Here is a 72,089-nt window from a genome sequence, read left to right on the forward strand (position 1 = left end):
AAAAAAACTGCGCCCCTTACACTGGGATGTTCTAGACAACCTATTCCGATGAAGAATAATAATTGGTTTTACTCTAAGTTTATGAATTGAGTACCTGATAGTATGATATTTAAGTTGTATGGTCTGTGACTTGTATTTTAGGGATAATACAAGTATTTAAAGTGTTCTACATATTTTTCTTCTATTCCTATCTGTACAGGTATTGCCGATACTGACCACTTGATATGGCTCGGGAGGATCCGATCTATACGGGTATCGCCGATGTCGGTCTCGTAATGCAACTCGGTTTTCCGATATTACCCGAAAGTTTGAAACATGGCGTTGACTGTTGCGGTTCTTTCAAAACGTGTGATATTTCATTTGACATTTACCTCTATGTCAATAGTATATTGGTGCTTTTATTTACAACCTGTTTATAATTGTTTGTTGACACATTGATTATTGTCATAACTAGATAGAATGACTTTTTTCAAGTCATATGACAAAATTTTATTCCAGTTAAAAGTGTAAAAAATATCCATGTTTATTCATATATTTCAAATTTAACAGACGATAAGATAATACCATTTACAGAACGGCTCACAAATATACAATTTACAATTCTATATGAATAGTAAAAATATCACAGATAATCAGATAAAAAGACAAGTATAGTAACTTATAGTTTATATACGTCAGATCATACCGAAATGAGCTTAAAATGTACAGAAAACAAACAAAATATAGCACAATCAGGTGAATGATTACCGTTTAATTCCATACGGAATTAATAACTAACACACGATAAAATGAACATGGGTTCATATGAGAGACTTTAGGGACTAAAACACATTTTGTTGATCAGGTAAGCGTGCTATTGAAACAATTAAATAGAAAGGCACTATGTAAATCTGTTCGCCTACTTCCAACGCTGTTGAGAATAAAAAAGCTTACACATATCATTGTCAGACATGGAGTTAGGATAAACATGAGCTTTTTAACATCGACATTTCAAAAACTTACGTTGGACTACTTCAACTTTGTAAATAAAATGTAAGAAGATCATAGGAGACAACAAAAGACACTTTAACAAATCTTAAATCAAAGTACTGAAAGTACTGCGTTATTGCTATGACAGAAATCCAACAATTTAATTTTCAACAATTCACCCCTGAAGACAAATTTAGAATCTTTCATTTCAAGAACTAGAACAGTCCATTATAAAATTACAGATGTGAATGGAAAGTTTCTTAAGTTATAGTTCATCAATTTAACTTAACCATCTTTTAGCTATTTTCAGAATGATATCATGATTGTTGAGACACGAAAAAGCAAAACAAATTTTATAATATTATTATGTATTTTTGTGTTAATAATACAGGACGAAACATTAATCATTTTCCAACTGATAAATGTTGATTATGCTCTCTCGGCGATGGAACACCTTTATAGTTAATGCTTTTAAGTCCCGTGGAGTAAGTTTCAAAATGAATTTCCCCTTACATGCTTCCAAAAATTTTATCAGGAAATAAAATTATGGCTTCCGAATCATCATGGTGCTTTTTTTCAGTGGTGTCCCAATGCTGGACCGAGGAAAATTCCTCCAAACCATTGAAGTGACATTCGTTTCCCCGACGTCGACCATGTAAAGACCATTAAGGTTGCAAGTATGACAATCAGTGTACCACCAGGCGCCCTTGTAGACCGACGCACAGTTCTGACGATGGACGTCGTTATCCCTGTCGTATGTTGTGAAGTCGTAACCGTCATGTACCGCCAATGCGTTATCTAAACCGTAGGAAACAAAATGTTGGACGTACAGTAGACGATGTAATCAGCACCCCTACTCTCTCGTAGGAAAGAGTTGAAATTTTAATTTCGATATTATCATTATGACAAAAACAGGATGATAAATTGTCGATAGGATTAGAATCAGGCATTTGTAGTATTATGCAGTACTTTGTTGATACAGATGATATACACAGACAATAGAACAGTGTGTATGTACATGGTGGGACTTATGAAACTAAGGAAAGGTGTTTCCCTATTTAAGAAATATATTATCATTGTTTTTTATTCTCTGCAACTCTTTTTATTTATCTTTTTGAAGTTATATGTGCCGTATTTTTCATACTCACGAATCAAGATAAGCTATTAATATATTACTCATCACCAAAAATTACTAACATTTTGAAAATTTACAATACTTTCAATGCATTGCTTTTAATCTTACTAAGTAAAAATAAGAGCAGAGATGATTTTTAGCAGTACTGCCAAAAATTATGATATGTACATCTATAGTGAAGCGAAATGAGTACCTACGGTCAGGCAATGAAGCCAAATTGTGGTCTACAAATTCATGTCACATTTTTACAGTGTTGGTAGTAATTGTAAAGTGGTTTCTGCATGAAAGTTTCCATCTAAATATACGTAAGACATATATTACAACAATTTTACAGTACATAATTTCTGTGTTGTAACTAACGTTTATAAGGCATCTGAAGCCATTTGAATGATTTTCACGGCTTATTTTACCAAACCTTATGTTTTACAATAGATTAATGAAGAAAAATTAACATGCCAAAATTTTCGCCCAGTTACAGCACATATAACTTTAACATGTGTTCACCGTGTTTTAGTGACATGTTTCTAAACATTCTTAATAATATGTCTGTTTGGTAAGATATAGCTATGGAGTTCTTCCCCTTGACCCCCCCCCGAGACAAACAATAGTCTATAAAATTTTCTGGCTCTGATTAGAGTTAAGCATCAAGGTAGTGTGAGGACTAATGTCAGAAAAAATAATGAAAACAGGATCTAATATTTTTCGCTGTGATATCTTTTGTTTTAATGGGGAAAATTTCATTATTTCTAAATGTGTATATATTTGTATATGACTTAGGCGATCTCTTTTAGACGCAGGCATTCATACGTGGCAGGGAAACATATATTCCGTTCATAAATGACTTATTAACAGGACGTTTAAAATCATTAACCGTCCAACTAATGTTAGAACTAACAACGCTTGTGCTGTGTGTTGCATATGTAAATCTTTTGATGTAAATCAAAAGAATTAAATAACGATACATTGTAGTTGAGTGTGTTTCTTTGAGCGTTTTTCTTTACTCTTTAATTGAAGTCTCTGCCTGAGATTTGTCAATTGTTTTCTGCTGAACTGCTTCTAGTTTTATTATAAAAATAATCCAGGGGTAAATATAAGGTCAATGATAGTTACCCAAAGAGTATCAATGATGGTAAAATGCTTCAAATATGGTTATTGAATATTATAAGACTCTTTCACTTGTGGATATGAAGGAATCTGGAACCAAAGGCAGCAGTCGAGATGGAACAGTAGTCGTTATTATGTGTGTAAGGTTTCTGTTACTCTCAACTTTGTAAGATAAATTTATCCTGTCGTCAGGTATTCCGTTGTCAGGCGGCTAATTCTTAACAAAACAACATACACAGAAATGTAAAATTCAATTACTGTTTTATTCTATTGTTAGAACACAATCAAAGATTTAGTTTTGTCATGATACTTGGCCACATCATAAATTTATTCCAATCGGAAATCCGAAATGCCCGGTAAGTAATCACAGGGCCTAGCCAGAGTTAGAATTCAACTAATATTTTCTATATATCCACCGCAATTAATAAACTATTTTAGTAAATTTCCTCGCAAGTAAATCCCGGAAATGCTGAAGTTAAGTTAATAAGTCAAAGTATGGGGTTATCATCCAAGTAATTCATAAGAGGTCATACAAAATCACAGTAAAATCTAACATCTATTAACTATACACAAATACTAAACACACAACACCACCCGTTTCGACATAATATCCAACAATTCACAAGCACTACACAAAACTTGTTAAATCTCCTAAAAACAAATAAAACAAATTAAACAACTTTAAAGTCCTCTTCGATTACTCCAAACTCCCAGACACATACTTCTACAGTCCTATCAAGTTGGAGGAAAAAAGCCCCATAATAAAGGCCATCAAGCCTCTTTTGTATATCAACTGGTTTTAGACTTAGTGGGACATCACATGTACTACTTTTAGCTCCACAAACTAGCATTGAGTATAACACTATAGGTACAACAGATTTCTAAGTTTAGAATGACATAATATGCTTTAACATTGAACCTTTTCTGAAGTGACCAACTCAACCAAATCTACTCCCATCCCCAAATGACCCTCATGAGCATATTTTTAACCCAGAAAATGTGAGAGCCCCGTGGAAAACTTGACCAACTAAGCCTATGTCAAGACCCGGACACCCCTGGGAAATGGACACTCTAACTCCACAGGTACAAAGGATATCATTTTATTTTTATACCATCTACTAGTCCCTCAGACTCTGTATCCATGTAACTATTACACTACAGGGACCAATTATATTATTTACTCCCTTATTACACACAGTTATTCAACCAAACTCTAAGGATTCACTTATAACCAGTCAGACTTACTGATAACGCTAATTAGTGATCAACTAATTAAATACTGTAGAAGGCACTCACATGAAAATCTTATCTCTCCTAACGTTAATTAGCGGACTACTTCATTATAATTATCCCTGTAACATTGTCGGACCTCTCACCAACAACAATCTAATACGAGACTCACCATTAGCCGATAATAGTACATACACAAACCAAAGGGGTATTATTCCAAGGGAATATAATCCAAACTAAATAACTTCACAATTATCGCTCCGCTAGTTATGTTTTACTCCTGGATAAAATCCAATCGGGAATTAATCTGATATAGCGCAAATAAAATACTTACTATTTTATTGTCAACGTTCAATTCACTGCACAGGGTTCTTCACATAACTTTACACGTTCAGTTCAAATATACACTTTAGGATCCACAATTCGTACTGTCAGTTTATATCACACATACAGGACTTTGGCAAGGTTTTGGACAATACTTTTTACTATGTTCTGTAACTTTGGTCCCAAAGTTCGTGAACTTCACATCCCGATTCCGACGGGTTGGAATAATTTTCGACAAGGGTCCGATATAATCCATAACATTAACACGGACATTACAATCACTTTCGTTGACTTTTTATTTATTACACAGTTATTAATATTTCACGACTGGCATATTCACACTGTTTGTTAAACTTCTAGACGGACACACAGTTTCAGGTATTGCTGGTCAAATTTTTGTTGCTAATTAAACTTTTCAGTCATAGTTTTATTGATTTTTGTTGAAATCCCTGGTAGCGGGATAGTAAATTACAGTAGACAATTGATGGTAGATCCCGGTAGACGGTAGATCAGTAGATGGTAGATCCCGGTAGACGGTAGATCAGTAGATGGTAGATCCCGGTAGACGGTAGATCAGTAGACAGTAGATGGTAGATCCCGGTGCACTAAGATTATGTACATCCCAGAGAAGTAATCACGGTAAATCCCAATGAGAATACTTATTTAATAGTAAAATCCACACACAACGGGTAAATCCCAATAACAATATAAAGGTAAATCCACACAACGGGTAAATCCCAATAATTTTTTTTTTTTAACAATATAAAGGCAAATCCACAGTACACAAATCGGGTAAATCCCAATAACAATATAAAGGTAAATCCACACAACGGATAAATCCCAACAGAATAGGAAGAGCAGAAGTAAGATCATAATCATTTATATACATCCCACTGTACCACACTGATGTATATAGGTAAATACATAAGCGACTTGCACATACACAATTCTATTATCAAAACAATTGATATTTTTAGATATATTTTTCCACTGATGTAATTAAATCCAACTGAAAAATATTCCACGGAAAAACAATTTGACTGACATTACTTATATATACATCCCACTGATATCACTGATGTATATATGATATAGGTTATAAATGCATTTATAACTTGCGCTCAAATATTCTTGTTTCCAAGACACTGTTAAAAAAAACTTTCCACATCCGCTGGTACGATTAGATCCAAATGAGAAATATTCCATCGGAATAACAATTATTGAACTATTATTATCTATCTACATCCCACTGAATAACACTGGCGTACATAGGTAAATGCATTTATCACTTTCACGGAAATAAACTGCTACACTCTGAATTTCTTTTCGGACACATGTTTCAAGGATCTTCCGGGGTGAGACTGGACGGCTGATTAAGCTGGCTTGATTTTGGTCGGCCTCCCATTTGGTTGAGGTATCCTGTCGTCTGGTCCACCATTCCCCAGAGACAGGTTAGTAATTCTGGCGACATCGTTGGAGTGCTGGACATACTCTGAATGTTACGATCAACTTTGTTAATGTCTCTCAGCACAACGTTGGCCAAGGTTTGCTGATATTTCATAACATTATTTTCCATAGTTTGAATCATAATTCCCAGAGAATTTAACTTTGCTTCGACTTGGCCCATCCGGTTCTCCAGGTTAGTCATGTTGACCGTAAATCCCTCAAGGAATTTCACGAGTGTCAAAGCATTTGAATGGACTGTGGCTTCTGCTGCCTGACTGGTTGTAGGTTCTGGAGCCATGCAATAACTTCCGTCTGTGTCCGACACTGGTGAAAATGGACTTACATTTTCATCCAACAATGGGGTTCCCAGGGACTGCTGAAGTAAATCCATGTTGTTGTTTATTTTACACTGTATACTAGTAATATTAATTTCCAAAATTTTGCGTCTCTACTAAGTTTTAGGTCTCTGGTCCGAAAGGTGGTACGTGTTAATACTTGGCCGAATGTTCCTAAAAATGATTTCAGAAGCTGTGTCAGGGTGTAATCCTTCCCCTGAATTTGTTCAATTAACCAATCATATCACACATGACATCATCCCCGACCAATGAAATTTGCTGAAACAACACTGTCTAATTTTCCAAGGATCTCTCTCTGTAGCTCTGACACACATTTGTAAGTTTGTTTGAAGTATTGTTATCACTATATAATTAGGATTGTCTTAAGATTTTCTGAATGGTCCATTCATACACATACAATAAACAAGACCACTTGTAAGTTCTCAGATCTCTCCATACTGTCCAGAATCACCAATCTGTGGCCTCATCAAAATAGGTTTACCTACTGAGGCAAGAAATGCACAAGGTGTACTCCTCATTGATCTGCCATGATCAGTCTATCGGGTGGTCTCCTCTGCCTGGCACCCCTCCTGAGGTTCCCATCATTAGGGCTCACTGATGGTGTAGCCTTCACAGTTGGACCCTTTCTAGCACCTTTAGGGGCACAAGCTACCTGGGGTTTACTGACAACTCCCCTTTCAGTAGGTACCACAGAACAGTCCTTGTTTACCAGCTTCTGTTTGATAGCTGATATCCAGTCAGGAATTATATCTCCATTATAGGGTTTTAATCTGTCATGATGAATAACTTTCCCTGGCTTTGTTGCAGAAAATTGTACTTTGTACAGAATATCTGACAATTTTTCTAAAATCACAAGGGGCCCTTTCCATATTTTTGGCAGAAGTTTCTTACTTTTTCCTATGGCGGCTAAACCACTATAACAATACACTAAATCCCCTGGTTTATATGCATGTTGTGTAATCCGTGTGTCATAGTCTCGTTTTTGTCGCTTAGCGCTGCTTCCTAAGTGTTGCCGTACTAGCTCGTACACCACGGTCAAGTTCTCTTGTAGAGCTGTCACATACTCTGTCTCATCTTTATCCGAATTTGGCGGTAAAAATCCCACAGACATTTGTATGGGAAGGTTTACCTCTCGTCCAAACATAAGCATATTAGGTGTATATACCGTTGAGTCATGAACTGAACTTCTGTACGCTGAAGTCACAAAGGGTAAATATACATCCCAATTATTCTGTTCTTCATTAACATAGGTTGCTAGCATGTCCACTAAAGACTTATTGAATCTCTCAACCATTCCATTAGAGGAAGGATGATACGGAGATGTTCTAGTCTTATTTATCTCCAATAACCTACACACTTCCTGGAATAAGCGAGATTCATAATTCCTTCCCTGATCGGAATGTAACTCCCAAGGTATTCCATAACGAGAAATAAAGTCAAAAACTATTCTATTCGCTGTTGTCTCCGCAGTTTGATCAGGAATAGCATAGGCCTCTACAAACTTAGTAAACTGATCCATTACCACCAGAATGTACTTATTCCCATTCTCAGTCACCGGAAATGGCCCTAAGATATCCGTAGCTACCCTATCCATGGGTGCTCCCACTATATAACTACCTAACTTAGCCTTTGGTTTTGACTTGGGTCTTTTTCTAGCACAACAAAATTCACACTTCTTTATAAAATCCCTAATGTCACGTTTCATGTTGTACCAAAAGAAATAGGTCCCAGCTTTTCTTAAGGTTTTCTTAACTCCCAAGTGTCCGGATGTAATAGATCCATGAATTGACTTAATCACACGTGACACTAAAATCCGTGGCAGGACTAGTTGTAATTTCACTTGTCTATCTTTGCCTATCCATTTCTTATACAAAACACCACCTCGGAGAAGTAATAAATCCCATAACAGCCACAAATTTCTAGTGACAGGACTTTGAGCAGTTATAACATCCCTTTCCGGTCTTTCACCTTTGTTAATACTCTCCAGTATCGGTGCAATGCCTGGATCCTCACTCTGCATCTTTTTGATATCAGCATTAGTATATCCTCCAACCCATTCTAACGGTGTAAAACAATCCACATTAAACTCAGGTGTTAACTCCTCGGAATCACAGTCAATGTAATCCTCAAGTGATCTCCCGCTAAGTTTAGTCCCACCGGGGTCCCAATATTGGTGATTGTCGGCTAAATCCAGTGTATCTGTGATATTGTCTCCGCGGCGATATCTTAATCTCCGCACACCCACCACTTTGTGACAAAACACAAAATGATTTCTAACACACTTCAAAAGACAGTTAACCAATCCCCATATTATCACAATTGACCACCATGACTTAAATCCATTTTTCGGAAAATCAATATTAACAGGACTGTGGAGGTCAATGTTTCTTACTGGTTTGGCGAACAATGGAACAACTACACTTTCCTCCATATAACTTGACCATTGTTCATGCCTTTTTACACATTTGTCACATCCTCCACATGGTAAATCCTCCAGTATTGTTTCGCCATCATAACAGTCACATTCCTCAGGATCACAGGGGTATCTCGACAAAGCATCAGCATTTTGATGTTTAATACCTGGACGATGCTCGATGACAAAGTCAAATTGTGACAATATTTCTAACCATCTAGCTGTTTGGTCTGTAGGATCCTTAAATGACATAATCCAGCGTAATGAACTATGATCCGTGCGTATCAGGAATTTACGTCCTAACAGATAGTGACGAAATTGTTGCACAAAAGTTATCACTGCTAACAGTTCCCGCTTTGTAACACAGTAACGGCGCTGTGACTTTGTAAGTGACTTGCTGGCAAATATTATGGGACGTTCTACGTCTTTTCCTGCGTGAGATGACCACTGCATTTGACTGAGTGTGGCCCCTATCCCTTTGTCTGACGCGTCTGTATCCAAAATATACAATCCCTCATCTCCTGGATATGCCATCACTTCCTCACCTGTCAGTGCAGTTTTTAAGTCCTTAAAAGAATTTTCACACTCATCACTCCAGATGAACTCCTGTTCGGCCTCTAACAGGCGATTCATTGGACTTGCCCGTGCTGAAAATCCCTTAATAAACCGCCGATAATAAGAACATAATCCTAGGAAGGAACGAATATCTGTCTGTGACTTTGGTGTTGGCCAGTTCTGTATGATTTCCACCTTTTTGGGATCAGGTTTAACACCATCTCCCGTCACGATATGTCCCAAAAATTTTACACTCGTTTGAAATAAATGGCACTTCGCCGATTTTAATTTTAATCCTGCCTTTCCAAGTTTAGTGAAGACTTCGTCTAGTCGATTAAAATGTGTGTCAACACTATCATTGAAAATTATTATATCATCCAGATATATCAGTAATGTATGGAATTGTAATCCTCGAAGTGTAAGCTCAATACCACGTTGGCAGGTAGCCGGGGCATTACACAATCCAAACGGCATCTTTTGGTACTCAAACAATCCCCTTTTTGTCACAAAGGCAGTTTTTGGTCTATCCTCTGGGGCCACAGGAAACTGCCAATATCCTGATTGTAGATCCAAACTTGAAAATACACTGGTTTTACTTAAACTATCCAAACAATCATCCATTCTGGGCAGAGGGTAAGCATCTTTTCTGGTTAACTCATTTAGCCTACGGTAGTCTACACAGGGTCGGGTAGTCCCGTCAGCCTTTTTAACGTACACCATAGGACTGGCCCATGGTGACTTTGATTCTTTAATAACACCTTGTTTTAACTGTTTGTCCAGAATAATTTCCTCTTCTTTTGCGAAAGCCATAGGGGGTCGCCGGGGAGCTTGTTTTACAGGAGCTGCCGTACCAGTATCAATCTTATGTTCTACCACACTTGTAAATCCAAGATCCTCAGAGGAATTAGCAAATACCTTAACATGCTTTTGCAATAGTTTTTCTAATTTTGGTTGATCAGCTACTGACAATATCGCACTAGACTCATCATATAGTTTTTGCACTCCTTCTGGCCAGTTATTTGTACTAGTTACATTGTTCACCTGTATTCTAGGTTCGCCATTATCGCCAGTACTGTCTATGGTTGTAAAGTCAACTATTTCCTCCACGCTGGCTATGGTCTGTCCTTGATGTACAATTATATCCTCATCACTCAAGTTTATTACTGGAATAGGTATTTCATCACCAGGTGTCACTAAAGCATTCCCCACAAGTAAATTGTCCTCATCTTTTGGTAAGGGTCCTACAACACAGGGTTTGGAGAAAATAATACCTGTGCTGGCCTGTTCAATGAGAACACATTCACTGTTTGCTGGTACTATTGTCTCTGCACTACAGGAAACTCTCGACACACTAAATGGGGCTCTTTGGATAAAAGTTTCAAATTTTCTCCCATTTAGCCTCAAACCAGTATCAGTCCCACACATATACTGATGATTATATAAAAAGTCTAATCCTAGTAGGACCATCCTCTCGGATATCGGTAACATACATGTCCCACTCAAATACAGTGTTTTTCAGCTTAAACTCAAAAATTTTGCTATTCCCTCTACTGACAGAAGTCCGTCGTTGGCTACCTCTAACTTAAGTCTTGGATTTGATTTATTAAGTTCTGGCCTAACATTCCAATGGAATACTATAATAAAATTCCAATAGACATCAGTGTCACAGCTGCACCTGTATCGACTACAAAGTTTCCCTTGACACCATAAAAATTCATAGGCAGGAACATTGTCACACCATCACGAATATTTCTTATTGTCTCGCAGGCTAACATGACCGAGGCAGGGCCGTTTGTCTCGGTCGATACTAGTTTTCCTCTTGTGGTGATTCCTGGGTTCCTTCCTTCTTACGAGGACAGTCCCTCGCAAAATGACCCATTTCATGACAGTTGTAGCATTCCACATCTGCTAAATTTCTCTTTTGCTTTGGGCGGTTATTTTTCTGTGCACTTTTGTCAGCCTTAATCTCCTCTATAGCTGTTATAATTTTGTCCAGCTTGGTGGTCATACATGTCATGATCGAGTCGCTGACCATGTTCAACTCCTCCACTGTAACAAACCTACTTTCACCATTGTTACAGTTACCCACAGAACGGACTTTGCCTTTGGTTGATATCTCATCCTGAAGACTTCTGTAGGTCTCCAGGTCCTGTCGAGCTTCCTCTATGGTTTTGGGATTTTTTCATCCCCACAGCCACAGCCATTTTTGTTGATCCCCAAGGCCCTTGAGGAAATACCTCAGGTTTATAGTCTCCCGAGTGCGCTCATCTGCCGTTGGGAAACTTTTTAGTACCAGCCGTTTGATGTCGGACACCATACTCAGCTAACTTTTCACGTTCACGGAGTTTTCTTCCCTCCAGCTCCCCCAAGTATGATGCTAAGGTCCTCTGGTCCTTGAATCGAACTTCCAGGGCGTTTAACAGCTGATGGAAAAGAATCTGTAGACTCGGGTCCTAGTTGAGTGAATGAGTATTCAGCTGCAATGCCACGAAGTGAATTAGTAAGGCGAAAACAATTTCTCATCCTCGCCCCACTTACATGCCTCAGCCATGGAGAGAAATGGTTGTTGAATAAAACCCCTCCCAGGATGACTGGCCGTCAAACATACTTGGTGCAGGCATTGGCACTGAATATCTAGGATAAGGTTGTGGACTTGGCACTTGTGATCTTGGTTGAAACCCACGATTGCCAACTAGTTGGCGGGAATTCGGAGGATGAAAACATAGGAGACTGTACACTTGGAGGTCTAATACCACCACCAAACCAGGACTGATAAACATACCCGGATGTGGCGGAGATCTCACACGAGGACAATCCATATCCTCAACACGGCGGCGAGCGTGAAATCTAGACAATTCCTCCCTTAGATGTTTAATCTCATCATCCTTTTCCTCTAGTCGTTCACGTGCTCGAACTTCAGCTCTATCTTTCTCTCTCTCCGCATCATCTGCGATACGCTTTAGCCTATCACCTTGAAGTTTGCTATCCTCCACATTTAAAAGGGCATTCTGAAGTTCCTCCTTTAGGCGAATTACTTCCTCCCTCCCTTGGATAGCTGGTGACAGTGGGCCTGTATTTGCCCTAATTATCACCTCCTCATCCTCTGAAATTCTGTCATCCACATTCTCCATTTTTGTTGCTCGAATAGGTTGAAATTAGGCTATATAATATATATCTACACTTTACTATAACTCAAACACCAAAAACTAAAAGTATTCACCATTCACTGATTATATAATTTGTTTTCTTCATTCACATTTGTGACTGGGATTTCCAATTCTGGACAATTATGAGACACTTGTCCAAATTAACATATGAGTAACAATATTCACACTCATAATATTCACTCTTATTAATATATTTAAACAACAATATAATTTCCAGCATCATTCAAATCCATAAACAGGAACTAGGTTGATTTCCTTAGACATTTTAAGTAATCTCATATAAACACTTTCTGCTAAATAGTACACACTTTTAAAACACAGTTAAATCCAGTTAGGAACAAGGCACATGTATAAGTCTATATCCCACTTCTGACACCAATTTGTAAGGTTTCTGTTACTCTCAACTTTGTAAGATAAATTTATCCTGTCGTCAGGTATTCCGTTGTCAGGCGGCTAATTCTTAACAAAACAACATACACAGAAATGTAAAATTCAATTACGTTTTATTAAAGCACAATCAAAGATTTATTTTTCAATACTTGCCACAAATAATTTATTCCAATCGAAATCCGAAATGCCGGTAAGTAATCCAGGAGTTTGAATTCAACTAATATTTCCAATATATTCCGCAATAATAACTATTTAGTAAATTTCCCTCAAAGTAAATACGGAAAGCTGAAGTAAAGTAAAATCAAAGTATGGGGTTATATCCAGTAATCATAAGATGTCATACAAAATCAGTAACTAAACTATAAACTATACACAAAACTAAACACAACACAGTTTCGAAATAATATTCAAAATCCATAAGGCACTTACACAAAACTTGTAATCTCCCTAAAAACAACTTTAATGTCTCTCGATTCACAACTCCCGACACAACTTCTACTGTGACTAACAAGAGGAAAAAGCCCCAAATAAGGCCCAACAGCCCTTTTTATATCATCTGTTTTAGACTAATGACATCACTTACTACTTTTAGCTACAACATAGATATATTTACATATAGGTACCACAGAATTCTAAGTTTAGAATGACATCATTCTATGCTTAATATAGAAACCTTTCCCTGAAGTGACCAACAACAACAAACTACCCCTCCCCAATTGAACTCATACTATTTTTTACCCAAATGTTGAGACCGTGGGAACTTGACCAACTAAGCCCAGATCAGAACCGAAATCACCCTGGGATAATGGAACACTCTAACTCACTAACAATGATCTCATTTTTATTTATACACTACAAGTCCCTCAGACTCTGTATCATGTACTAATACACTAAGGACAATTATATATTTACTCCTTATACCACACATTAAACAACAAAACTCTAAGATCACTTAAAACAGTCAGACTTACTGATAACGCTAATAGTGTCAATAATTAATAATGAGAACACTACATGAAAATCTTATCTCTCCTATTGTTAATTAGCGACTACTTCATATAATTATCACTGACCATAGACGGACCCTCACAACACAATCTCATATAGACTCACCTTAGCAGTACATACACAAACCAAAGGGGTATAATCCAAGGGAAATAATCCAAACTAAAACTTCACATGTGCATAGTTTACTGTGCGTGTAGATTTCCGAATGGCTGGATCTGTTGACAATACTTCATGATGGTGATGTTTTGTTTATGTGTAAATAATGTGTTTCGTGAGATGCAAGCACTTAAAATTTTCCTAAATCACGACTACTGTACTATCACCAATACTGGTAGAGTCTACCCGAAGATAAAGATAGAATATCCCTATTCATCATATCAACATGTGAAAGAGTATTTAACGACGTTTCGTTAAAATGCTATAAACAACATTAAAATTTCCCCAGAAAATCCAGTGACGTACTAAGAAACCATGTAATACAGTCTCGTGTGACATTGGGGCATTGCAGCGGATAGATCAGCATTACCGCCGCAGCATGGACGGTCTGAGAAAAAGACAAAATAACGCTCACATTTATGTTCTGTATACTTAAAAGTAATACACTTACATGAAACGCTACCGGAAAATCCCGCGATGGCAAGTCTGTAATTCTGAGTTTCATTAGCTATCTGGAAAGACGAGTATTGAGCATATACTATTTTTCCATACCATCCCTCCAGTTCAACACGTAGGATCATCGGGGTGCTCGTCAACAGGTGGATGTTGTCATTTCCTGTGGTCAAAAGAAAAAAAGGAACATTTTTATCGCATACTTTGTCTTATATCCATTTTTCAGATAATCACCGCGGACATGACCGAATATGACAGGATTTGACCGACTATGACCGGAATCGACCGAATATCACTGAATCTAACGTGAACATATCAGGTACAATGTTACCACTACAGGGTGAATTACCAAGCCAGAAGTTTCCATGGAGATTACCAAATCCATTCTTATAGTCAGCCCAGTTCCGATAGAAATCCACGTCAGCACTTGTTCGCCTCTGCATCACATGAGTAGAATTGATAACGTATTTCATGGTATCAAAGATGGTTTATAATGGACATTATGCAAGACGATAACACGTAAAAAATTGGTATAGTAAAAACGGTGGACGATGTAAACGGTCTGTATATGTTCACTCTACTAATCCTATACCTAAATGATCGGGATAAACTTGTTGTCTGTCTGTATATTTTCACTCTACTAGTCCTATACCTAAATGATCGGGATAAACTTGTTGTCTGTCTGTATATGTTCACTCTACTAGTCCTATACCTAAATGATCGGGATAAACTTGTTGTCTGTCTGTATATTTTCACTCTACTTGTCCTATACCTAAATGATCGGGATAAACTTGTTGCCTGTCTGTATATTTTCACCCAGGTAGTCCGATACCTAAATGATCGGAATAAACTTGTTGTCTGTCTGTATATTTTCACTCTACTAGTCCTATACCTAAATGATCGGGATAAACTTGTTGTCTGTCTGTATATTCCCACTCTACTAATCCTATACCTAAATGACCGGGATAAACTTGTTGTCTGTCTGTATATTCCCACTCTACTAATCCTATACCTAAATGATAGGGATAAACTTGTTGTCTGTCTGTATATTCCCACTCTACTAATCCTATACCTAAATGACCGGGATAAACTTGTTGTCTGTCTGTATATTTTCACTCTACTAGTCATATACCTAAATGATAGGGATAAACTTGTTGTCTGTCTGTATATTCCCACTCTACTAATCCTATACCTAATTGACCGGGATAAACTTGTTGTCTGTCTGTATATTTTCACTCTACTAGTCCTATACCTAAATGATCGGGATAAACTTGTTGTCTGTCTGTATATTTTCACTCTACTAGTCTTATACCTAAATGATCGGGATAAACTTGTTTTCTGTCTGTATATTCTCACTCTACTAATCCTATACCTAATTGACCGGGATAAACTTGTTGTCTGTCTGTATATGTTCACTCTACTTGTCCTATACCTAAATGATCGGGATAAACTTGTTTTCTGTCTGTATATTCTCACTGTACTAATCCTATACCTAAATGACCGGGAGAAACGTGTTGTCTGTCTGTATATGTTCACTCTACTAATCCTATACCGAAATGACCGGGAGAAACTTACCATCTACTAGTTACTTACCTAATGGATCGAGATAATTTTTGTGATTGGGTGTTCATGCCTTTACGTTTAGTAAGAATACGTTTTCCCAACAATAAATATTTTTTCTTGATATAAGTTAATTTTTAAATACACATATAAATAAAATCCATGCTACATTGTTTTCGATGTTGTCTTTATTAGTTAAGTATTTGTTTACAATAGTATCCTGTAGTTTGCTGTACTCACAATCCACGGACCATCTGCTGTATCCACATCTAGGTAAACTTGGATAGTCGGTCCGCCTAGGCCTGTTACGGTGTAGTCGTAAACACCGGAGACTGCAATGTATAACACGTTCCATATATTAGGTGTGACATTTACAGCGGCACAGAAATCATATTATTTTCGTTAATGCATGACAACAATATTATTTTGATGTATGATGAATAACAGTTTATCTTTACTTGCTCACATAAATGTATTAGTACGTGCTCACGTAACAAGCTTGATGTGAGCACGTAAAAGAAATACCCACCCTACATAATATAAAGTGTAGATCATCTTACACAAAAATACTTTTCACCCTACATCAAAACAAGTATTTTCCGTCTTTCATAAATACAAATATGTTCACTGTATATAAAAAACATTTTTGTTCCATATTAAAAATAATGACGGCCCAGAAGTGTCCTGATTTTCTTTAATGTATGACATACTGAAAAATCATCTTCACGTGCTTCTTTAATTACTTATTACGTGCAAACGTAATATGTTTGATGTGAGCACATCGATGAAAACAAAATTTATCATATACAAAAATAAATTATTTTGTATATATGATGTACTGATTTATTATATAGCATCAAATCATTTTCATTGCGTCCCCAAAAAAACTAACTAATTAAGCATTCTATTTTTGGGACCGAGGTGCCCGAGTGGTTAAGATGTTTGACATATGATTACACAAACCCATCATATCTGAGGTGCGTGTTCAAAGGCCGTAAGGTACTGATCGCTGGTCTGTAGCTATTATGAAGACATTATAAAACTAGTGACATTAGTACGGGGAAATAGAGATATTATAAAACTAGTGACATTAGTACGGGGAAATAGAGACATTATAAAACAAGTGACATTAGTACGGGGAAATAGAGACATTATAAAACGAGTGACATTAATACGGGGAAATAGAGACATTATAAAACTAGTGACATTGGTACGGGGAAATAGAGACATTATCAAACTATTGACATTAGTACGGAGAAATAGAGATATTATAAAACTAGTGACATTAGTACGGGGAAATAGAGACATTTTAAAACTAGTGACATTAGTACGGGGAAATAGAGATATTATAAAACTAATGACATTAGTACGGGGAAATCGAGACATTATAAAACCAGTGACATTAGTACGGGGATATAGAGATATTATAAAACTAATGACATTAGTACGGGGAAATGGAAACATTTTAAAACTAGTGACATTAGTACGGGGAAATGAAGATATTATAAAACTAGTGACATTAGTACGGGGAAATAGAGATATTATAAAACTAGTGACATTAGTAAGGGGAAATAGAGACATTTTAAAACTAGTGACATTAGTACGGGGAAATAGAGACATTTTAAAACTAGTGACATTAGTACGGGGAAATATAGACATTATAAAACTAGTGACATTAGTACGGGGAAATATAGACATTATAAAACTAGTGACGTTAGTACGGGGAAATAAAGACACTATAAACATAGTGACATTAGTACGGGGAAATAGAGACATTACAAAACTAGTCACATTAGTACGGGGGTACAGAGATATTATAAAACTAGTGACATTAGTACGGGGAAATATAGACATTATAAAATTAGTGACATTAGTACGGGGAAATAGAGACATTTTAAAACTAGTGACATTAGTACGGGGAAATAGAGATATTATAAAACTAATGACATTAGTACGGGGAAATCGAGACATTATAAAACCAGTGACATTAGTACGGGGATATAGAGATATTATAAAACTAATGACATTAGTACGGGGAAATAGAAACATTTTAAAACTAGTGACATTAGTACGGGAAAATGAAGATATTATAAAACTAGTGACGTTAGTACGGGGAAATAAAGACACTATAAACATAGTGACATTAGTACGGGGAAATAGAGACATTATAAAACTAATGACATAAGTACGGGGAAATAGAGACATTTTAAAACTAGTGACATTAGTACGGGGAAATAGAGACATTTTAAAACTAGTGACATTAGTACGGGGAAATAGAGATATTATAAAACTAGTGACATTAGTACGGGGAAATATAGACATTATAAAACTAGTGACATTAGTACGGGGAAATAGAGATATTATAAAACTAGTGACATTAGTACGGGGAAATATAGACATTATAAAATTAGTGACATTAGTACGGGGAAATAGAGACATTTTAAAACTAGTGACATTAGTACGGGGAAACAGAGACATTATAAAACTAATGACATAAGTACGGGGAAATAGAGACATTATAAAACTAGTCCGATTACTATGGGGAAATAGAAATATTATAAAACGTATGATATTAGTACGGGGAAATAGAGATATTATAAAACTAGTGACATTAGTACGGGGAAATAGAGACATTATAAAACTAGTGACATTACTACGGGGAAATAGAGATATTATAAAACTAATGACATTAGTACGGGGAAATAGAAACATTATAAAACTAGTCACATTAGTACGGGGAAATAGAGACATTATAAAACTAGTCCGATTACTATGGGGAAATAGAAAATATTATAAAACGTATGATATTAGTACGGGGAAATAGAGACATTATAAAACTAATGACATAAGTACGGGGGAAATAGAGACATTATAAAACTAGTGACATTAGTACGGGGAAATAGAGACATTATAAAACTAGTGACGTTAGTACGGGAAAGCAGAGACATTATAAAACTAATGACATTAGTACGGGGAAATAAAGACATTATAAAACTAGGGCATTAGTACAGGGATATAGAGACTTTATAAAACTAGTGGCATTTGTACGGGGAAATATAGACATTATAAAACTAGTGACATTAGTACGGGGAAAAAGAAACAATATAAAACTAGTGACTTTGGTACGGGGAAATATAGACATTATAAAACTAGTGACGTTAGTACGGGGAAACAGAGACATTATAAAACTAATGACATTAGTACGGGGAAATAGAGACATTATAAAACTAGTGACGTTAGTACGGGGAAATAGAGACATTATAAAACTAGTGACGTTAGTACGGGGAAACAGAGACATTATAAAACTAATGACATTAGTACGGGGAAATAGAGACATTATAAAACTAGTGACGTTAGTACGGGGAAATAGAGACATTTTAAAACTAGTCCAATTACTATGGGGAAATAGAAATATTTATAAAACGTATGATATTAGTACGGGGAAATAGAGATATTATAAAACTAGTGACATTAGTACGGGGAAATAAAGACATTATAAACATAGTGACATTAGTACGGGGGAAATAGAGACATTTTAAAACTAATGACATAAGTACGGGGAAAAAGAGACATTTTAAAACTAGTGACATTAGTACGGGGAAATAGAGACATTTTTAAAACTAGTGACATTAGTACGGGGAAATATAGACATTATAAAACTAGTGACATTAGTACGGGGAAATATAGACATTATAAAACTAGTGACATTAGTACGGGGAAATATAGACATTATAAAATTAGTGACATTAGTACGGGGAAATAGAATCATTTTAAAACTAGTGACATTAGTACGGGGAAATAGAGATATTATAAAACTAGTGACATTAGTACGGGGAAATATAGACATTATAAAATTAGTGACATTAGTACGGGGAAATAGAGACATTTTAAAACTAGTGACATTAGTACGGGGAAATATAGACATTATAAAACTAGTGACATTAGTACGGGGAAATATAGACATTATAAAATTAGTGACATTAGTACGGGGAAATAGAGACATTATAAAACTAGTCCAATTACTATGGGGAAATAGAAATATTATAAAACGTATGATATTAGTACGGGGAAATAGAGATATTATAAAAACTAGTGACATTAGTACGGGGAAATAAAGACATTATAAACATAGTGACATTAGTACGGGGAAATAGAGACATTTTAAAACTAATGACATTAGTACGGGGAAATAGAGACATTTTAAAACTAATGACATTAGTACGGGGAAATAGAGACATTTTAAAACTAGATTGTCATAAAATATGCATTGAGTGAATAAGTAGTTATCCACGAACCCGTCCAGCTATACATGTTCTAGATGATATGCCAAAATATAAATACACGGAATAAGCACACCTGTTGTAGGTAACCCATAGCAATCGTGTCCAGCGCTGCACAATCTAGGTTGAATCATATTCCTATTTTCGTTATTTCCGGTTTATCAAAATATATCATAGTGGATGAAGTGGAAAGATAATATTAAAAATGGCAACAAGGTTGTTGATGTTCATGAAAACAAGCATTTTTTTTATCAAATCTAATGAATTCTGGGAATAGTTTAATACAATAATACATTTTAGTGGAAATACTGAAAGAATTTTGTGGATAACGGTAATTTTACTTTCCGTCACCATTCCGTAATTAGTAACTACCGAATGGAAATGGCGACCAGTTAGACTTAAAAATAGTGGTGTGGGTAAAGAAATGTCTAAATTTAGTGTAAGAATATAACAGTGACGTTTTGTGTTTAAGATTTACCATGAATGTTGATAATTCTTTAAGGATATGAAAGGTTGATATAAAACAACATGAAATTTTGAATTTATATCAAGCCGATTTCTGCGCCATATGAATCCTGCCACGATTGCATAATGATCAAATGTCGCGAATATAAGGACAACCTCCCCTGTTTAACGTCCTATAAACAGCCAGGGTCATATTAGAACAGCCTCCCATGTATAACGTCCTATATACAGCCAGGGTCATTTAAGAACGGCCTACTATGTATAATGTCCTATATACAGCCAGGGTCATTTAAGAACGGCCTACCATGTATAATGTCCTTTCTATCACAATAAACGTTGTTAATCAACTCTCAGGGCATCTAATGCAGCTGTTGATTAACAATTTGTTTATACCACACGTGGTATAAACTCTGTACGCATTATGAATGGCTGACACGGTGAACTTTGACCGAACTACTTTTTTCTCAGTGTCACGTCATTATTGTGAATGTCATCAATAAACAATTGACATCATTCTATGTTGTGATCGCCGCTTGACGTCCAAAACTGCTGTTTGAAAGTGTATTCCTCATGGTCGTTGTGTCAAAATACCTTACATTTTCATTCATGATAAATTGACCATAAGTACAAATAATACATATTGACGGACAAGAATTTCACTGATGAGTTTCGTAGATTTAACGTGTATGAAACGAACTTTGTGATCTTGATGGTAATGGTTTGATGATTATCTGGCGGGAAATAGACGATACCGTGTCGTGCGAACGCTTTTACATTTATACATGAAGTCCGACATTGAGTTTGAAGTTTTGAACTCAACAAGACGTTAAATGAGAATTATTTAACTCTAAAGATGTTCCTAATTAGAAAAAAAATTATATCGATGGATTCTTTTTCAAACAATGACTTTTGAATACTAATTAGTGCCTTTTTGCTGATAAAAATATTTCTACACCTTATTTGCATATATCGGTATTTACCCGTTACCTTATCCCCGCCGTATTTCTATCGGCTAAAAACGAATATGATTGTGCTAGAAATAGGTCACACTACTCGTGGTTGTTGAATATTGAATTTATTCCACACTCGTAAGTTACTTTGTAAAAGTTACAAAAGACACTCGTGTCTTTTGTAACTTTAAAAAAACAAATCTCACTCGTGTGGAATAAATTCAATATTCAAAAACCACTCATTGTGTAACCTCTATATATACAGCCTGGGCCATAAAATGACACCCATGTTTCATCACCTGTGACAAAATTACCAAAAGCCTTTGTGCTGTATTTTGGGTATTTCTTCAATAAGGATTTGGCCTTGTCAACCCGGGACCTCTTTTGGTTGTCAGTTAGTAAATGGGGTACCCACCTGGCATTGATCTTGCCCAGCTTAAGATGTTTCTTTAAAATGCAATTAATACGTGCTAAAGACAAGCCTGTCATTTTAGCTAACTGCCGGACAGTGTACCTTGCATCTTTTTCAAGGATTTGCCGAATTAGTTCAATGTAATGCTTTGTTGTTGTCGTTGCAGGGCGACCTGTGTGGGCAGCATCTTTAAGCTGCTGGTGTCCCGACTTAAATCGAGCAACCCACCTAAAAATAGTCATATATGACATTTGATCCTTCCCTAATATATATCACACACCTCACGATGAACATCCACCGGCTTTAAGCCAAGTAGAGACCTACCTTTGATATAGGCCCTAATTTCAATTACGTTTTCAACTCTCTTGCCAACCATATTTGTATAGAGTGTAACGAGTGCGCTACAAAACAATATATACAGCACCAAGGTCAGTGTAATTGTGAGCGAGATATTTACCTATATCACGCTTCAAATATCACGCTATCGCCACGAGGTAGTTTTAAGCCCATTTAGCACGATTTCCACGATATATTATGCAAGTAACATTAATTTCGGAACATCCCTCGTACATGTACTTACTATAAGTGTGAATTGTAAAATGAAACAAACAGTTCAGGTGACAGATACATGTACTTACTACAAGTGTGAACTGTAGAAACAAACAGTTCAGGTGACAGATACATGTACTCACTATACAATGTAAGTGTGAATTGTAAAATGAAACAAACAGTTCAGGTGACAGATACATGTACTTACTACAAGTGTGAACTGTAGAAACAAACAGTTCGTGTGACAGATACATGTACTTACTACAAGTGTGAACTGTAAAATGAAACAAACAGTTCGTGTGACAGATACATGTACTTACTACAAGTGTGAACTGTAAAATGAAACAAACAGTTCAGGTGACAGATACATGTACTTACTACAAGTGTGAACTGTAGAAACAAACAGTTCGTGTGACAGATACATGTAATTACTACAAGTGTAAACTGTAGAATGAAACAAACAGTTCAGGTGACAGATACATGTACTTACTACACGTGTAAACTGTAGAATGAAACAAACAGTCCAGGTGACAGATACTTGTACTTATTCAAGTGTGAACTGTAGAAACAAACAGTTCGGGTGACAGATACATGTACCTACTACAAATGTGAACTGTAGAAACAAATTACAGTTCGTGTGGCAGATACTACTACTAGTACAACTTACTACAAGCGGAGTCGGCGCCCTTCTTGGTATACATCTGTATGACTGAGGACAGGTTCACACCGTTTCCATCACACAGAGCTTTGGTATACGTCTTACACTCTTTTGTGTCCTTGTTGTAGGAATATGACAGACAGTCCGTCTGACATTTAGATGAACACTCGATCCGGTTGTACACGTTTTTCTCCACAGCTAGCACATAGCCTTCGTAGTCGGAGAGGGACACATTGTGTTCACGTTTGAACGATGGAGATGTTATTGTTGCGTTTGCTGTATACCAGAAGCACATCAACAACATGTAAACATTCATGTTTGAAAATTGTAAATTGTTTGAAATTTGAATACAAAGTAAAAACAAGGATTTATATAAGTGAGAAGGATTCGCGACTGTCTCTTTACACTACTGAACACCACGCGAGACGCCTATGAAACGGGAATAAAAACCGTTTTTCTCAACAAATACTTGTCTTGTCAAGTCAAACGAAACACCAATGTAAAGTTTATTAAATTTCACAACGTTTTATCACTTGCTTTAAGAACGGAAGAAATAGGAGACATGTCTTAATCTTCGTTAAAAAATATGACAGCTCATGAAATGACGGCCCCGCTTCAGAAAGTAAGACGGTAACCCTCGGATCCGCAAGCTACATCAAAGGCTGCGCCGGCGGATATCAAAGGAAAATCAGTCGTCGCCCAACGTCACAGTCAGTGCACAAACACAAAAGCTCCTACGTTGTACTCCCCCAAAACACAGTGTGACTTATCCTTCTCATATACGTCCTTGGTAAAAATAAAAGTCTGATACGATATCTGCAAATTACGTTATATCTTTACAGTAACTGTTACAATTAAGACAATGATTGTGGTTTAGTGTAAACAAATTGTTTATCCGATGCTATATCATTATGTTCATAAAACACAAACTAGGATTTGACACCAATTAATTATCTTGATCAACCTGCTAGTTCAAATTAAGACCTTATGTACACACAATCTAGACTTACAATACAAGTAAATGAAACATCTGGACTTCATACACGTTAAACACACAATCAGACTTTAATCGGTGTCACGTGTTTAAATGATATATGATAAAAATCTGTTTACCCTTCGTTAGAAACTAGACATTATCTTTACCTGAATGCAAGACTTTCGTTCAAACGTTTTCGCTGGACAATACAGACAAATTATACACAAACGTTATCAGACTTTGACAATACAAAAAATGTTAATTGGCTGGAACAATACAGATAATGTACTTACATAAACAATGTTATTATCTGTGGACAGTTACAGTAAAACACAAACGTAGACGGACAATTTGACTAATACACACAACGTCGTACAAACAAGAAACGTAATACGTGCCATGTAAAACACAACAATACAATGTTACATCGGTGATGCGTAATTAGACTTTGTACATGTAACACAAAACGTTTCATAGCCATCTATTATGTAAAGTCCACAAATGTAGACTAAATGTTAACAATCTGTACAAACACAAAATAGACTACATTTTTGATAGGTTAAACACAAACGTAGACTTGGTAGTACAACAACACGTTAATGTAAAACACAAACGTAGACTGACCAAAACAACAACTATTGTGGACAGTTTGTAAACCTGAAACTAGTCTTGTGACGTGTAAAACACAAACGTAGACTGACTTAAACACAAACTGTCTTTAATGTAAAACAATACAGATTAATTGTTAAACACCTTTGTAAACCAAACGTAACTTACACAAAACGTAACTTTAAATGTTACGTAGACTTTAATCCTTAGTGTAAACACAAACGTAGACTTTACGTAAACACAATGTACATTACAAGTGTTAACACAAACGTAGACTTTGAATAAGTACATTATTTGGACTTAGTGTAAACAAACGTAGACTTGTACCATAAACACAAACGTACACTTTTAGTGGACCTTAGTGTAAACACAAACGTAGACTATACGTAAACAAAAACGTATACACACGTAGACTTAGTGTAACACAAAACGTTACTTTGACAAAAACGTATACATTATTGTGGACTTAAACACAAACGTACACTTTGATAGTAAACACAAAAACGTACATTATTGTGGAACAAAACAAAACTAGACTTTGACGTAAACACAAAACGTACATTTTGTGGACTGTGTAAACACACGTAGACTTTGACTAAACAAAAACGTACAAATTGTACCTTAATGTAAACACAAACGTAGACTTTGACGTAAAAAAAACGTACATTATTGTGGACCTTAGTGTAAACACAAACGTAGACTTTGACGTAAACACAAACGTAGATTTTAGTAAAACACAAACGTAGACTTTTGTAAACAAGAACGTACAATAAACACAAACGTGTTAACAACAAACTTTACATTACTTCGTGACATTGTTAACACACTTTAAAACACAAACGTAGACTTTGACTTTACCTGTGGACCTTAGAACACAAACGTAGACTTTAATGTAAACACAAACGTACATTACTTTGGATTAGTAAACACAAACGTAGACTTTTGACTAAACAAAACGTAATTGTGGACCTTAGACAATGTAAACACAAACGTAGACTACGTAAACACAAACGTACATTATGTGGACCTTAGTGTAAACACAAACGTACTTTGACGTAAACAAAACGTACATTATTGTGGACTTTAGTGTAAACACAAACGTGACTTTGACGTAAACAACAACGTACATTATTGTACCTTAGTGTAAGGCTTTGATGTAAACACAAATGTAGACTTCAGTGGACCTGTAAACCACAAAGACTTTGACGTAAACACAAACGTTACATTAGGCTTGGACCTTAGTGTAAACACCAAACGTAGACTTTAATGTAAACACAAATTGTAATTTAAAAACACAAACGTAGACTTTGACGTAAACACAAACGTAGACAATGTACCTTAGTGTAAACACAAATGTAGACTTTGACGTAAACAAAACGTACATTATTGACCTTAGTGTAAACACAAACGTAGACTTTGACGTAAACACAAAACGTACATTAAGTGGACCTTAGTGTAAACACAAACGTAGACTTTAATGTAAACAAAACTGTACATTACAATGTGGAACCTAATTTGACGTAAACACAAACGTACATTATTGTGACCGTAGTAAACACAAAACGTGACTTTGACGTAACTAGACCAACGTAAACACAACGTAGACTATTGGAATGTTTACCTTAGTGTAGACTTTGACGTAAACAAAACGTACAATGTAGACCTTAGTGTAAACACAAAACGTAACTTTGGACGTAACAAAACGTACATTATTGTAGGACCTTAGTGTAAAACACAAACGTAGACTTTGACGTAAACACAAAACGTACATTATTGTGGACCTTAGTGTAAACACAAACGTAGACTTTGACGTAAACAAACAAAACGTACAATGTGGATTAGTAAACACAAACGTAGACTTTGACGTAAACACAAACGTACATTATTTGGACCTTAGTGTAAACACAAACGTAGACTTTGACGTAAAACAAAACACAATTATAGACCTTAGTGTAAACACAAACGTAGACTTTGACGTAAACAAAACGTAGACTTATTGTGGACCTTAGTGTAAACACAAACGTAGACTTTGTAAACAAACAAAAACGTACATTATTGTGGACCTTAGTGTAAACACAAACGTAGACTTTGACGTAAACAAAACGTAGACCTTAATGTAAACACAAACGTAGACTTTGACGTAAACACAAAACGTTTACGTAGGACTTAATGTAAACACAAACGTAGACTTTGACGTAAACAAAAACGTAATTGTAGACTTTAGTGTAAACACAAACGTAGACTTTGACGTAAACAAACGTACATTATTGTGGACCTTAGTAAACACAAACGTAGTAAACACAAACGTAGACTTTAACGTAAACAACACACGTGGACTACACAATATAGACTTTGAAGTAACAAAACGTACTTTAATGTAAACACAAACGTAGACTTTGACGTAAACACAAACGTACACATATGTGGACCTTTAGTGTAAACACAAACGTAGACTTTGACGTAAACACAAACGTACATTACTTGTGGACCTTAGTGTAAACACAAACGTAGACTTTGATGTAAACAAAACGTACATTATTGTGGACCTTAGTGTAAACACAAACGTAGACTTTGACGTAAACACAAACGTACATTATTGTGGACCTTAGTGTAAACACAAACGTAGACTTTGACGTAAACAAGAACGTTAGTGGACCTTAGTGTAAACACAAACGTAGACTTTGACGTAAACACAAACGTACATTATTGTGGACCAAATGTAAACACAAACGTTACTTTGACGTAAACACAAACGTAGACTTTGGATTAGTGTAACACAAACGTAGACTTTAAAAAACACAAACGTAGTGGACCTTAGTGTAAACACAAACGTAGACTTTGACGTAAACAAAACGTACTTATTTGTGGACCTTAGTGTAAACACAAACGTAGACTTTGACGTAAACACAAACGTACATTATTGTGGACCTTAGACTGTGTAAACACAAACGTAGACTTTGACGTAAACAAAACGTACATTATTGTGGACAAACTTAGTGTAAACACAAACGTAGACTTTTAACACACGTAAACACAAACGTAGACTTTAATGTAAACACAAACGTAGACTTTTGACGTAAACAAAAACGTTTATGACCGTGTTAAACACAAACGTAGACTTTGACAAAACGTAAACAAAAACAATTACGTGACTAAAAACACAAACGTAGACTTTGACGTAAACACAAAACGTACTTATTGTGGACCTAAGTGTAAACACAAACGTAGACTTTGACGTAAACACAAACGTACATTATTGTGGACCTTAGTGTAAACACAAACGTAGACTTTGACGTAAACAAAAACGTACACTATTGTGTAAACCTAGAATTAGTGTAAACACAAACGTAGACTTTGACGTAAACAAAAACGTACATTATTGTGGACCTTAAAGTAGTGTAAACACAAACGTAGACTTTGACGTAAACAAAAACGTACATTATTGTGTGGACCTTAGTGTAAACACAAACGTAGACTTTGACGTAAACAAAACGTACATTAATGTAAACACAAACGTAGACCTTAGAATGTAAACACAAACGTAGACTTTGAGACTAAAACACAAACGTACATTATTGTGGACTTAGTGTAAACACAAACGTAGACTTTAACTTTGACGTAAACAAAAAACACACATTATTGTACCTTAGTGTAAACACAAACGTAGACTTTGACGTAAACACAAACGTACATTATTGTGGACCTTAGTGTAAACACAAACGTAGACTTTGACGTAAACAAAACGTACTTATTGTGGAAACGTAGTGTAAACACAAACGTAGACTTTGACGTAGTTTAACAAAAACGTACATTATTGTAGTACTTTGTGTAAACACAAACGTAGACTTTGACGTATTAATGTAAACACAAATTGTGGACTTTAATGTAAACACAAACGTAGACTTTGACGTAAACACAACGTACGTAATGTGGACCTTAGTGTTAACACAAAAACGTAGACTTTGTGTAAACACAAACGTAGACTTTGACCTTAGTAAACACAAACGTAGACTTTGACGTAAACAAGATTATTGTGACCTTAGTGTAAACACAAACGTAGACTTTGACGTAAACAAAAACCGTACATTTGTAATGTTGGACACAAACGTAGACTTTGAACGTGTAAACACAAACGTACACTTTGATGTAAACATACAAAACGTAGACGTAAACAAAAACGTAATTGTGGTGTAAACACAAACGTAGACTTTGACGTAAACACAAACGTAGATTATTGTGGACCTTAGTGTAAACACAAACGTAGACTTTGACGTAAACACACAAACGTAGACTTATTTGGACACAAACGTTAGTGTAAACACAAACGTAGACTTTGACGTAAACAAAACGTACATTATTGTAGACTTAGTGTAAACACAAACGTAGACTTTGACGTAAACAAAACGTACATTAACCTGTGTAAACACAAACGTAGACTTTGACGTAAACACAAACGTAGTATTGACTGTAAAGTCAGTGTAAACACAAAAACGTAGACTTACGTAAACAAACGTTACGACTTATTGTGGACACTTAGTAAACAGACAAACGTAAACAAAAACGACTTAAACACAAACGTAGACTTTGACGTAAACAAAACGTAGACCTTATGTGTAAACACAAAACGTAGACTTTGACGTAAACACAAACGTAGACTTTGTGTGTACCACAAACGTAGGTGTAAACACAAAACGTAGACTTTGACGTAAACAAAACGTACATTATTGTGGACCTTAATGTAAACACAAACGTAGACTTTGACGTAAACAAAACGTAGACTTTATTGTGGACCTTAGTGTAAACACAAACGTAGACTTTGACGTAAACACAAACGTACACTTTTGTGAGTATAACACAAACGTAGACTTTAATGTAAACACAAACGTAGACTTTTAACGTAAACACAAACGTTATTGTGGACTTTAGTGTAAACACAAACGTAGACTTTGACGTAAACAAAACGTTACACAATTGTAGACTTTGTGTAAACACAAACGTAGACTTTAACGTAAACAAAACGTACACTTAATGTAAACACAAACGTAGACTTTGACGTAAACAAAAAACGTACGTAATGTAAACACAAAACGTAGACTTTGACGTAAACACAAACGTACAACGATTAATTGTGGACTTAGTGTAAACACAAACGTAGACTTTGACGTAAACACGTAAATTAGTAACACTTAGGTGTAAACACAAACGTAGACTTTAAACGTAAACACAAACGTAGACTTATGTAAACACGTAGACTTTGACGTAACAAAACGTAGACTTTAATGTAAACGTGGACAAACGTAGACTTTGTGTAAACACAAACGTAGACTTTGACGTAAACACAAACGTAGTACTTTATGTAAACAAAACACATTAATTGTAGACCTTGAGTGTAAACACAAACGTAGTACTTTAATGTAACACACAAACGTAGACTTTTAATGACTTTGAAAACACATTATTGTAGACTTTAATGTAAACACAAACGTAGACTTTGATGTAAACACAAACGTACACTTATTGTGGATGTAAACGTAAACAAAACAATTTTTTGGGAATGTAAAACACAAACGTAGACTTTGACGTAAACACAAACGTATTACGTAAAAACTAGACTGTAAACACAAAACGTACATTATTGTAAACGTACTTTGACGTAAACACAAACGTAGACTTGTGAAACGTAGACTTTGTAAACACAAACGTAGACTTTAAAACGTAAACACGTAAACGTAGACCTTAATGTAAACACAAACGTAGACTTTGACGTAAACAAAAACATTATTGACTTTATGTAAACACAAACGTAGACTTTAAAACGTAAACACAAACACTTTTATTGTAAACACAAAATGTAGACTTTGACGTAAACACAAATTATTGTAGACTTAATGACGTAAACACAAACGTACTTATGAAACACAAACGTAGACTTTGTGTAAAGTTAAACACAAACGTAGAAACACTTTTAATGTAAACACAAACGTACGTAGACTATATATGTAAAACACATTAACGTAGACCTTAGTGTAAACACAAACGTAGACTTTGAACGTAAACACAAATGTAGACTTTGACGTAAACACAAACGTAGACTTTGAAAAACAAAAACGTACATTATTGTGGAAACAAAGTGTAAACACAAACGTAGACTTTGACGTAAACACACAATTGTAGACCTTAGTGTAAACACAAACGTAGACTTTGACGTAAACAACAAACGTACATTATTGACCTTAGTGTAAACACAAACGTAGACTTTGACGTAAACAAAACGTACATTATTGTGGACTTTAATGTAAACACAAACGTAGACTTTGAATGTAAACACAAACGTACACTATACCTTATGTAAACACAAACGTAGACTTTAACGTAAACAAAACGTACATTAACTTTGATGTTAACACAAACGTAGACTTTGACGTAAACACAAACGTAGACTTGGACCTTAGTGTAAACACAAACGTAGACTTTGACGTAAACAAAAACGTACACTATTGTGTTTGACAAACAAAACGTACTTTGATGTGGACCTTGTGTAAACACACAAACGTAACGTAGACTTTGACGTAAACACAAACGTACATTATTGTGGACCTTAGTGTAAACACAAACGTAGACTTTGACGTAAACAAAACGTACATTATTGTGGTTAACACGACCTTGGTGTAACACAAACGTTTAGGACTTTGACGTAAACAAAACGTATCATTATTGTGGACTTAGTGTAACACAAAAACGTAGACTGTGACGTAGAGAAAACATGAACGTACATTATGGATAGAAACGTAGGACTTTGACGTATACAGTGAGTGACGTACATTATTGTGGACGCTGTGTGTAAACACAAACGTAGACTTTGAACGTAAACAAAACGTACATTATTGTGAAAACGTAGACTTTGACGTAAACAATAACGTACATTATTGTGACCTTAGTGTAAACCTCAAACGTAGCCTTGACGTAAACAACAACGTACATTATTGTGGACCTTAGTTGTACAACACAACGTAGACTTTGGATCGTAAACAAAACGTACATTATTGTGGACTTAGTGTAAAACACAAAACGTAGACTTTGACGGTATATACAAAAGTACATTATTGTGACCTTAGTGTAAACACAAACGTAGGACTTGCACTGGTAATGCACTGGATTTTGCCCTCTCATGTAGAGATAAATTGATATCAGGTGTTTGAATGAGCCATGGTGGTACATCCGATACGGTGTACTCGTCAATGGTGTCGAAAGTTATATTAAGTTCCAGCAAAAATTTTGAAATTCTGATGCCAAATGTTGGTATGAGCTTTTGATTTTGTGTAAATATTTCTTGATGTTGTGGATTGAATACAAGGTTAAATGCAGGATTTTTGGGGTTGGATTTCAGTTGAGCAGCATACTGTAAGGATAATTTCTTTCGTCGATCGTCTAGAGATGGCTCATTAGCTTCCACATGGAGACTCTTCACAGGTGTTGTTCGAAAAGCTCCAAGTGCGAGACGCAGTCCCTGATTCTGTATAGGGTCAAGCATCTGTAGATAGGAGCTGCGAGCCGATCCATAGACAATAGAGCCGTAGTCAAGTTTTGATCTAATAAGTGCCCGATAGATACGTAGAAGCATTTCACGGTCTGCACCCCAATCAGAATGGGAAAGAACTCGTAGAATGTTCAGCGCCTTCGAGCACTTATCCTTCAGATGTTTGATATGTGGAACAAAGGACAGTTTCGAATCAAATATTAGTCCAAGAAATTTAGTTTGTTCAACTACTGGAATTTTAATTCCATTGAGTGTGAGGTCAGGATCATTGTGTGGTTTTCGTTTTTGACAGAAGTGCATACAGACAGTTTTTGATCTTGAAAATCTAAAGCCATTTTCGTCAGCCCAATTTTGTAATTTGCCTAAACATTGTTGTAGTTGCCGTTCTATAGTGTGCATGTTTTTTGATCTGTAACAGATCAAGAAATCATCCACAAATAGAGACCCTTCCGTAGATTGGCCAAGACATTTGGTTATGCTGTTAATTTTTAGTCCAAAAAGTGTGACGGACAAGATACCACCCTGAGGGACGCCCATCTCCTGTGTTTCTGTTTCTGAATAAGTTGAACCCGTTCTAACTTTGAAATGCCTGTCAGATATAAAATTTGATATAAACTTTGGCAAATTACCACGTATACCGATATCATGGAGATCGTTCATGATTCCATATTGCCAAGTTGTGTCGTATGCCTTTTCAAGGTCAAAGAATACGGCCACAAGATGTTCTTTCTTGGCAAATGCTTCTCGTATAAATGTTTCTAGTCTAACTAAGTGGTCTACCGTTCCCCTGCGGTTTCTAAAGCCGCTTTGCAAAGGACTTAAAATATTGTTTGATTCCAGGAACCAAACTAATCTGGTATTTATCATACGTTCTAGAGTTTTACAAATACAACTCGTCAATGAAATAGGACGATAGTTATTGGCATCGGTAGCATCTTTCCCGGGCTTCGGAAGGGGTATAATAGTAGATTCCTTCCAAGACTCGGGAATTTTGCCAGAAGAGTAAACTTGATTAAATATAGTTAAAAGACATTTTAGTGAAGAGTCTGGTAATTGTTTTAAAAACATATATGGAATTTCGTCTGGTCCAGCTGCCGAGTCCTTTGATTTCTCAAGGGACTCGAGCAATTCTGGTAACTCGAAAGGCCTATTGTAACTTTCACTATTGGAGGATTTAAAATTAAGACGTCTCTTTTCCTTTTCCTTTTTAAATTTTTGAAATCTTTTGGAATGATTTTTGATGGATGAATTTTTTAGCAAAATTTTTGGCAAAGGCGTCGGCTATTTCGGATTTTGAAGAAAATATTTTATTGTTGTTAAATGAGGTGGGAGGATGGTGTTGCTTTTTTCTTTTCCCACTGATTTTACCAATCATTTCCCAAACTTTCTTCGAAGATGTATTGGAATTAATTTTTGAGACGTACTCTTTCCAAGTACTTTTCTTGTCGGATTTGATAGACCTTCGAGCTTTTGCTCTCCAAATTTTAAAATTGTTATAGTTTGAGACGGTTGGCGAAGCCAAGTACCGCCTCAGAGCGGAATTTCTACCAGATCTATTGATAAATGAATCATTTGAGAGACGAAACTTTGTAGGTTTTGGCACGGATTTTGGTATGGTTTTTGTAGCGATAGAAGTGAGCGCTTCTGTGAAAATTTTAATGGGGTCATCGAGGTTCAAAAATTTATCCTCAATGAGCTCCTCTGCGCACAATTTTTTAAATTGAACCCAGTCCGCCTTATGTAGATTCCAACGAGGAATAGGCTCCTCAAGTTTTGGTGACCCTATGTTTTTAAGTATAATTGGAAAGTGATCGCTCCCACAGAGATCATCGTTGACCATCCAATCATAATCCAGAAGAATTGATGGATGGCACAACGATAGATCAATGTGGGTAAGCGAGCCAGAGGCAGGGTGTAAATATGTTGGGGCATTGGTGTTATAAAGACATAAGCTGTTTTTATTAATAAAATCTTCGATACGTCTACCTCTATCGTCAGTGCCTGGGGATCCCCAGAGGCTATTATGACCGTTAAAGTCACCCATGATAATATATGGCACTGGTAGTTGTGATATGACGTTACTCAGTTCATCACAACTAAATGGAGTATTTGGAGGTAAATATATAGAACAGACTGTTATTTTTCGGTGAAGAGTTGCGCTTACAGCAACAGCTTGTAAGGTGGTATTTAGCTGAATGTGTCTGTGAGGAACGTTTTTATGCACCGCCACCGCCACACCACCTGATGGGCGGCCACCTGTTGTTGGAGTTTTGGTGTATAGTGTAAATTGTTGGAGATTGATGGTGTCTTTCAGCATTATTTCTTGAAGGCAGAATATGGATGGGTTTTTTTGTTTGTATAAGATGTTTTAATTCTTCTATGTTCGCTTTAAATCCGCGTATGTTCCATTGTATGATAGTGTTTGTCTCTATGTTGGTCCCTGAGGATAGTTTGTCGGACCGACAGGACTACTTGAAGTAGGTTGTTTGGTGGCGATAAATGTGTTGTCACCAAACTCGCTGTCGTCCGATAGAACATCATAGATGTTCCGTCCAAGGATAGGGTCATCTGATCCCTTACTGGGTTTGTTGTTTATTGCAGGGAGCCTCGCCAGCTTTACCTTGGTGGTTTTTGTCTGGCGTTGCTCCTGCGGTGGTGTATTTGCTGGTCGCTTGGCTTTCTCAGGGAGTTTTTTTACGTCAATAGACGGTGAAGATGTAGCACGTCTATGACGAGCGGCGGTAACTTTTTTTCTAATGTTCGGTGTTTGGTGTTGTGTAAGTTCTGGAGACGCCGGTGGGATTGGCGTTTTAGCTCCAGGTGGTTTTTGTTGTGGTTTTTGTTGTGGTTTGTGTTGGGGCTTATATGGACCAGACTTGAACCTGTTCGGGTCCCCCATGATTATTTTGCAGGTCTTAGCATCAGCCATATCTGGGACATCATTGTCCCAGTTAGGCTTGTCAACCAAGGCCTGGACCGACGCATGTTTGACGGTGACACTGTCAACAGGCGTCTTTGCGCGGGTGATCTGAGCATAGGTTGCCACATTCAGGTCTGAACGCTCGACTATCCTCCTAGCCTCGGGGAAAGAGACACCTTGGGTATATTTGACCCGTAATATCTCCCTCTCCCGAGTCCAGGCGGGACAGGTGCGAGCAGACGCAGCATGGTCACCCCCGCAATTGACGCAGTGACGGTTGACAATGTCACATTCGTCTTTTTCGTCGTGACCTTCACGGCCACAGTACTGACATACCATTTTCCGTCTACAATTGTTCTCATGATGGCCGTACCTCTGGCAGTTACGGCACCTCAATGGATTAGGGATGTAGACAGCGACATTGTAACGTTGGTATCCAACAGTTATGCTCTGTGGTAATGTTGGTGTAGCGAATGTTAAGATAAAAGTGTGTGTTGGGACCAAGTTCCCACTTTTTTCTCGTCATGATGCGTTTAACATGAGAGACCGGAATGTTCTCCTCTTGGAAGTATGACAGTATGTCAGCCTCATTGTCATTGCGCAAGGCTGGGCACCTGATTACCCCCTTGCTGCAATTTAATGATGAGTGTGGTTTTACACACACACTGAGGCCGGCAAAACTGTTGGTTCCAAGGAGGTTCTCCGCTTGTTGCTTGCGGAAAACCTCTATTAGGAGATCACCCGATCCCAAAGGCTTGACAGATTTGACATCTCCAGCAATGCCTTTGATGCCCTTTCGCAATATTAAGGGTGATAAACCTGCAGTGGTCTTGCCACTCTGTGTAGAGGACATGACCAGAAACTGTGGGAATGTGTTTGTTGTACCGCTTTTTGTTTGTTGATTTGTGGTTGATTCCTTTTGGGGAGATTTTGGTTGTAGTTCATTTTGTTTGTTTTTGGAAGCCATCTTTTAGAGTTAATTACAATTCGCTAGCTGTGGCCCCCACCCACCTCGGAGCCCAACAAGGGGACACTCATGATGACATGGATATCCAATGTCAAAGTGTCAGGGTTACACAGATAGTATACTCGGAAGAATATTTCGAACAAACATAATTCAAATCAAGCTTGCGACAGCACGCTCGCAAGATTGTACACCTGCAAGATCGATCAGAATCAAGACAATCCAAATTAAACTCACGATTGACCCTAAGCCACCGCCTTCTTGGAGATCTACGAACCAAGGGCTCGGCATGACCAGCCGATTGATAATACAGGGCCCATATTACCTCTCGTCTAACCGGAGTCTGAAGCCAAAGTAGTGTGTAGCAGTAAAAAAAGGAAGAAAAAAGAGCAAAACCTATTCAACCACCAGGACCTTCTTCCCCCGGATACGAGATGCAACCCACGGCAAACAGGTTGGCTCAAATTGGAGCTACTGTGAAAGCCTTCAGCTACACTGATATCAAGCAGACGCACATCACACCCCCCAAAAGTGGTGCGCATCCGCATGAGAGCAGTGCACCCAGTCTCGGGACGTGGACCCAGCTTTCATGGAGACCGCCTCTACTGGACATGCAATCGGTGAGTGTTTGGCGGCAGCCACCAACTTATTATTTGCTCAATGAGTTACTGATGCCGCTCCACAGACAGAACAATTTGTGTCTCAATCTGTGCCACTTCACCTTATGGTCACAGAAACAGTTCGACAAAAAAAAAATTAGCTAACAAATTTGTCGAAATGGCAACATTAACTGATAAAGACATAGATGGTCACATGACCATGGTAGTTAACACCTCAGATGACCAACCATCCCTGCAACTAGTGAAGAAATCTGCTCAGACTAAGACTCTAAGTATTGATGAATGGACCAACAAGTTCAATATTTGTATTGATGAATGGAAAAACAAGTTCAGTATTCTTATATCAGTGTTTTGTAGTGTTGAGCAAAACAAGGAGGCCTTTCCTGGGTTACTTAAGTATTTGTCATTGGTTCGTAATCTGGCTAACAAACACGCGGATTGGCGGTATTACGATAGGAATTTCCGCCTCTTGATGGCAAAACCCGCTTGTTCGTTGCGTTGGGATGAATGCCAATTGGAATTGTGGCATGAAGCCCTTACCCGTCGTGCTTCTTCAACAGCACATGCACATACTCCCAATATTTGCCACAGGTTTGCGCGTGGCGAGCATTGCAGCGGATATAGATATTTACATAAACGCGGCGTTTGTGGTGCAAAGCACTCAAACACAGCTTGTCCTGTATTGGGTTTTGCTGGTAATCCTAATAGCGATACGCAAACCTTTCGGCCACAGAATTTTCGGTTTCGTGGACCACGCTATGGTCCCAGACAGAACTTCCAAAACTTCCAACCCCGCGGTTACATGCGCGGAAATCGCTGGCACTTTGGTCAATGAGATAGTGACACCTGTTAATCCCGTGGTTTTGGCTAAAGCCTTACAAGGGTATGATCCAGAAAAGGCCTCCTTCGTAATCAATGGTTTTACTTTTGGTTTTGAATTTCATTTTAACGGTAACAGCATCTAGTAAAACATGTAAGAATTTGATATCTGCCAAAGAAATGCCCGAGGTAGTGAACCAAAAACATGACAAAGAAATTAAAGCAGGACGTATCGCTGGCCTTTTTGTGAAACCCCCTTTTGATTCATTTCAAGTAAGCCCTTTGGTTATTGTTCCTAAAAAACACCCCAATAAATTTCGTTTAATTCACCATCTAAGTTATCCAGAAGGAAATTCCATTAATTTTACTTCCGGTTGCGCATGGGCAAGAAGATGGAAGCTTTAGAAATCTGTCAAGAAAAGACCAGCGAATTTTTATAGTTTTCAGGCTTACTAGGAATTATTAGTGTTTGCTGTAACACCTTTACTGATGAGATAAACAGGGAAGTCGATGAAATTGTGGTTGGGCTAATTTTAGTCATGTAATAAAAACTTTGAATTCGCCGGGTCTCTGACCTGAGTTGTCAACATATTAAGTGTCACCAAATATAAATGTGTGCTGAAATATAATGACTGCTGCCAAACTTACGAAATACTTGGTGAAATCTGAATCAAATATTGACAAGTCATTCATAGTCCATCGGAAACCAGTGTTTGTTAGTGCAAGTAAAGGGCGTTACCTACGCTCAGTAGCTTTTTCTGATGCCGAAAAATCAATTGATTGGCACATTCACCCTGGGAAAACAAGTGATCTTCTAGTGAATTACGCTATAGACAATCTTGACAATCTTGTAGAACGTCATGGCCAAATTCTGCTAGCCGTGTGGGCTGGCACTTGTGATTTAACCAGAAAGGTCGACATGGATATATTGATCTGAATAACTCAATCTCCATCAATGACATTATATTTAATTTCGAAAGATTACTGACCTGTGTACAACAAGAGATCTCAGAGGGATCTTGGCGCCCACCAAAGATTGATATATGTCTGACAAATGAAAGAGGGATCTTTTCTCTGCTTTTCAAACTTACACTTCTTTTTTCTGCTTTTGTTTGTTTGTTTGTTTGTTTGAGTTTTACGGCCCATCGACAGCTAAGGTCATTTAGGGCCAAACTACAATTCAGGCATTAATATCAGGATAAAAGATCATGGTAAGAAAAGGCAAGTAAGGATTAAAACACAGATTGTAAACGTTTATTTGATAAAAAAGGTTTGCATGGGATAAAATAGTTTTGGCTAAAACACACGAGAAAACTCATGCAAAATGTTGATGTAACGATGAAATGTTGAGCTGGTACGATGATATGATGAGAAAAACGTTCATATTTTATCTAAAATACCGATTTCTTTGAGATAATTAAAAATACGATTATGTCTCACGGCATGAAACAAAGTGTACATGTCGGAGACATCGTAGTGCTTATCTCGTATGTGCTTAAAATCAATACAGTGCACTAGAATATGCTCCACTGTGAGTGGAGAATCACATGCATGGCATGTAGGAGGATCCTCCCCTCTCAATAGATAGGAATGTGTAAAATATGTGTGTCCAGTTCGGAGCCGAGAGAGTACAACTTCCTCTCTGCGGTCTCTCCGACTGGACAGTTTAGGATTAAGTGTAGGTTGAATTTTAAACAGTTTATTGTTTGTTTCGGTAGACCACCTTTGTTGCCAATGGTGTTTGATGGCTGACTGAATTGAAGGTTTGATGTCGGTGTATGGTAGTTTCAAATCTGTTTGTGCTAGGCGAAGAGCAGTCTTAGCTGCTTCATCAGCCTGTTCATTCCCCTTTATACCCACATGACTGGGAATCCAGAGATAAGTAATTTGAGTTTTAGAATATAATCGAAATGTTCGGATTAAAAGATTTTGGATTAGAGTATTTCTAGGGCTTCTTGATTTCAAAGCCTGAAGAACCGAAAGAGAGTCTGAACAGATGATTGCCTTTTCAATGCGGTGTTCTTCGATATGGTCAAGCGCCAGACCGATAGCACATGCTTCCGCAGAGAAAATGGAGGCAATATCCGGGAGTCGGATAGAGGAACAGTGATTAGATGTACAGCATGCTGCCGCAACTTTATCCCCATCTTTTGAGCCGTCAGTGTAGATCTTAACATGATCAGGGAAAGCCCTGATGCACTCCCGAAAGGAGGATTTATGTTCTTCGGGTAATGCACTGGACTTTGCCCTCTCATGCAAAGATAAATTGATATCAGGTGTTTGAATGAGCCATGGTGGTACATCCGATATGGTGTACTCGTCAATGGCGTCGAAATTTATATTTAGTTCCTGCAAAAACTTTGAAATTCTGATGCCTAATGTTGGTATGAGCTTTTGATTTTGTCTGAATATGTCCTGGTGTTGTGGATTAAATACAAGATCGAATGCGGGGTTTTTGGGATTGGATTTCAGTTGGGCAGCATACTGTAAGGATAATTTCTTTCGTCGATCGTCTAGAGATGGCTCATTAGCTTCCACATGGAGACTCTTCACAGGTGTTGTTCGAAAAGCTCCAAGTGCCAGACGCAGTCCCTGATTCTGTATAGGGTCAAGCATCTGTAGATAGGAGCTGCGAGCCGATCCATAGACAATAGAGCCGTAGTCAAGTTTTGATCTAATAAGTGCCCGATAGATACGTAGAAGCATTTCACGGTCTGCACCCCAATCAGAATGGGAAAGAACTCGTAGAATGTTCAGCGCCTTCGAGCACTTATCCTTCAGATGTTTGATATGTGGAACAAAGGACAGTTTCGAATCAAATATTAGTCCAAGAAATTTAGTTTGTTCGACTACTGGAATTTTAATTCCATTGAGTGTGAGGTCAGGATCATTGTGTGGTTTTCGTTTTTGACAGAAGTGCATACAGACAGTTTTTGATCTTGAAAATCTGAAGCCATTTTCGTCAGCCCAATTTTGTAATTTGCCTAAACATTGTTGTAGTTGTCGTTCTATAGTGTGCATGTTTTTTGATCTGTAACAGATCAAGAAATCATCCACAAATAGAGACCCTTCCGTAGATTGGCCAAGACATTTGGTTATGCTGTTAATTTTTAGTCCAAAAAGTGTGACGGACAAGATACCACCCTGAGGGACGCCCATCTCCTGTGTTTCTGTTTCTGAATAAGTTGAACCAGTTCGAACTTTGAAATGCCTGTCAGATATAAAATTTGATATAAACTTTGGCAAATTACCACGTATACCGATATCATGGAGATCGTTCATGATTCCATATTGCCAAGTTGTGTCGTATGCCTTTTCCAGGTCAAAGAATACGGCCACAAGATGTTCTTTCTTGGCAAATGCTTCTCGTATAAATGTTTCTAGTCTAACTAAGTGGTCTACCGTTCCCCTGCGGTTTCTAAAGCCGCTTTGCAAAGGACTTAAAATATTGTTTGATTCCAGGAACCAAACTAATCTAGTATTTATCATACGTTCTAGAGTTTTACAAATACAACTCGTCAATGAAATAGGACGATAGTTATTTGCATCAGTAGCATCTTTCCCGGGCTTCGGAAGGGGTATAATAGTAGATTCCTTCCAAGACTCAGGAATTTTGCCAGAAGAGTAAACTTGATTAAATATAGTTAAAAGACATTTTAGTGAAGAGTCTGGTAATTGTTTTAAAAACATATATGGAATTTCGTCTGGTCCAGCTGCCGAGTCCTTTGATTTCTCAAGGGACTCGAGCAATTCTGGTATCTCGAAAGGCCTATTGTAACTTTCACTATTGGAGGATTTAAAATTAAGACGTCTCTTTTCCTTTTCCTTTTTAAATTTTTGAAATTTTTTGGAATGATTTTTGATGGATGAATTTTTAGCAAAATTTTTGGCAAAGGCGTCAGCTATTTCGGACTTTGAAGAAAATATTTTATTGTTGTTAATGAGGTGGGAGGATGGTGTTGCTTTTCTTTTCCCACTGATTTTTCCAATCATTTCCCAAACTTTCTTCGAAGATGTATTGGAATTAATTTTTGAGACGTACTCTTTCCAAGTACTTTTCTTGTCGGATTTGATAGACCTTCGAGCTTTTGCTCTCCAAATTTTAAAATTGTTATAGTTTGAGACGGTTGGCGAAGCCAAGTACCGCCTCAGAGCGGAATTTCTACCAGATCTATTGATAAATGAATCATTTGAGAGACGAAACTTTGTAGGTTTTGGCACGGATTTTGGTATGGTTTTTTTGTAGCGATAGAAGTGAGCGCTTCTGTGAAAATTTTAATGGGGTCATCGAGGTTCAAAAATTTATCCTCAATGAGCTCCTCTGCGCACAAATTTTTAAATTGAACCCAGTCCGCCTTATGTAGATTCCAACGAGGAATAGGCTCCTCAAGTTTTGGTGACCCTATGTTTTTAAGTATAATTGGAAAGTGATCGCTCCCCACAGAGATCACCGTTGACCATCCAATCATAATCCAGAAGAATTGATGGATGGCATAACGATAAATCAATGTGGGTAAGCGAGCCAGAGGCAGGGTGTAAATATGTTGGGGCATTGGTGTTATAAAGACATAAGCTGTTTTTATTAATAAAATCTTCGATACGTCTACCTCTATCGTCAGTGCCTGGGGAGCCCCAGAGGCTATTATGACCGTTAAAGTCACCCATGATAATATATGGCACTGGTAGTTGTGATACGATGTTACTCAGTTCATCACAACTAAATGGAGTATTTGGAGGTAAATATATAGAACAGACTGTTATTTTTCGGTGAAGAGTTGCGCTTATAGCAACAGCTTGTAAGGTGGTATTTAGCTGAATGTGTCTGTGAGGAACGTTTTTATGCACCGCCACCGCCACACCACCTGATGGGCGGCCACCTGTTGTTGGAGTTTTGGTGTATAGTGTAAATTGTCTGAGATTGATGGTGTCTTTCAGCATTATTTCTTGAAGGCAGAATATGGATGGGTTTTTTGTTTGTATAAGATGTTTTAATTCTTCTATGTTCGCTTTAAATCCGCGTATGTTCCATTGTATGATAGTGTTTGTCTCTATGTTGGTCCCTGAGGATAGTTTGTCGGACCGACAGGACTACTTGAAGTAGGTTGTTTGGTGGCGATAAATGTGTTGTCACCAAACTCGCTGTCGTCCGATAGAACATCATAGATGTTCCGTCCAAGGATAGGGTCATCTGATCCCTTACTGGGTTTGTTGTTTATTGCAGGGAGCCTCGCCAGCTTTACCTTGGTGGATTTTGTCTGGCGTTGCTCCTGCGGTGGTGTATTTGCTGGTCGCTTGGCTTTCTCAGGGAGTTTTTTTACGTCAATAGACGGTGAAGATGTAGCACGTCTATGACGAGCGGCGGTAACTTTTTTTCTAATGTTCGGTGTTTGGTGTTGTGTAAGTTCTGGAGACGCCGGTGGGATTGGCGTTTTAGCTCCAGGTGGTTTTTGTTGTGGTTTTTGTTGTGGTTTGTGTTGGGGCTTATATGGACCAGACTTGAACCTGTTCGGGTCCCCCATGATTATTTTGCAGGTCTTAGCATCAGCCATTCTGCTTTTCAAACTTTAAACTATCAAAATCCAAGATGGTGGTCGCAAAATGCAATAGGCAGAACTAGGGTCCTAGAGGAACCTACATATGATATTTGAGAACAATCCCTTCAATACTTTCTGAGAAATAGCGGTAACAAACTTTAACTATCAAAATCCAAGATGGCTACCGGTCGGCCATTTTGTTGACCGATCAGTCCCAAAATGCAATATGCACAACTGGGGTCCTAGGGGAACCTACATATGAAATTTGAGAAAGATCCCTTCAGTGCTTTCTGAGAAATAGCGGTAACAAACTTTAACTATCAAAATCCAAGATGGCTACCTGGCGGCCATCTTGTTGACTGATCAGTCCCAAAATGCAATATGCACAACTGGGGTCCTAGGGAAACCTACATATGAAATTTGAGAAAGATCCCTTCAGTGCTTTCTGAGAAATAGCGGTAACAAACTTTAACTATCAAAATCCAAGATGGCTACCTGGCGGCCATCTTGTTGACTGATCAGTCCCAAAATGCAATATGCACTACTAGGGTCCTAGGGGAACCTACAAATGAAATTTGAAAACAATCCCTTCAATACTTTCTGAGAAATAGCCGTAACAAACTTTAACTATCAAAATCCAAGATGGCTGCTGGTCGGCCATCTTGTTGACCGATCAGTCCCAAAATGTAATATGCAGAACTAGGGTCCTAGAGGAACCTACATATGAAATTTGAGAACAATCCCTTAATACTTTCTGAGAAATAGCGGTAACAAACTTTAACTATCAAAATCCAAGATGGCCACCGGTCGGCCATCTTGTTGACCGATCAGTCCCAAAATGCAATATGCACAACTGGGGTCCTAGGGGAACCTACATATGAAATTTGAGAAAGATCCCTTCAGTACTTTCTGAGAATTAGCGGTAACAAACTTTAACTATCAAAATCCAAGATGGCGGCTGGTCGGCCATCTTGTTGACTGATCAGTCCCAAAATGCAATATGCACAACTAGGGTCCTACGGGAACCTACATATGAAATTTGAGAAAGATCCCTTCAATACTTTATGAGAATAGCGGTAACAAACTTTAACTATCAAAATCCAAGATGGCTGCTTGGCGGCCATCTTGTTGACCAATCAGTCCCAAAATACAATATGCACAACTAGGGTCCTAGGGGAACCTACATATGAAATTTGAGAAAGATCCCTTCAGCGCTTTCTGAGAAATAGCGGTAACAAACTTTAACTATCAAAATCCAAGATGGCTACCTGGCGGCCATCTTGTTGACCGATCAGTCCCAAAATGCACTATGCACTATTGGGGTCCTAGGGGAACCTACATATGAAATTTGAGAAAGATCCCTTCAGTACTTTCTGAGAATTAGCCGTAACAAACTTTAACTATCAAAATCCAAGATGGCTGCCTGGCGGCCATCTTGTTGACCGATCAGTCCCAAAATACAATATGCACAACTAGGGTCCTAGGGGAACCTACATATGAAATTTGAGAAAGATCCCTTCAGTACTTTTAGAGAAATAGCGGTAACAAGAATTGTTAACGGACGGACGGACGGACGGACGGACGGACGGACGACGGACCACGGACGAAAGGCGATTTGAATAGCCCACCATCTGATGATGGTGGGCTAAAAATATAACAACAAAGTCAAAGTGGTATTTCTAGAGTGCCCCTACTATTCTATATCAATATGGAATGAGAGAAAATGACAACGCAACCCTGAGGCCTTTACCAACAATACTCGGGAACTTGAAAATCGTGTCACTGATCTGAATAAAAAAATCCTTCAAATTAATATCCGTAATAATGTGCGAGCACCAAGATTTTCACAGGACATGCTTAAATCTAGAAAAAGTAATAAAGGCTACACGACAACCAAAGTCTCTTACAGTTTACTTATCGATGGAATACACCCTGGTGAAATATTAAGCAGAACTTAGATGAGAAGACTACTTCTGCACACAATCCAGAGGCACTGCTAACTACTTTTAACGAGGAGTCAAAATGGACGGTCGCGAATCAATGGAATCGGGCGAAAACGCGTCTAAGCGTCTCAGGGAGGATAATGACAGCCCCCCCCCCTCATGTGTATTATGTGAACAATCTGGACCAAAAACTGTTGTGTGAAGGTTGTCGCCTTCCCTTCTGTTCTGAGTGTTCCAAATTACCTGAACAAGTCTTCCTCTATATTCATGGGAATGTAACAGGCACCTGTATCACATATAAATGCAAGGCCTGCAAAATAACCCAACCGCCTCTGGAGGAAATTAAGACAACACTGAAGGACTACACAAGATCTAACGACATTAGAATCTCCAAACTTGAAATCCGGATTTCTGATCTGGAATTAAACACTACTATGACTGTAGTACTGGAAGAAGTCAGTCAGTCGCATGCCTTTTGTTTGTTTGTTTGTTTGATTTATTAACGTCCTATTAACAGCTATGGTCATGTAAGGACGGCCTCCCATGTATGCGATGTGTTGCGTGTATGTTGCGAGAGGTGCGTGTGTTGGGAGACTGCGGTATATTCATGTTGTGTCTTCTTGTATAGTGGAACTATTGCCCTTTTTATAGTGCTATATCACTGAAGCATGCCACCAAAGACACCAAGCAACACACCCCACCCGGTCACATTATACTGACAACGGGCGAACCAGTCGTCCCACTCCCTGTATGCTGAGCGCTAAGCAGGAGCAGAAACTACCACAAGGCTCCAGGTCATGATGGAATTCTAAAATGAATGTTATGTTGATAAGCGTAGTTTTAACTGAAAAATTATTCATTTTTACTACCCTTTTCTACTGGTAGAAACATATATACATGTAATATATGTTTCCGATACTTGTTATTATTTCTTGGTAAGATTACTTTTCAAGTATCAGATACATATATCCTTACGTAGGGTCAGGGGCTATTGGTTAGGGAGTAATCTGATTGGTCAAGAGATCTGAGCCAGCATAGTTTTTGTTCTAGTGAAATCAGTAGTCATCTTCATTTTTATTCAGCATTATTTTATCTATATTTCTCGTATACACTTACTTAATACAATATAAGTGCAGTATTGCACTAATGACTTTCAATTTGCCATGTCGTTATCTAATCGACACAATCAACTATTACGAGTAATGAACATTTTGGATTTGTAAACTTCTCAGTACTTTTCATTGTGCGCGCGCCACGACAGGACGATGGCAACAAATTCTACTAGAACACCATGGATACTAATAATCCTCAGAACTGGCCATGGATTATACCGAGCCTTAAAAGCGAGTTGCGTAATCTCAATATCCGTGGAACCTTAACGGGAATGTCCAAAGCTGGATTATGTAATTTGTACTTGGAAAACGTGAATATAAATATAGTTTCTGAATCTTCAACGAAAAGATAAATCTGATTGAAATACAGATCCTTTTAACCACTCCGTGGAATAGATGAGATCCTCTTATTCAACAGTAGTGATATTAATAAGGATCTGTTTTTAAGTCAGATTGCGAGAACAAATACTAATGACTCTTAAGCGTTAACGCTACAAATAATTCAGTAACGAACAATAATCGTGTTAGTAATCCCGCAGTTCTTAACGAAGCGGAGCACTCTGTTACATAGACCTGAACTTGATACCTATTTTGCAAACATTATAGAGATTTCAAATATATATGATACTCGTTTTTACGATTAAATGAACTGCAACCAAAATCTCCCCAAAAGGAATCAACCACAAATCAACAAACAGAAAGCGGTACAACAAACACATTCCCACAGTTTCTGGTCATGCCCTCTACACAGAGTGGAAAGACCATTGCAGGTTTATCGCCTCTTTTATTACGAAAGGGCATCAAAGGCATTGCTGGCGATGTCAAATCTGTTAAGCCTTTGGGATCGGGTGATCTCCTAATAGAGGTTTTCCGCAAGCAACAAGCGGAGAACGTCCTTGGATTTGTTTGTTTGTTTAATTAATTAACGTCCTATTAACAGCTATGGTCATGTAAGGACGGCCTCCCATGTATGCGGTGTGTTGTGTGTATGTTGTACGAGGTTCGTGTTTTGGGAGACTGCGGTATTCATGTTGTGTCTTCTTGTATAGTGGAACTGTTGCCCTTTTTATAGTGCTATATCACTGAAGCATGCCGCCGAAGACACCAGGCAACACACCCCACCCGGTCACATTATACTGACAACGGGCAAACCAGTCGTCCCACTCCCGTTATGCTGAGCGCTAAGCAGGAGCAGAAACTACCACTTTTATAGACTTTGGTGTGTCTCGGCCAGGGGACAGAACCCAGAGCCTTCCTCACAGGGGCGAGCGCTCAACCAAAGGCCAAAAGTGAGGTGGTGTCAAGGGAGACTCTAGGAAGTAATTTAGGGAGAAAGAAAAGATAAGATCCTAAATTTAGTCGCCTTTTACGATCATGCAATACATAGACCAGAACTTGATACCTATTTTGCAAACATTATAGAGATTTCAAATATATATGATACTCGTTTTTACGATTAAATGAACTGCAACCAAAATCTCCCCAAAAGGAATCAACCACAAATCAACAAACAAAAAGCGGTACAACAAACACATTCCCACAGTTTTTGGTCATGTCCTCTACACAGAGTGGAAAGACCACTGCAGGTTTATCGCCTCTTTTATTACGAAAGGGCATTGCTGGCGATGTCAAATCTGTTAAGCCTTTGTGATCGAGTGATCTCCTAATAGAGGTTTTCCGCAAGCAACAAACGTCCTTGGAACCAACAGTTTTGCCGTCCTCAGTGTGTGTGTAAAACCACACTCGTCATTAAATTGTAGCAAGGGGGTCAGGATTTCCTGCCTGGAGGATGTTGGAATGTGTTGGAAAATTGTTTGTTTGATTATTTTAACATCATATTAACATCCTGGGTCATGTAAGGACGGCCTCCCATGTATGCAGTGTGAAGCGTGTGTTAAGTGTGTGTTTTGGGAGACTGGGGTATATTCTTGTAAAGTGGAAATTTTGTCCTCTTTATAGTGCTATATCACTGAAGCATACCGCCGAAGACACCAAGCAACACACTCCATCCGGTCAGTTATACTGACAACGGGTGAACCAGTCGTTCCACTCCTTGTATGCTGAGCGCTAAGCAGGAGCAGAAATTACCACTTTTATAGACTTTGGTGTGTCTCGGCGCCCCTCATTTTTGAGGCCTCAATTACATTTTATAAGTAATTATTATGTACCAAAGTTTACATCCATATATCTTCATTTTAAATTTTATATCATTGCAAATTGATTTTTGACAAAAAAAATGTGCAAAAAATTATAAAAGTTGGTGTTCTGTATTTGTTTTTTATTTCAATTTTGGAGTGCCAATGCAGTTATTTAGTTGAACACATTATTTCAATTCGCTTAATTGTTTGTTTGATAAATTAACGTCCCATGCATGCGGTGTGTAGTGTGTATGAAGTGAAAGGGGCGTGTTTTGGGAGACTGCAGTATATTCATGTTGTCTTCTTATTTCAATTCATGTCTGAATAATTATCAAAATTCATGACATATTTATTAGTTGTATTAACTTCTTAAATGAAACGTGTTTAATTTTAACTGAGTAAGACTGACATGCGTTAACGACGGACGCGTATATAGAAAATCAACCCATGAAAGGAAATCAGTCGAACAAAGTGAACCTTATGGTTGACGCAACTTACAACAACCCATTATATTCCGGTGGATGGAAGACTCCATTTCAGGCAGCAACGCAAGAATGTTCAGCAGCATAGAGCGCAATACCAAGGAATACTATGTGTTGAACTTTGTCACCAAACACAACTTTGCAGTAAGTGACCACTCTGTGATAGTGAACACACCACAGATTGTAAAGGAAACTCACCTGTAATCTTAAAGATTGGTAATGAGCAATCATACTGCTAAGAAAGTATGGAGAATCTCAAAAAAGATGGTTTGGAGGTAAAAAAGCTTGTCAGAGACTCGGACACTGGTCAATTCAAGGTAGTGGAACAAAAATTTATACTCTAGGTGAATCAAGTCTGATTAACGTCCAATTAACAAACTGGGTCATGTAAGGACTGCCTCCTATGTATGCCGTGTGTATCTTGTATGTAGTGCACAATGAGTGTTTTGGGAGGCTGTGGTATATTCGTGTTGAGTTTTCACATTATACAGACAACGGGTGAACCAGTCGTCACACTCCCTGTATGCTGAGCGCTAAGCAGGAGCAGAAACTACCACTTTCTTAGACTTTGGTGTGTCTCGGCCAGGGGACAGAACCCAGAGCCTTCCTCACACGGGCGAACGCTCAACTCAAGGCCAAAAGTGTGGCATTAGGGAAGATAAAGTCAGTTAGGAAGAAAAGATAAGAACCCAGAGCCTTCCTTAAGATAAGATCCTAAATTTGAGCTGATAGGGATTGGAATGTTGTCCACGTTGCACATTGGGATTAATGTATATAAATTAAAAGGAGCAGTAAAAATGTCAACTTCATCAGTCTCTGATCGAGCATCCAATCTCAACAAAACAACAGCCTATCTACGAAATTTAATGTTCAACCCCCCTTTCAGTACATTTACTGTGTTGACGGAAGAAATAAGTATGTATAACATTATATATGTGTAGAAAGATAAATAGATATTCTTTTCATTTTTTATGCATGAACAACAATAATACATTTCATTATCATTCAAAATCAAAGTATGTGTATAATATCTATACCGTTATTATTTCTATTTTCAGAAATATGATGGCATCGTCAACACAATGCAAGGACGCAAATGTTGTTGAGGAGTATGGATGGTTCCTGCAAAGTATGGACAGTACTGAAGATTCACCCACCGTTATGTGTAGGTCAATTGAGTGGTTTTCTACCAAGTCTGATTGTTTAAAAGACTTTCAACGGTTTAAATGTACACAAGAAGGAGCTTGTGTAGTTAAAAGTAGAAAAAGGAGAATCATTCAACGAAGTGAAAACGAGGAAAAAGAAAAGTGTGCTAGGATTGCGGCTGATTCATTTCTAGACATCTTATACGTAGAAAATATTATGTGTTGTTTGAATGGTGTGATTGAGAAAAACTGTCTTGGGTGTATTGTGGATCACCCAAGTCATTTGTTTGTTTGTTTGTTTGAGTTTTACGGCCCATCGACAACTAAGGTCATTTAGGGCCTTAAATGTTTTCCTTCTATGCGATCGGATATCTGATTTCAGTGTTTCCCTTCAACGCGATCGGATATATGTGACTTTAGTGTTTTCCTTCAACGCGATCGGATATATGTGACTTTAGTGTTTTCCCGGACTTCTACGCGATCGGATATGTATGTGATTTTATAACTAGTGATTCTGATATATTTGATTTTTATAGACTTTAAACAATCGTGTGGCTCTTGCAGAGGGGGCCTCCACGTGGCAAGAGCTGGGCAACACGTGAAACTGCGGAGGCAGGTTCAGTGTTGGCAGACACCCTCTAATAAAATTTATATAATTCAATAAATAAAAAGTACTTTTTATATTTACCACTTTTTGTTTATTTTATATGTAGTGTATTATGGATATGCATCTAAATGCATTGACACATAATAGTCTACCGTGAAATTCATTAAAGAAAATAATTTTATGAAGTACACATATTAATTAACAAGACATAATGTTATATTATTACATAAATCTAATACCATACATTTAACATATATTTATATTGTACGGGGCCGTTTTAACTGGGGCCGTTATTGCAGTGGGGCCGTTCTGACTGGGGCCGCTTTAACTTGGATTCTGTACATACAACCCCTCTTGATTCCGATTGGCTTTCAACTTTGGACTACTTTTTTATAGTGCATTTTCTTTCCATTGTAATTAAAACAGGGCCCAGATTCACGAAAATGGAACTTTAACAGAGTTTAAATTATGGGATGTTTATCAACTATCTCGAATTTTATAAACATGCTTTGCATAGTCACTTATTGGGAACCTCTATTTTATGACTATGAGAATCAAAACTAATTTACATCAGTCACTTATTCCGTTCGCTTGGTGAAATTCAAGTCGTATGCGTATAACTTTAGGCCCAGACGTAACACACAGAAGTTGCGAAATACGTATCTAGTTACATATGAATCTACATATAGTTTGTATGCGCAATAATGTTTGTTTGTTTGATTCATTAACGTCCTATTAACAGCTATGGTCATGCAAGGATGGCCCCCCCATGCATGCAGTGTACTGCGTGTATGTTTGTGCGAGGTGCGTGTTTTGGGAGACTGCGGTGTATTCATGTTGTGTCTTCTTGTATAGTGGAACTGTTGCCCTTTTTATAGTGCTATATCACTGAAGCATGCCGCCGAAGACACCAAGCAACACACCCCACCCGGTCACATTATACTGACAACGGGCGAACCAGTCGTCCCACTCCCTGTATGCTGAGCGCTAAGCAGGAGCAGAAACTACCACTATTATAGACTTTGGTGTGTCTCGGCCAGGAGACAGAACCCAGAGCCTTCCTCACAGGGGCGAACGCTCAACTCAAGGCCAAAAGTGAGGCGGTGCCAAGGGAGGCATTAGGAAAGATAAAGTCAGTTAGGAAGAAGAGAAAAGATAAGATCCTAAATTTAGTTGCCTTTTACGATCATGCAATAGGGGCAGCAATTACAATTCCAATGCCCTACCTACATGGCTGGGAATCTAGAAATAAGTAATTGGAGTTTTAGAAGATAATCAAAATGTTCAGATCAAAAGATTTTGGATTAATGTGTTTCTAGGGTTTCTTGATTTCAAAGCCTGAAGAACCGAAAGAGAGTCAGAACAGACGATTGCCTTTTCAATGCGGCGTTCTTCGATATGGTCAAGCGCCAGACTGATAGCACATGCTTCCACAGAGAAAATGGAGGCAACATCCGGGAGTCGGATAGAGGAGCAGTGATTAGATGTACAGCATGTCATGCTGCCGCAACATTATCACCACCTTTTGAGCCCTCAGTGTAGATCTGAACATGGTCAGGGAAAGCCCTAATACACTCCCAAAAGGAGGATTTGTATTCTTCATGTAGAGATAAATTGATATCAGATGTTTGAATGAGCCATGGTGGTACATACGATACGATGTACTCATCAATGGTGTCGAAATTATATTCAGTTCCAGAAATTTTGAAATTCTGATGCCAAATGTTGGTATGAGCTTTTGATTTTGTGTAGATATTACTTGGTGTTGTGGATTGAATACAAGGTTACCGTATTTGACCGCAAATAAGACCCCTCCCGCAAATAAGGCCCCCCCCCACCTATTTTGACACATTTTCAGACTTAGGGGGGGATGTCTGCAAATAAGACCCCCCTACCTATTTTGCAGTTTACTGGATGACGGATTTGAGCAACGGAGTATTTAAAATAACACCAAAATGACTTTGTATCGGAACTTCTTTTTGTTTGTTTTATTGGCATAGAAAAATCACGTAGTAAACAACTGTTTGTGTCCTTGTTATTTTTGTTATCTAATTCAAGTTAATTCACGGGTGATTTAATTTAATTATAAAAAACTACGAATTTGTGGACGGTGCTCATATTTAATTGGAGGTTATTTTCAACAAAATACGCCGATATATGTTTCCATGAACACTTTATATCGGCATGGTACACACGTTTTAGTGTTCGTACAGCTTGTCATTTTTTACATGAATCGGCAAAGATATTCGTCACTGATGCAGATCGTTTCTGCAGTCGTGGGTTCTAATTCAATACAATCATTACCTAAAACATCTACTTAAGGCATGTACAGTTTCAAATATGTTTATTTGTGAACGTAACGTACCTGTAGTTCACGATCAGTTGGAGAAACCATGCTTTACTTTTCAGCCGCCATGTTTTGTTTACGCAGTCAGTATAATATGATTAGCCGCAAAGTTTCGTATTTTACTCTGGATACAAAAATACTTGCTACGATGTTTTAATGCAGTTAATACTTGGATAAATATCTGAAATATTATCAAACTATCGTCGTATCAATAGCATACCGATCAAATTCCCAAACACGACTCGGTGTGAAAGTATGGCTTCAACCCGGCGCCATTTTCCTACAGATGTGTGTACGATGTTACAAACAATTGCATCAGTGCATGTCGGCACGTTGAAGTTAAATCACGATCGTTTGCTCATTTGGCTGAGACAAATGTACGTAAATTCTTCTGTTTATGAACGAATTTGATATGTAAACGTTTGCAGTGAATATTAAATAGGCCCGAGTCTGAATGGCGATCGTCCTTCCGATTCACAGCGATTGATTCACGTGTTTACTAAGACGGAGATGTAGTTGTGATCGTAAACAATAACCGAATTTGAATATTTTGAAATAATATACGATTATTAAAACTTCTGGATTAAAATGACATTGCTTATGATGCTGTTTCTTCGTTTTGATTCATTGGTGAATGTCCGCGTGACTCTTGCAAAAATGTGTGTTTCCCTTTCAGACTTACGTTACAACTGTCCTAGTACTGTTTATATTTTAATTTGTCATAACAATTGATTTAATTTTACTCATACGTCTTCATTATTATTATAAATAGTTGAACATCTTGCTATTACTCATCTGTCATACGACTGTTACAACAATGACAGGACATTAAAAAATCCAAGATGGCAACCTCATAGATCGATGTTATCAGGGGGGTTGTCCGCAAATAAGACCCCCCTCCACTTTTGACCTTTATTTCTTCTCTGTGGGGTAGTGTTATTTGCGGTGAAATACGGTAAATGCGGGATTTTTGGGGTTGGATTTCAGTTGAGCAGCATACTGTAAGGATAATTTCTTTTGTTGATCGTCTAAAGATGGCTCATTAGCTTCCACATGGAGACTCTTCACAGGTGTTGTTCAAAAAGCTCCAAGTGTGATATGCAGTCCCTGATTCTGTATATAGGGTCTAGCATCTGTAGATAGCAGCTCCGAGCCGATCCATAGACAATAGAGCTGTAGTCAAGTTTTGATCTAATAAGTGCCCGATAGATACGTAGAAGCATTTCACGATCTGCATCCCAATCAGAATGGGAAAGAATACAAATAAAAACTTTTCATACTTTTTAAATAAAATGAAATTAACTTAAGATCCAATATTTATCTATATTCATCATGCTGTTCATAAGATTCTTTCAAGTGCTTTGACCTGAACTACTTGGTAAAAGGGTTGTTATCCTTATCAGCTAAAGAAATAAAATACAGTAGGTTATTTCTTTTAACCTGGTTTGGTTAATCACATTTAATGTCCTATAAACAGCCAGGGTCATTGAAAATACACAACCAGCATACCCTACTTGGACTCATTACATCGATAAGTCACCCCACTCCCCTAATGCTAAGCAGGATCAGAAACTAATTTTATTACTTTTTGTACTTTTTAAACTTCCGTCTTGTGTTGTGGGTATGTGTCGCAGGGCTTGGATTATTCACAGCTAACAATGAAACAGTTGATGGACGTGTATAAAGTTTACCTACCAACTCCGGTAAAATTACTTGCGAGAAAAACTGTTTAGACTTTGTCATGATATCTTCTGCCATGTCAACATCCAGTTCAATGCGCTCCACATGGTAGTCTGCTTTGGTCAAAACAATAACATCTGAAAACTCCTTGTCGCAAACGTACAGTTGACTCTGAATCTGGTAATAGTACATGTGCGACTTCTTCAGCTGGAAGTGATTGCCATATTTTTCCAGGCAGAAGTTTTCATCCTGCATATCCTCTACTAGTGGAAAGTCGTTTCGACAATCGAGGCATTTGATCACAACGTTGACTTCACCACAGCAGTCGCAGGTTGCTGTACCATCAGGCAAAGCGCCTATAAACGGGTACTTTTTACAGATGACGAATCCGCTCGGCAAGACAACCAGATTTTCATGATTGTTCTGCATCTGTTGAAGGTACCATTCCAAAGCGTCATCTTCATGTGGACACTGCCACCTAACATGAACTTGGTTGGTATCAGGGTAGCAGATCGACTTCACCAAATATTGAGACGGGTCATCTACGGATGCCTCGCACACATTTTTCATCTGAGAATCAGTTATTCTTCCAATTTGATACTTCAGTTGTTCATCAATCTCTGTTTTTTCATAAGTGAGGTCTTCAACATTCTTCACTTCTTCAGAAGTAACCTTAATGTCTTTCATCAGTGTTTTGCAGTACTTTATCAAAGACATTCTATCCATGTTTATGAACTTTTCATTGTGAAGCTCTGATAATAGCCTTGGATACTTCAGCGGCTCGGGAATAAACAGATGACTATATTCTGCAATCGTTGACAAGACCACTGGTTTCGTACCAGTGGCATACAGGGCAGCAAAGAATGCCTTTTTTTTCTTCTTCAGAAGGCGGGGACAATTTTGGAAGAGGCATACTACTATCCGGAGTATCGGGTTATCCTTGGTGATTATGTTAAAAGGATCCAGCAGTATTTTGAAATCTTTCATAACCAGAATTTGTTTCATCTATTTAAAAACTGGCCCAAGAATTGCGCAAACAACATTACACAAAATGATAACATGAAAAATAAAAACACGATCACAGGACAAAATCAGTAAGATGCTAAGGGACATATAGGTACCATATTCTGTCCAAAATGGTCTGTATCAAAACAAACAAATTATAGACGGACCGAAGTGAACCAAATTATACTAATGTATAGTTTTCAGATTTTTCATAAAGACTGGAAACAGTGTTGTTTTTATAGAAAAACAAATTGTTTACTTATTGTTGAATTTAAATGAAAATTAGAAAACCTGAAAACAAACGGGGGATTGCTGAATTCAATATATAGCAATTTTTTACATTTCCCAATTTCCGTAAGCCTTGCGGATTTAAACAAAGTACAATTTTTAATACTATTTTTAAACATTTACAGGAGAGTGATCGTAATATTTGGTAAACTAGACACCAGAAACTAGGGAGACGATAAATTATTATATGACTTTATATTGGAATGCAATAAAACTTGGACATTATTTACACGTGAATAATGTGACGGGGAACACACTTGGATTTTGCTTTCCAGTCCACAAACAGAATTATACACACATGTGGTAAAAAAGTATATGGCAAGGGGAAAAAAAACCAATTGATTTTAGATAATGGAACCTAAAAATTAGCGCTATTTTCCTCAAAGTAAATATATTGAACATTAAATTGCTAATTTTATTTGCTAACGAAGAATTAGACTTTTATGTGTCTACAATGTCAAATCGTCGATATGTCTTCGCACAAATACACGCAATATACCCCATACCATGTCTACTTATTAATCAAAATTGAATTTTAATAGGAAGTTATATAAATCAATCAAATTGTATTGCAAACCACATATTGTACTGATTTCATTTTTTTAATCATTATTGAGAACATCGTGTTGTAAATACATTTGTAATGATTTCCAGGATAATAAATACTGAACAGGATATGCACTGGCTTGGCCACTCTACACAACACTTAATAAGTACTTAAGCAAACATTCCTTTCAGGGATAATTCTTACTGAGCCGTGTTACGTAACAGGATTAGTGTCTTAGGGGCTGTACTGATGATTTATTATTGGTACGCTTATAGGACAGGACCTGTGTCTCAACAGTATATAAGGGGACGGGGGGCTGTACTGATGATTTATATTGGTACATTATAGACAGGACCTATGTCTACAGTATATATAAGGGGACGGGGGCTGTACTGATGATTTATATTGGTACATATAGACAGGACCTGTGTCTACAGTATATAAGGGGACGGGGGCTGTACTGATGATTTATATTGGTACATATAGACAGGACCTGTGTCTACAGTATATAAGGGGACGGGGGCTGTAAGACTGATGATTTATATTGGTACATATAGACAGGACCTGTGTCTACAGTATATAAGGGGACGGGGCTGTACTGATGATTTATATTGGTACATATAGACAGGACCTGTGTCTACAGTATATAAGGGGGACGGGGGCTGTACTGATGATTTAATATTGGTACATATAGACAGGACCTGTGTCTACAGTATATAAGGGACGGGGGCTGTACTGATGATTTATATTGGTACATATAGACAGGACCTGTGTCTACAGTATATAAGGGGACGGGGGCTGTACTGATGATTTATATTGGTACATATAGACAGGACCTGTGTCTACAGTATATAAGGGGACGGGGGCTGTACTGATGATTTATATTGGTACATATAGACAGGACCTGTGTCTACAGTATATAAGGGGACGGGGCTGTACTGATGATTTATATTGGTACATATAGACAGGACCTGTGTCTACAGTATATAAGGGGGACGGGGGCTGTACTGATGATTTATATTGGTACATATAGACAGGACCTGTGTCTACAGTATATAAGGGACGGGGGCTGTACTGATGATTTATATTGGTACATATAGACAGGACCTGTGTCTACAGTATATAAGGGGACGGGGGCTGTACTGATGATTTATATTGGTACATATAGACAGGACCTGTGTCTACAGTATATAAGGGGACGGGGGCTGTACTGATGATTTATATTGGTACATATAGACAGGACCTGTGTCTACAGTATATAAGGGGACGGGGGCTGTACTGATGATTTATATTGGTACATATAGACAGGACCTATGTCTACAGTATATAAGGGGACGGGGGCTGTACTGATGATTTATATTGGTACATATAGACAGGACCTATGTCTACAGTATATAAGGGGACGGGGGCTGTACTGATGATTTATATTGGTACATATAGACAGGACCTGTGTCTACAGTATATAAGGGGACGGGGGCTGTACTGATGATTTATATTGGTACATATAGACAGGACCTGTGTCTACAGTATATAAGGGGACGGGGGCTGTACTGATGATTTATATTGGTACATATAGACAGGACCTGTGTCTACAGTATATAAGGGGACGGGGGCTGTACTGATGATTTATATTGGTACATATAGACAGGACCTGTGTCTACAGTATATAAGGGGACGGGGGCTGTACTGATGATTTATATTGGTACATATAGACAGGACCTGTGTCTACAGTATATAAGGGGACGGGGGCTGTACTGATGATTTATATTGGTACATATAGACAGGACCTGTGTCTACAGTATATAAGGGGACGGGGGCTGTACTGATGATTTATATTGGTACATATAGACAGGACCTGTGTCTACAGTATATAAGGGGACGGGGCTGTACTGATGATTTATATTGGTACATATAGACAGGACCTGTGTCTACAGTATATAAGGGACGGGGGCTGTACTGATGATTTATATTGGTACATATAGACAGGACCTGTGTCTACAGTATATAAGGGGACGGGGGCTGTACTGATGATTTATATTGGTACATATAGACAGGACCTGTGTCTACAGTATATAAGGGACGGGGGCTGTACTGATGATTTATGTTGGTACATATAGACAGGACCTGTGTCTACAGTATATAAGGGGACGGGGGCTGTACTGATGATTTATATTGGTACATATAGACAGGACCTGTGTCTACAGTATATAAGGGGACGGGGGCTGTACTGATGATTTATATTGGTACATATAGACAGGACCTGTGTCTACAGTATATAAGGGGACGGGGGCTGATGTGATGATTTATATTGGTACATATAGACAGGACCTGTGTCTACAGTATATAAGGGGACGGGGGCTGTACTGATGATTTATATTGGTACATATAGACAGGACCTGTGTCTACAGTATATAAGGGGACGGGGGCTGTACTGATGATTTATATTGGTACATATAGACAGGACCTGTGTCTACAGTATATAAGGGGACGGGGGCTGTACTGATGATTTATATTGGTACATATAGACAGGACCTGTGTCTACAGTATATAAGGGGACGGGGGCTGTACTGATGATTTATATTGGTACATATAGACAGGACCTGTGTCTACAGTATATAAGGGGACGGGGGCTGTACTGATGATTTATATTGGTACATATAGACAGGACCTGTGTCTACAGTATATAAGGGGACGGGGGCTGTACTGATGATTTATATTGGTACATATAGACAGGACCTGTGTCTACAGTATATAAGGGGACGGGGGCTGTACTGATGATTTATATTGGTACATATAGACAGGACCTGTGTCTACAGTATATAAGGGGACGGGGGCTGTACTGATGATTTATATTGGTACATTATAGACAGGACCTGTGTCTACAGTATATAAGGGGACGGGGGCTGTACTGATGATTTATATTGGTACATATAGACAGGACCTGTGTCTACAGTATATAAGGGGACGGGGGCTGTACTGATGATTTATATTGGTACATATAGACAGGACCTGTGTCTACAGTATATAAGGGGACGGGGGCTGTACTGATGATTTATGTTGTACTTATAGACAGGACCTGTGTCTACAGTATATAAGGGGACGGGGGCTGTACTGATGATTTATATTGGTACATATAGACAGGACCTGTGTCTACAGTATATAAGGGGACGGGGGCTGTACTGATGATTTATATTGGTACATATAGACAGGACCTGTGTCTACAGTATATAAGGGGACGGGGGCTGTACTGATGATTTTATATTGGTACATATAGACAGGACCTGTGTCTACAGTATATAAGGGGACGGGGGCTGTACTGATGATTTATATTGGTACATATAGACAGGACCTGTGTCTACAGTATATAAGGGGACGGGGGCTGTACTGATGATTTATATTGGTACATATAGACAGGACCTGTGTCTACAGTATATAAGGGGACGGGGGCTGTACTGATGATTTATATTGGTACATATAGACAGGACCTGTGTCTACAGTATATAAGGGGACGGGGGCTGTACTGATGATTTATATTGGTACATATAGACAGGACCTGTGTCTACAGTATATAAGGGGACGGGGGCTGTACTGATGATTTATATTGGTACATATAGACAGGACCTGTGTCTACAGTATATAAGGGGACGGGGCTGTACTGATGATTTATATTGGTACATATAGACAGGACCTGTGTCTACAGTATATAAGGGGACGGGGGCTGTACTGATGATTTATATTGGTACATATAGACAGGACCTGTGTCTACAGTATATAAGGGGACGGGGGCTGTACTGATGATTTATATTGGTACATATAGACAGGACCTGTGTCTACAGTATATAAGGGGACGGGGGCTGTACTGATGATTTATATTGGTACATATAGACAGGACCTGTGTCTACAGTATATAAGGGGACGGGGGCTGTACTGATGATTTATATTGGTACATATAGACAGGACCTGTGTCTACAGTATATAAGGGGACGGGGGCTGTACTGATGATTTATATTGGTACATATAGACAGGACCTGTGTCTACAGTATATAAGGGGACGGGGGCTGTACTGATGATTTATATTGGTACATATAGACAGGACCTGTGTCTACAGTATATAAGGGGACGGGGGCTGTACTGATGATTTATATTGGTACATATAGACAGGACCTGTGTCTACAGTATATAAGGGGACGGGGGCTGCTGTACTGATGATTTATATTGGTACATTTATATGACTAACAGGACCTGTGTCTACAGTATATAAGGGGACGGGGGCTGTACTGATGATTTATATTGGTACATATAGACAGGACCTGTGTCTACAGTATATAAGGGGACGGGGGCTGTACTGATGATTTATATTGGTACATATAGACAGGACCTGTGTCTACAGTATATAAGGGGACGGGGGCTGTACTGATGATTTATATTGGTACATATAGACAGGACCTGTGTCTACAGTATATAAGGGGACGGGGGCTGTACTGATGATTTATATTGGTACATATAGACAGGACCTGTGTCTACAGTATATAAGGGGACGGGGGCTGTACTGATGATTTATATTGGTACATATAGACAGGACCTGTGTCTACAGTATATAAGGGGACGGGGGCTGTACTGATGATTTATATTGGTACATATAGACAGGACCTGTGTCTACAGTATATAAGGGGACGGGGGCTGTACTGATGATTTATATTGGTACATATAGACAGGACCTGTGTCTACAGTATATAAGGGGACGGGGGCTGTACTGATGATTTATATTGGTACATATAGACAGGACCTGTGTCTACAGTATATAAGGGGACGGGGGCTGTACTGATGATTTATATTGGTACATATAGACAGGACCTGTGTCTACAGTATTATAAGGGGACGGGGGCTGTACTGATGATTTATATTGGTACATATAGACAGGACCTGTGTCTACAGTATATAAGGGGACGGGGGCTGTACTGATGATTTATATTGGTACATATAGACAGGACCTGTGTCTACAGTATATAAGGGGACGGGGGCTGTACTGATGATTTATATTGGTACATATAGACAGGACCTGTGTCTACAGTATATAAGGGGACGGGGGCTGTACTGATGATTTATATTGGTACATATAGACAGGACCTGTGTCTACAGTATATAAGGGGACGGGGGCTGTACTGATGATTTATATTGGTACATATAGACAGGACCTGTGTCTACAGTATATAAGGGGACGGGGGCTGTACTGATGATTTATATTGGTACATATAGACAGGACCTGTGTCTACAGTATATAAGGGGACGGGGGCTGTACTGATGATTTATATTGGTACATATAGACAGGACCTGTGTCTACAGTATATTAAGGGGACGGGGGCTGTACTGATGATTTATATTGGTACATATAGACAGGACCTGTGTCTACAGTATATAAGGGGACGGGGGCTGTACTGATGATTTATATTGGTACATATAGACAGGACCTGTGTCTACAGTATATAAGGGGACGGGGGCTGTACTGATGATGATTTATATTGGTACATATAGACAGGACCTGTGTCTACAGTATATAAGGGGACGGGGGCTGTACTGATGATTTATATTGGTACATATAGACAGGACCTGTGTCTACAGTATATAAGGGGACGGGGGCTATACTGATGATTTATGTTGTACTTATAGACAGGACCTGTGTCTACAGTATATAAGGGGACGGGGCTGTACTGATGATTTATATTGGTACATATAGACAGGACCTGTGTCTACAGTATATAAGGGGACGGGGGCTGTACTGATGATTTATATTGGTACATATAGACAGGACCTGTGTCTACAGTATATAAGGGGACGGGGGCTGTACTGATGATTTATATTGGTACATATAGACAGGACCTGTGTCTACAGTATATAAGGGGACGGGGGCTGTACTGATGATTTATATTGGTACATATAGACAGGACCTGTGTCTACAGTATATAAGGGGACGGGGGCTGTACTGATGATTTATATTGGTACATATAGACAGGACCTGTGTCTACAGTATATAAGGGGACGGGGGCTGTACTGATGATTTATATTGGTACATATAGACAGGACCTGTGTCTACAGTATATAAGGGGACGGGGGCTGTACTGATGATTTATATTGGTACATATAGACAGGACCTGTGTCTACAGTATATAAGGGGACGGGGGCTGTACTGATGATTTATATTGGTACATATAGACAGGACCTGTGTCTACAGTATATAAGGGGACGGGGGCTGTACTGATGATTTATATTGGTACATATAGACAGGACCTGTGTCTACAGTATATAAGGGGACGGGGGCTGTACTGATGATTTATATTGGTACATATAGACAGGACCTGTGTCTACAGTATATAAGGGGACGGGGGCTGTACTGATGATTTATATTGGTACATATAGACAGGACCTGTGTCTACAGTATATAAGGGGACGGGGGCTGTACTGATGATTTATATTGGTACATATAGACAGGACCTGTGTCTACAGTATATAAGGGGACGGGGGCTGTACTGATGATTTATATTGGTACATATAGACAGGACCTGTGTCTACAGTATATAAGGGGACGGGGGCTGTACTGATGATTTATATTGGTACATATAGACAGGACCTGTGTCTACAGTATATAAGGGGACGGGGGCTGTACTGATGATTTATATTGGTACATATAGACAGGACCTGTGTCTACAGTATATAAGGGGACGGGGGCTGTACTATGATGATTTATATTGGTACATATAGACAGGACCTGTGTCTACAGTATATAAGGGGACGGGGGCTGTACTGATGATTTATATTGGTACATATAGACAGGACCTGTGTCTACAGTATATAAGGGGACGGGGGCTGTACTGATGATTTATATTGGTACATATAGACAGGACCTATGTCTACAGTATATAAGGGGACGGGGGCTGTACTGATGATTTATATTGGTACATATAGACAGGACCTGTGTCTACAGTATATAAGGGGACGGGGGCTGTACTGATGATTTATATTGGTACATATAGACAGGACCTGTGTCTACAGTATATAAGGGGACGGGGGCTGTACTGATGATTTATATTGGTACATATAGACAGGACCTGTGTCTACAGTATATAAGGGGACGGGGGCTGTACTGATGATTTATATTGGTACATATAGACAGGACCTGTGTCTACAGTATATAAGGGGACGGGGGCTGTACTGATGATTTATATTGGTACATATAGACAGGACCTGTGTCTACAGTATATAAGGGGACGGGGGCTGTACTGATGATTTATATTGGTACATATAGACAGGACCTGTGTCTACAGTATATAAGGGGACGGGGGCTGTACTGATGATTTATATTGGTACATATAGACAGGACCTGTGTCTACAGTATATAAGGGGACGGGGGCTGTACTGATGATTTATATTGGTACATATAGACAGGACCTATGTCTACAGTATATAAGGGGACGGGGGCTGTACTGATGATTTATATTGGTACATATAGACAGGACCTGTGTCTACAGTATATAAGGGGACGGGGGCTGTACTGATGATTTATATTGGTACTTATAGACAGGACCTGTGTCTACAGTATATAAGGGGACGGGGGCTGTACTGATGATTTATATTGGTACATATAGACAGGACCTGTGTCTACAGTATATAAGGGGACGGGGGCTGTACTGATGATTTATATATTGGTACATATAGACAGGACCTGTGTCTACAGTATATAAGGGGACGGGGGCTGTACTGATGATTTATATTGGTACATATAGACAGGACCTGTGTCTACAGTATATAAGGGGACGGGGGCTGTACTGATGATTTATATTGGTACATATAGACAGGACCTATGTCTACAGTATATAAGGGGACGGGGGCTGTACTGATGATTTATATTGTACATATAGACAGGACCTGTGTCTACAGTATATAAGGGGACGGGGGCTGTACTGATGATTTTTATATTGGTACATATAGACAGGACCTGTGTCTACAGTATATATGGGGACGGGGCTGTACTGATGATTTATGTTGTACATATAGACAGGACCTGTGTCTACAGTATATATGGGGACGGGGGCTGTACTTACGATTTATAGTTGTACATATAAGAACTATCTCTTTTTGCAGTAATCTTCCTGCCCTGCAGGTACGGCGTTAGAATTTTACTGCTGCCCCTATTGCATGATCGTAAAAGGCGACAAAATTTCGGATCTTATATTTTCTCTTCTTCCTAACTGACTTTAGGTTTCCTAATGCCTCCCTTGGCACCGCCTCACTGTTGACTTTGAGTTAAGCGTTCGCCCCTGTGATGACGGCTTTAGGATTTGTCCCATGGCCGAGACGCACCAAAGTCTATAAAATTGGTAGTTTCCGCTTCATTTTAGCGATCAGCATACAGGGAGTTGGACGACTGGTTCGCCCATTGTCAGTATGAGACCTGGTGAAGTGTGTTGCTTGGTGTCTTCGGTGGCATGCCTCAGTGATATAGCACTATAAAAAGGGCAACAGTTCCATTATGCAAGATGACACAACATTAATAAACATAGTACTGACATAGTATTTTTAACAATGTCAATACCTTTTTCGAAATAGAATTTCTGAAGCTAAGTAACAGCCGCAACAAATGGTACAACGTCAAGATTGTTATACCACACCAGGAAATCTTTGAATGTTTTCATATCTCCATGGTTCCATACACTTATGCAGAATTCATACTTCTCTGGAGTAATGTTTTTTTTTTCTTTTATATATTATAGAACTGTTCATGTGATGGTAGAGTTTCGGAAGCCAGTTTTATTTACAGTCAAACCAATCATATGGAAAGAAATCTTTTTGATCCTTGATTCCGTATGCTCGTAAAAAATTAAGCATAGGATGTTCTAGGATCTAGATAACTGGATATGTTCAAGAACTTAAAAGTGTTCGTACTGATGCAGCTGTACGAGTTGCATTTCTTCAGTGAATACATTTTTTATTTTTTATCGTGAAGTGCTAAAAGTTTTGAGATGACACGTTTGCCTTCGCGTAGATATTAGGCGATCATTTCCTTCACCATAGTATTCAAGTCTGCATCAACGAAACACTTTGGCTCTTCATATTCAACGACATTGAGGTCAAACTCACGGAAATTGGCTTATGTTCCTTTGTCCATGATAGTTTACTAGAGTCATGAGTTGTTGAGCATGAATGAAGTATGGCTTCAAAATCGTATACAATAACCCAAGGGAAAACCCGTGTTTCGGTAGCTACGACAATATCGTATTCTTCTAAGTTATCACCTGCACCTCATCTTGGGTTCACACATGGGCGCCATCTTGTTTTTTTGCACTTTATCTGGGTTCACACAAATGAAGTGCTGCACCTCAACATTAAACCTTATACTATTAAAGTCTATAAAAAGTTAGTTCCTGCTGAACGCACAGCATTTACGGAATATTGTGAAACCACGTGTAGAGTCACTACATAAATACATACAATATGGTCACTATCAACAGTAACTATACTCACAAAGTTAGATGTAGTCTGGGGATGAGAATACAATTCAAATATATATGTTGATTCAAATAACACTGTGCGGACAGGTCCTCCTGGTTTGACGTGGGTTTCTTTGATGTGTTGTGTGTTGTCATCGGCAGTCTCGCAAAACAAACAATCTGTACTTCATACACGCAACACACCGCATACATGGAGGCTGTCCTTACATGACCTTACATGGAGGCCGTCCTTTAGGACATGACCATACATGGAGGCTGTCCTTACATGACTTTTGCTGTTAATAGGACGTTAGTAATGTAACTAAAAAAACTGTACTAATGCTAATGTTCGTTTTGCCATTAATACCCCTGGCTGTCAATGGGCCGTTTAATCTAAAAATAAATGTGATATTACTGTATATCAATACACCAGAACATTTATTTTCTTCAAATTTTCTTAATTTATAATTATGAATATATATATTACACTTTACTATGTACAATTGTGGAATAGTAATTGTGATAAAACTATACATCCTGATTTTCCTGTCTTTGACTGGAATCGTATTTATTTTGTTTTTACAAGACGTTTTACAGTTTCGAAATTTATAAGTTCACTATTTTTGAAATTGAGAGATAAATCTTAACCTTACATACTTCTTTCCAAACGACCGTCATGTAAGAATATTTCTTTGTACCCCCACTGTCGAATTCTGTAAGTTTGTGGTGGCCTAAGTACCCCCACTGTCGAATTCTGTAAGTTTGTGATGACCTAAGTAACCCCACTGTCGAATTCTGTAAGTTTGTGATGGCCTAAGTTACCCCACTGTCGAATTCTGTAAGTTTGTGATGACCTAAGTAACCCCCCCCCCTGTCGAATTCTGTAAGTTTGTGATGACCCCCTCCCCCCTGTCGAATTCTGTAAGTTTGTGATGACCTAAGTACCCCCCACTGTCGAATTCTGTAAGTTTGTGATGGCCCTAAGTTCCCCACTGTCGAATTCTCTGTAAGTTTGTGATGACCTAAGTTACCCCACTGTCGAATTCTGTAAGTTTGTGATGACCTAAGTACCCCCCACTGTCGAATTCTATAAGTTTGTGATGATCTAAGTACCCCCACTGTCGAATTCTGTAAGTTTTGTGTGATGACCTCTTATACATCCTATCATGTCGACTCTGAAGTCAGGTCACCTAAGTATTATCTCCTGAACTAGGATTGTCCTGTCCGTCTTTGTGTACATAGATAGATAGTCTGTGTCACTGTAAAGAATTTCGTCACCCAATTTGTCCATTTCGTTGTAAAGTCGAAGTCGTGCGTGAACAGTCGTAAATCACGCTACACAAATGTTGGTATTGTGACCTTCTGGTACAAATGGATCTTTATACAGTCCTTACATGATAGATGATCTTCATATATACAATGGAAGTCTTTAATGTTTTTAGTATCGTCAGAAAATTAGTCAGTGTAATTAGTTCTGGAGGAGATTAAACCGCATCAATGCCATATCTCTAAGGTTTTAAAGTCCGCCATTTTGTTTTTATTTCAAAATATTTTATTAAACAATACAAGTTATACAGGAATTACAGAGAAAGGTAGTATATTATTGTATTGATAAATGGATTAGACAACAGGCAAAGCCTATAAAGGTCCTCTCCAGAAAGTCATTTTGTTTGATGTTGTCGCGGTCTGAAAGTATGCCTTCTCGTTCGACAAATGAGGTATCAAAATGACCACAATAAACGACTTAAAGACATATCAGCGACCAAAAAAACCAAATATATGTAGTGATTTTTACGCAAGGAATTGAAAAAATAGGGATGTTTAAGCTCAGAAAATGGTATTTTTTTTAGTAAATTTTTCATATTTTGCTTGAGACGCAACAAAAACGTTTACCACAACCGCAAACCGTTATATTTGCTAGTTAGTTTTTTGTCCAGCTTATAAATCAGTTTAAAAAACAAAAACAAGAAAAAAAAACAAATTGTTAAACTATTGTATATGGCGTTCCGGATTATGGACGTCCATCAAGATGGCCGCCATCACACGAACTTCTCTAAAAAATGAAAAATATTCATCACCATTAGACATTTTTCAACTGAATTAGACAAATGAGTATCAAAATGACCACAATAGACCAACAAGTACATACTCAGGACCTAAACATCCAAGTTTATGATAGCAATTTGTACGTAGGAAAATGAAAAAAATTAAGATTGTAAACTCAAAAATGGTAATTTTTCAGCAAATTTTTCATATTTGTCCTTCATTCAGCAAAAATGTTATCCCAAGCAACAAATCATTATTCGTAATCACTTATTTGATCTCGTTATCAATCAAATAAATCAATGAAAACACCAACAAAATTAAAATATTATAGAAATGCCAAAGATTAATTATTGTTATACTCCCACATTAGGTTTTACAAAACATCACCAGGGCGTATAATTGGCATATCTATTAAACGAACTCGAAACCGCTAGACTAGGCTGACCATCCGTCTCAAAAAAAATGTATTACAGCACAACACCTACCTGATAGAGTAACAAAGTGTAACAATAATAGCCCTGATGTTTCGTGTTTATATCAATGTCCAGAACGATTGTGACCTTTTTGAAAATGAGAACATTCATTATTTATTTCTATGGATAGCATAGGCAAAATGTTAGAATGGTTTACTCACAGAGTCTCACATATTTTCTTTCACTGGTTCTATAATGATCACCATAATCATTGTAACGTGCTTTCTCGCCTCACTCTCCATCCACTGAAGAGATCGGCCTGACTGGTAGCTGTAGTTGCCAAATTATCAGAATAATCGAGATATCAGTATCAAATTCGTCGAAAGCCATGCGTTGTCTTCAATGTCATGAGCTCGATGTGACATACATACCAATGATTTTTCTGAGCCTGTCATCTTTCATTAACCCACCCATCCTTGGCCAGTCTCATGTCAGTGAACAATAGGTTTACAGAGGATATTGGACTCCTCATATACTACCTAACATATCGTATAAACTAGTTATCCAGGACTTCTTCGCATAATGGAATCTACACCCGATCCACATTATTCTAAAGGTGGAATTGGTTCATCCTAAGCACATAGCTCCATAAATTTGTATGAAGTACCCATTTCATTAATCTAGTGGACCCTCGTAGCGCCCATAAATTGGCAACAGGTGATATTATCGAGGGTCATTAATGAAGGCCATAATTTAATGTTTTTCATTGGTCTGACTGTTTCTCCACACCCTCTGAAGGTTCTGTTGTGGTTCCACATCTGGTTAATGCGAAAGAGACCATTGAAGACCTCCAGAAATAAAATTTTCTACAGTTGCTTTTCAGACCTGGCATATAGTTAACTTCCTCTGCAACGTCATTATATGACCTCAAAGAATCCACCTGTGCATCTATGTCACTGAAATGGGAACACAAGAATGAGATATTGTGGCTTCAGTACGAAATAAGTGAGAACAAGCTCAATCTTCTCTAGAATGTGGATCTGATAGTCTGAACATCATATACTATATTAATCACTAGCTTTGAAACAGTAAGAGCTCCTACAAAGCCCTGAACACTGATGTTTCTTATGTTAACTCTGGCCATGGACGGTTGACAAGCTACACCCACTCGTCACAATATCAGCTCATCGCTATCTGAAGACAACGAACTAGTGAAATGAAATATGTGACACATCAAATCTAAAAGGCTACAAAACTGTCATTTGATACCAAATAGCTATTAACGCTACTAGTGTAACTGGTGCTGGTCCTTCTCCACTTAGATATTCACCAACAACACAAAATTCTTTGTCTTTATACTCAAACGGTGATGCCTAAACCAATGATGGGTAAAACAATATTCTCTTTTGCATTTCTATATATTTTTGTTGTTTGGTTTTTACTGATTGACAAGAGATCAGATTACGCACTAATAATTGTTGCCTGAAAAATTACCATATTTTGAACTTAAAACTCGCCCCTTTCTTAACTTTTTTCAATGCCTACGTACAACATCGCTTACATAGTGCTGATAATGTTTGTCCTATTGTGGTCATTTTGATACCTCATTTGTCATACTTCAGTTGAAAAAGTGTCCAATTGTTATGATATATTTGTTTCATTTTTTTAGTGAAATTCGTGATGGCGGCCATCTTGATGACGTACAATGTTTAACAGTATTGACGGTTTTTGTTGCGTCCCAAGCGCAACATCCTAATTATTTCACTTCTTCGTAAAAATCACTATTGCAAATGTTTTAATGTTTTCTATTGTGGCAACAATGTTGATGCACTATTTTCATTTTTTAATTGAAATTTGAGATGGCGTGCGCAACTCGGGATGTACGGTTCATCCCAACTTGATGCAGAATGTTAACAATTTGATTTGGAGAACAGTGGGTCACTAGCCCATGGCCTAATTGTTCAATTCTGTTGGAGCATCTTTAAAGTGGCTTTTTACACAAAAAACAAAAATAATGTCATCAAAATATTGATCTCTATAATGAAAAAATAATAATAGCCATTAAATCATTAAAGGAAAGACATAAAATAACCGCCATATTGTGTGCAGTAAGGCTTTATTTGAATAACAAGGACCAACAATGTCTCTGCACCCGTAAATGTGTTAAGCTGGTTACTACAACCCTCTCAATGTTGATTGTCGTCATTGATTTGCCGGCCAAAATTTAACGTAATGCTGTCGTGTGGAAATAATTTAATTACGAGAGTGTTGAAATATGAAAGTATGTTTTTCTCCAGCGCATCAATTCTTTTTTTTTTTAATCCTTGATGATCTTCCTTTAAGAGGCAGATCTTCTTGGAGGACTCATCCTTCCACTCGATCGTTTGCTGAAAGAAAAAAAAATAAACAGTTAATGGCAATCAACTATTTTTTTTGCTATCATAGATAAATTTGATGCAATAATGATATTCGTAAACCTTTTTTTTGATAGAGAATGTGAAAAAAATAGAATTACTTTGATATATAATGCTTTGTTGGTATAGAAAATATACTTACAGACATGTCGAAAGACGACATGTCGATACAGTTTGGCGAAAATAATTTCCTGCTTGGTGATGGAATCTACAAAATTTAATACGAACATAAAAGAATAATAGCCAGAAATAAAGTTCAAACAAAGTATGATAGGAAACATATTAGAATTAAACTTGAAATAAAATTAAAATAGCTACTACTTACTAGCGATCCTTTCGGAGTTGAAGAAATGTTAGTTATATAACTTGGTGTGCGTATTTTCGATCGAAATATTGAAAGGTTTTTCTAGAGAAGTGGAAGGGCCTTTTTCTACGTGTACAATGTATAGTATGTATGAATATCTTCATCATGGTCGACGATATGGCGTTGTAATAAATGTCCTGAGCTGTTCTATCACTACCTGTTTTGCTTCTTGATATGCTATAGCACTATAAAAAGGGCAACAGTTCCACTATACAAGAAGACACAACATGAATATACCGCAGCCTCCCAAAACATGCACCTCGCACAAAATACATGCAACACGCCGCATACATGGGAGGCCGTCCTTACATGACCATAGCTGTTAATAGGACGTTAATTAATCAAACAAACAAACAAACAAACAAATGTTATGCATCGACTCCAGAGAACGATGGTCCGTGAACGAACCAGTATCCAACAATTCATGAACAACGTCTAAATTGGGGAACGGCCTTATTCCTGTGTGACGACGTACAACCTCTCGTCCGAATTTAGCCCTAAATGCTAGGTTCCATAG

General features: G+C 37.9%; 1 protein-coding gene across 1 annotated transcript; it reads right to left on the bottom strand.

Annotated features, from left to right (window-relative positions):
- Positions 1 to 518: 518 nt before the first annotated feature.
- On the bottom strand, positions 519 to 23,896 carry LOC138305803 (angiopoietin-related protein 7-like). Its single transcript, XM_069246069.1, has 5 exons — positions 23,590 to 23,896; positions 16,507 to 16,598; positions 15,056 to 15,143; positions 14,705 to 14,869; positions 519 to 1,767 (listed from the first exon to the last, which is right to left on the bottom strand). The coding sequence occupies exons 1-5, from the start codon at positions 23,894 to 23,896 to the stop codon at positions 1,514 to 1,516; spliced, it is 906 nt and encodes a 301-aa protein (XP_069102170.1). The 3' UTR covers positions 519 to 1,513.
- Between the last annotated feature and the right edge of the window lie 48,193 nt (positions 23,897 to 72,089).

The sequence above is a fragment of the Argopecten irradians genome, chromosome 13, assembly GCF_041381155.1.
Source record: "Argopecten irradians isolate NY chromosome 13, Ai_NY, whole genome shotgun sequence".
Classification (NCBI taxonomy): Eukaryota; Metazoa; Mollusca; class Bivalvia; order Pectinida; family Pectinidae; genus Argopecten; species Argopecten irradians.

What these genes read in the sequence shown, in the direction of transcription:
- LOC138305803 (XM_069246069.1), bottom strand. Translation starts at nt 23,896, where the DNA reads ATGAATGTTTACATGTTGTTGATGTGCTTCTGGTATACAGCAAACGCA. An exon ending in GGGCGCCGACTCCGCTTGTA is followed by an intron (nt 16,599 to 23,589) that starts GTAAGTTGTACT and finishes TATACATTGCAG; the next exon opens with TCTCCGGTGTTTACGACTAC. An exon ending in ATTTTCCGGTAGCGTTTCAT is followed by an intron (nt 1,768 to 14,704) that starts GTAAGTGTATTA and finishes CCTACGGTTTAG; the next exon opens with ATAACGCATTGGCGGTACAT.